Below are 72,089 nucleotides of genomic sequence, written 5' to 3' on the forward strand. Positions count from 1 at the left end.
TTTTAGAACCGCGCGAAGGGCAAATGGTCGATGGAGATGCCCTTAGAGCATCTCCAGAAGAGGCTGTAAACTAGTCCTGCGCCAAAAAAAAACCATCAATATACAGCGCCGAACGCGCTTTTGCACCCTCCAGCAGACGCTGCAAATTAGGTCACGCTGTAAATATTTTTGTGCGCGCGGTAGTTTGCGCTATCCAAAGTGTTGAGATACATATCCTTGTATATCCGGATGTGTATCTTCTGTAGTTATGTATAGCGATACATATCTTTGTATTGATTATTGCGCCTCCTTCCTTGTATAGTCGAGGACGTGGCCTATATATGTAACGCCATATGCACCCAATCAATACATTGTGAGTTGCATCCCTCTCTACATGGTATCAGACACCTACCGTTCCTAACCTAGCCGCCGCGCCCCTCTCTCCCCGCACGCGCCGCCCCACCCTCCAACCCTAGCGCCGCCGCCCTTGTGCCGCCGCCGCGTGTGCCCCTCCTCACGCCGCGCCGCCGCCGCACCTGCAGCCGCCGCCGCGCCTCCCTCCCCAACTCCGCGCCATCGCCATCCCCCGCGCGCGCGTCATCATGTCGTCGGTCTTCAACGACAGCAACCCCTTCGCCTACAACCCATGGACGGGGCTCATCCACGCCTACAACATGCCGGTGCCGCGCCCGCCGACTCACCAGGTGCCCTTCACCGCGACACCGCCCTACGCCCCGGCCTTCACCGCCACGCCGCCGTCCTACGCCCCGGCCTACCACGCCGCGCCCGCACCTGGCTCTTACGCCGGTGACGGCAACTGGTTTATGGACACGGGCACCTCGTCTCACATGGCCGCTCACCCGGGTAACCTTTCCCATTCCTTTCCCACTTCCACCGAGTCTCGCATCATTGTCGGTAACGGCGCCGGTCTTCCTATTTCTCACATTGGTTCTGCTAATTTTCCATCTACTTCTAAACCACTGTCTCTCAATAATGTCCTTGTGTCTCCCCAGCTTATTCAGAATTTAGTCTCTGTTAAAACTCTTTCTCGTGACAACTCTATGACTGTTGAATTTGATGCTTTTGGTTTTTCTGTTAAGGACGCCCGCACCCGGATGGTCCTCCATCGATGTGAGAGCCCCGGCGATTTGTATCCGGTGATGTCGCCTTCCACCCCCGGCGCCGCACCTCGTGCTCTCTCCGCAAGCGTTGATCTTTGGCATGCTCGTCTTGGACATCCCAGTGCCAACACGCTTCACCAAATAATGAGGGGTTTTTCATTTTCATCTACTAAACAGTCTTCACATAATTGTGAAGCGTGTCGTCTTGGTAAACATGTTCGTCTTCCTTTTAGTCAGTCTTCCACTGTTGCGTCTTTTCCTTTTGAGTTAATTCATAGTGATGTATGGACCTCTCCAATCCCGAGTAATTCTGGTCTTCTTTATTACCTAGTTATTCTTGATGATTTTTCTCATTTTGTGTGGACGTTTCCCCTCCGTAAAAAGTCCGATGTCGCCACCACTCTCACAGCCTTCTACGCCTATGTTTCCACCCAGTTCGGTCGCCCCATCCACGCCCTACAAACTGACAACGGAAAAGAGTTTGACAATGTCGCCGTCCGCACCCTACTCTCCTCTCACGGCACTATTTTCCGTCTAACCTGTCCATACACGTCCCAACAAAACGGCCGCGCCGAGCGTATCCTCCGCACCCTCAACGACTGTGTCCGCACACTCCTATTCCACAGCCATGTTCCCCCCACCTTTTGGCCTGACGCCTTAGCCACCGCCACCCTCCTTGTCAACCTTCGTCCGTGTCGTCCCCGTTGGAACTATGCACCTCATCACCTCCTTTACGGTTCCCCTCCATCCTACGACGGTCTTCGGATTTTCGGTTGTCGTTGTTATCCTAGTATTGCCGCCACCACTCCTCATAAACTCGCCCCTCGTTCCGTTCCGTGTGTTTTCCTCGGTTACCCGGCTAACACCAAAGGCTACCGCTGCTATGATCCGGTTTCTCACCGCGTCATCACTTCCCGGCACGTGTACTTTGATGAGCATTGCTTTCCTTTTGCACAGAGACAGGTGGTTGCCACTCCTCCTTCGACTACTGATGGTCCCCGGCGTCGACCCCCTGCAGGTCCGCCGGCTGCAGTGCCCTCGAGCTCGGACTCGGGCACTGCCTCGTCGTTCTCCGCCGCGCCCTTGAGCTCTGTCTCGGGCGCTGCCTCGCCACCCTCTGGGTCACCCTCGAGCCATGTCTCGGGTAACCCCACGCCGACACCCGCGCCGACACCTGCGCCGACGCCCGCCTCGACGCCGCCTGCGTCGCCCTCGAGCCTCAGCTTGGGCGCCGCTCCGTCTTCGCCGGGCGACGCCCCTTCGCCGGGTTCATCCGCCTCGACGCCGCTTGCGTCGCCCTCGAGCCTCAGCTCAGCGCCACAACGTCCTCGCCGGGCGACGCTCGCCTCCGGCTCCGCCGCCGCCTCCTCCGCCGCCACGGGGCCCCTCACGCGCGCCCGTGCAGGGATTCGCGTCCCGAGCACGCGGTACCCCTCGGACGAGTACGTCTGCACCGCGTCGACTTCCGCGCCTTCAGCATCCGCGCCATCGCCCCTGCCCGCCTCTGCCCGGGCTGCTCTCCGCGACCTGCAGTGGCTTGCGGCCATGCAGGACGAGTTCGACGCCCTGCAGCGGAACCAGACATGGACGCTTGTTCCCCGACCCCCTCACGCCAACATCATCACCGGGAAGTGGGTCTTCAAGCACAAGTTCCATTCGGACGGTACTCTCGACCGTCACAAGGCGCGGTGGGTGGTTCGTGGCTTTCGCCAGCGTGCCGGCGTCGACTTCACTGACACCTTCGCCCCGGTTGTCAAGCCCGGGACGATCCGCACCATCCTTCAGCTCGCGGTCTCCCGTGTGTGGCCCGTGCACCAGATGGACGTCTCCAACGCCTTTCTTCACGGCCATCTCGAGGAGCAGGTCTTCTGCCAGTAGCCCACGGGTTTCCTCGACAGCGCCCACCCCGACCATGTGTGCCTGCTCTCGCGCTCGTTATACAGGCTCAAGCAGGCCCCACGCGCCTGGTACCAGCGCATCGCAGCGTTTCTTCACCAACTCGGCTTCCGCTCCACCCGCTCTGATGCCTCGCTGTTCGTGTACAACAATGGTGCCACCACCGCGTACCTGCTGCTCTACGTCGATGACATCATCTTGACGGCCAGCTCCACGGACCTCCTGCGACAAATCACCGAGCGTCTTCGCGCTGAGTTTGCCTTCAAGGACTTGGGGCCCCTGCACTACTTCCTCGGCATCGAGGTCGTACGTCGCACCGACGGCTTCTTACTTCATCAGCGCAAGTACTCCCACGAGCTCCTGGACCGCGCCGGTATGCTTAATTGCAAACCCGCGGCCACGCCTGTCGACACGAAGTCCAAGCTCTCCGCCACGGATGGTTCGTTGGCCACGGATGCGTCATTTTATCGCTCCATCGTCAGTGCCCTGCAGTACCTCACCTTGACCCGCCCCGAGCTGCAGTATGCTGTCCAGCAGGTGTGCCTTCACATGCATTCTCCGCGGGATCCTCATTGGGCTGCGATCAAGCGGATCCTCCGCTACATTCGTGGCACCATGGACTTCGGCCTCTCCCTCCACGCCTCCACCGCCACGGACATCGTCGCCTACTCGGACGCCGATTGGGCAGGCTGCCCCGACACGCGTCGCTCCACGTCTGGCTACTGCGTCTACTTCGGACCTTCGCTCATCTCCTGGTCGTCTAAGCGACAACCCACGGTCTCTCGCTCCAGCGCCGAAGCGGAGTACCGGGCTGTTGCTAACGCGGTTGGCGAGGTCTCTTGGCTGCGGAAACTCCTCGTTGAGCTTTCATGTCCTATTGCCAAAGCCACCGTGGTCTACTGCGACAACGTCTCCGCCGTCTACCTCTCCGCCAACCCGGTCCACCATCGCCGCACCAAGCATATTGAGCTGGACATCCACTTTGTTCGGGAACAGGTGGCCCTCGGACACATTCGAGTACTTCATGTGCCCACCTCCCAACAATTTGCGGATATCATGACCAAGGGTCTCCCTACGGCATCATTTGAGGAGTTCCGGTCCAGTCTATGCGTTCGACCAGGCGACGCTTCGACTGCGGGGGGGTGTTGAGATACATATCCTTGTATATCCATATGTGTATCTTCTGTAGTTATGTATAGCGATACATATCTTTGTATTGATTATTGCGCCTCCTTCCTTGTATAGTCGAGGACGTGGCCTATATATGTAACGCCATATGCACCCAATCAATACATTGTGAGTTGCATCCCTCTCTACACAAAGCTGTATATCTAGTGCGCCGGCTAGCGCGCGCTGTAAACTGGCAACGCGATCCTTGCCACCCCGCGTGAAGAAAAACGACTCTGAAATATCTTAGCCTCGTCTGCGATGAACGAAGAGGTCCGTCAGCCGCGCCTGGCCTTGCCCGGTCCTCCGCGCTGCGACGACGAGGAGATCCAACGGCCGCGCTTGGCCCTCCGCGGACCTCCGCATGAATCTCCGTCTAGCTCCGTCGAGCTCCATCGGCCCAGCCTGGCCCTCGCATCGCGGAGCTCCGCCCGCCGTGGCTCTCCTCGCGCGCCTACCCTGGGCCTCCGCCGCGGCCAGCGCGACTTCGCCTGCCGCTTGCTTGTTGCGGCCCGCTCGCGTTGCTAGCTAGATCAATTGCAGCGGCCGCGATTGCATTGCTAGCTAAATCGATTGGGCAGCGCTGAGCGTCCCCCGGGGGATAAAATCCCCGATACCCCGGGTCGCTAGCCCTACGATGCAAATGATAACAACCGTCAGATCCGGGTCAACGCTCTCGCACGGAAAGAAAAATAGAAACACATCCACGGAAGAAAAGAATCTCCTCCTTCTCCGACCCGCAACACGCAGACCATGTCGAGTCCCGCCGGTAGAATCACTGCGACTCCCGCAGCACCGCCGCCCGCTCCGGCAGAAGCCGCTTCGGCAGCACTGCCGCCAGCTCTTGCAGCAACGCTGTCCTATCCGGCAGCGCCGCCTGCTCCGACACCATTGCCGCCCACTCCGGCAGTAACGCCTACTCCGGCAGCACCGCCATCCTGGGCTTCAAGCTTCGCCGCCGGCCTGGCAGCACTGCGCAGGCCTCGCCGGTCTCCTTGCAGCACGACGGCACCCTGTTTGTAGCAACCGCCACCGGCGTTTGCAGCAACTGTCGGCGCCGCTTGTACAAATTCGCTGCCCCTTTGCCGTCGATTGTAGCATCCGCCACCGCCACAAGTAGCAGCTGTCGCCGCCCTTTGTAGCAGACGGCCGCGCCCTTTGTAGCATCCGCCGCCGCAGAAGTAGCATCCGCCGCCGCCGTCGATTGTAGCATCCGCCGCCGCCACAAGTAGCAGACGCCGACACCCTTTGTAGCAGACGTTCACGGCGATTGTAGCAACCGTCGCTGCCACAAGTAGCAGACGCGAGCGCGACACCCTTTGTAGCAGACGCCGACGTCCTTTGTAGCAGCCTCCGCCGCCACAAGTAGCTGACGCCGACGCCGGTCGCATCATCAAATCGGCAAACGCCGGTCTCGCGCCTCGCAACTCCTTCGCCACCCCAGCCATCAGCAGCGGCGTGGCCCCACTCCTCCGGCATCCATGGCGGCCTCAACCTCGCTCCCCCGTACTCGTAGGCGTCGCCCGCGTCACTGTAGGAGAAGATGACGAGCTCGAGCTCATGGGGGCGGAGATTGGCGAAAGGAGATGCTGGGGTAATGGGGTTTGGGCCAGCGACGTGTGGCTGGGCGGCGGCCGCGGCGCGTGGTGTGAAGTTGGTGCAAACTCTCCGCCGGGATCCAGTCTACAGCTAGGCAGGAGCTGCGCGGGGAGGATGCAAAAGGAAGAAGAAACTAGAAAGGGAAGGCCGGAAGGATAAGGTTCGTGGGTATCCTGGTCCTGGTCTCTCGCCACGAAGAAGGACGCGTGGCACGCTGGGGATCCGGAGGATGAAACGCGAGATCGTCCGGGGGCATATAAGCGTTTTGCAAATCGATTGCGTCGGCCACGCGCGCATGGAGTGGCCACGGGCGCATGAAATAGACTAGCTTGCTCTCTTTTATTTGTGGTATGTTTAGAGTTGTAAATTTTAGTTGATTTTTTCAGATTTAATTGTGGCATGTTTGATCTTGTTTGATGTATGTATGTTGAATTTTTTTGTTTATGGAGCTCTATTTTACAGCCTCTGGGGAAGGGCTGTATTTAGCTTTTTTGGTTGCGCTGTAAAATAGAGCCTCCGGCGAAGCTCGTGCCGACGTCGCGCGCTGAATCCAAATCAAACGCGCTGCAAACGACTTTTACGGCGCCAAATTTTAAAGCCTCCATTGAAGATGCTCTTAGGCGAAACCGCCGCGCACACCATGGGACGCATGCTGGATTAAATTAGCTCGCCTTGATTCCACCGGAATCATTAGGACCGGCGGGCCAGAAGTGAACTTCTGTTGGATCCGCTGCTCGGTCACGCGCCGCCTAAACACGACCCAGATATTTCTTCAACGCTGCAAGTGTTGCTTCAACGCTGCATATGTTTCCATGGGGTGCTCCAAAAGGTGCCCCACATGCTGCATGCATGATTGCATGTGTTGACTTTTTTCATGGAGATTTGCTGCCACAGCTGAGAATTTGCTGCATGCTAATATTTATCTTATTCTTTTTTAATGTTTTTTTTAGACCAATGGCCAAAAGTCCCAACGTTAAATTAATAACACAACGGCGACAAGGTACAAAGAGCTGAACCTAGCTTACAACACACACCCACACACCCACACGAATAGCCAACATGGCTACAACCGGAACCTCAAACAGCGATCACAACCCTTACGAAGCCTACGAAAATTCGGAGAAGACACCGGACAACAATAGTGTCGGGCCGGAGCTCACCCTAGAGCGAGCCATCGAACACGCACGCCGTCAACAGAACTCCCCGCCGCGGGCAGCGCCACCAGTGGCCGACCACCACTGTGCATCAACCACCACCGTTCGAACCCCAACAAGCAGCACCAAGGAAACTCGACGAGGAAGCAGGGCAGGATGCAAGCCTTGCCGAAGGTCGCCAAGCGAAGAGCGAACGATATCCGAAGAGACACGGTAAACTCCAAGACGATGTCTTCAAAAATAACACGACACGAGAGCGTCGTCACCGCCTGATCCGCGGATCTTAGGTTCTCACCCGGAGCACCTTGCTCGTCGAATACCGTGCCTCAGCCACGCCACCAATGGAGAGCCGCATAATGTGAACTCCAAGGCGGTGTCTTCAAGAAGATCACGACACAAGAGTGCCACCACCGCCCGATCCGAGGATCTTGGGCTTTCACCCGGAGCACGTAGAAGGCCAGGGAGAAGCCTCAAGAACGCCTTCAAGAAGAGAACGGCGTCCGCAGACGTCGCCATCGTGGCCCGGGTGGGCAAGGGTTTCCCCTCGGTGAACACTCCCCGCCTTCTACACAGGATACCGACCGACGGAGCGATCGATCCACTGCCACCGCATGCTGCTCGCCGGCCACCACGTCGCCCCCGCGACCATGGTTTCCGGCCAGCCCCTGAGCCGCTGGCACGCCCGCCAACCAAAATGGCTCCCACCGACCAGGGTCGCCGCCCCGGCTCCCAACTCTGCACACTGTCGCACTGAGGAAAAACGGTAACTTTGCAGTGAGGACACCGGGCTCCGACCAAGGAGCCGGCCGGCCACCGCACACTTGCACCGCCGGGGGGGGGGGGGGGGGAGGAGGCCCTACCGGAATGGCAACCAGCAGCCCCCATGGCCCCGGTGCCCATAGATCTGGGGCGAGGATGGGCTCGAGAGGTGCCCGGGCCCCTGCCCCGGCCTGAACTCGAGGTGACCAGATCTGGCCCGCATCTCCACCTCGCCAGGCCCCCACCGAACCGGGCCGGACGGGCGCTGCCGCCGCTGGCCGAGCTACTCGTCGCGTCTGAGGTTAAATGCTACCATGATTTTTATCAATTTGACCCGTGGAATAAAATGTTGCAACAGTGTAACAATAGCGCAAAGTTTTTGCTACAGAGGTCGGGTATATATCAATATAGATCAAGGTCTAGAACTGGAACAGTCTGGAAACTCCGTACCTACGTACTCAGAGCGAAAAGCACGACCGGCCGACAGGTCGAACGGACCATACGTACAGAAGTCTTGCCGCATACGCAGGTGTCTGCCAAGTACTGCAACGAACAACTTGCTTGATTCAAGAGTTGACCGGTACTCATACTAGGTGAAGTATAGACAAGAAATATACACGCGCGCGCGCACCCGGTCGCCAGTTTAATTAGAGTACGTGCGAAGAAATATAGCTAGGCTGACGGCGACGTTTTCTGTCGGTGGAAGCGAAAGTGCACCGTGCGTACGTGATTACGTGCTGTGGTCCGTGGTCGGTGCGTATGTACATCCCATGTCCATTGTCCTCGCCTGGTGATCTCGACGGGGTCGCCCACACAGGCGCGCGCCGTTTAACAGGTCAAGCACAAGGTAGCAGACAGATGTTAGTGCGACATTTCTGAATATAAATGGCCTATCCCGTATAAAGAAAAAAACGCCTGTAAATCATAGTACGAGTCTAGAAGATCTTGCTTTAGTCAAGAGACTAGTTTACCGCAGAAGAAGACAATAGACTGTACATATATGTGATTGGTGGGAGGGGACGTCGTCGGCCGATCCTGCTACGATGCCATATCTGTTTTGATAATTACTCAAAAGTTTTAAACATTACATTCAGCTTCTACATAGGTAGGATGCATCCAGCCATCGAAGAACAATATGAACCACACAATTCCGTTACACAAAGCGAATAGTAAAAGTCTGGGTAGCCAACTAAGTCATAGGATGCGCTGTCATGCGATTATGCAGACATCCATGTTGGTTAATAAACTCCTTAGCCGTATCCTTCAACCGTGTAGACACCTCCGTAAAGAGATCACGGTCCTCCAAGAGTTGAAGCGATGACCTTAAATGGAGCAAAGTCGGACACCCTCTGAATCCCCTGCTCGGTTAAGCGGCCACTCATACAGTCCTTTTTCTTACCGATGATACGAATTTTATGTCCATGAACATATTGATTAGCAATATCTGCACATTATAATTTCTACCTAATTCATTAATAATATGATACTAGTAAAATATTGTTATTAATTAGTTTATAGAAAATTTAAATACTTCCTCCGTCCCAGTTCGCAAGGCAAAGTTCCAAAAAATATTTGTCCCAAAATGCCTCACCTCCTAGGCACATTTGCATTTAATGTGGAAGTAAAACTGATTCATTATTGCATGCAAAAGACTCCTCCTTTCGTATCCCCCGTGTAAAACGAGGCTCATTAGTACTTTGCATGCACCATGTGTGAAACGGTTTCATTTTTTGCATGTTCATTAGTACTTTGCATGCACCATTTGCATTTAATGTGGGAGTAAAAATGAATTAAAGGGTAGAAAATAAAGTTCTTTTTAATTTCCCAATTAATTGCATTAACGTTTTTACGTGAAAATTTAGAGCCAATGAGAATTCACCTTGGGCCAAGATATTTGAAAACTTTGCCTTGCGAACCGAGACGGAGGCAGTAATTAAGCATGTTAATTTGCATTCAATGCTTTATAGTTGCTGCCATTGTAACTTTCGGGACCGGACCCCTGTTCAAAGAAACAAAGTTAGGCCGTGTTGCATGTCCGGCTGCGCGTTCGGTTAATATGGTTAGTTCGGTTCGGTAAATACGATTTTTTGGTTAATACGGTTTCAATACTTCGGTAAATACGGTTTCGTATAAAAATACGATTAGGTTTCGGTAATAACCATATAAATTCGGTTCGGTTTCGGTAATAACCAAATTAACCAAAATTGACGCGAATTTTAAAATAACATCTAATTTTATAGACATATATTTTGTTTCTATATTAATTAAGACCAAACCCATCGTGTTATAGAAGAAAGAAATGATAAATAATAAAATGCGTTCAAAATTAAAAAAAATGATGCAATATTAGAGACTTGAACTCACGACTCTTCACAAATATATGTGTATTTGCACGTACGTACCACCAGGCTGGACTAGCTTTCTTATTCAGTATACATGCTAAACATATATAGAAGGTTAACATGAATTTGGGATGGCCTAAAAAGCAAAATTCTGTGCTGCGTTGGACTGTTCGGTTTTCTTCGGTTAACCAATGGTTTTTCGGTTTTTAACTGAATTAACTGAAGTGTATATGGTTAGCACTTTTGCTAACTGAAACCTAACCATAAAACCATAAAAACTGAAATTTGGTTGCGGTTAGGTTTTTTTCAGTTCGGTTTTCAGTTTCGGTTCGGTTTTGTGCAGTCGGAGTTGCATGCAGGCACTTTATCTCTAAATCAATCTAGCTAGCTAGCTAGCGACCTAAATCTATCTATAGTAAGTGTTAGATTATTAAGCAATTTCCGTGTGAGTTTAATTACCGAAAGCAACATTACAGATGCACAAGCATACTTAATCACACACATCAGACTAAGCACATGCATCAGATCTGTACATGGAACAAGTAGCAGTGCAATGTAGGAGAGGAAAAGCACGTACATCGCGACCGGGAAGGTCGCACCAGCAGCACCACGACCACCATGGGTATTGTTGATGTCGCCCATGGTGTAGTCGGATCTGTCGATGTAGCAGTCGAACCGTCGAAGAAGAACACGAAAAGTAGCGAGCAGTCGCGCCGAGACGCTCCCCAAAAACCTTATCGCCCGTCTCCCGGTGCAGGATCTCAACGGACGGGGTTTCGGAGACCTGCTCTCCTGGACGGCTGTGCACGCAGTCGCCGGGATGGGGAAGACTAGAGAGTAGCGAAGCAAAAGGAACTCCGCGAGAGAGATGGACTAGAGAGTTCTGAGAACTGTATTTTTCTCTAGATCTGATCTGTCTCCTTGTATAGCCTGGGAAGCCGACCCGACCCGACCGCGTAGGAAGCCAGGGACACGCGGCGAACATGCACATGCAGGTCGACACGTACTGATGTCTACGGGTGCTTCTATTCTTGTAGACAGTGTTGGACCTCCAAGAGCAGAGGTTTGTAGAACAGCAGCAAGTTTCCCTTAAGTGGATCACCCAAGGTTTATCGAACTCAGGGAGGAAGAGGTCAAAGATATCCCTCTCATGCAACCCTGCAACCACAAAGCAAGAAGTCTCTTGTGTCCCGAACACACCTAATAGTTGCACTAGTTCGGCGAAGAGATAGTGAAATACAAGTGGTATGAATGAATATGAGCAGTACTACGGCGCCAGAAAAGTGCTTGCTGGCGTGCAGTTGATGGTAGTAATATTGCAGGCAGTATAAATGCAGTAAAACAGTAAACAAGCAGCGATAGCAGTATTTAGAAACAAGGCCTAGGGATCATACTTTTACTAGTGGACACTCTCAACATTGATCACATAACAGAATAAATAGATAGATGCTAGAATCTACACCCTCTTGTTGGATGATGAACACCACTAACTATGTAGAATTACACGAACCCTCAATGCCGGAGTTAACAAGCTCCACAATATTCAATGTTCATATTTAAATAACCTTAGAGTGCATAACAGATCAACATAACCAAACCAAGTACTAACATAGCATGCACACGGTCACCTTCACACTACGAAAGGAGGAATAGATCACATCAATACCATCATAGCAATAGTTAACTTCATAATCTACAAGAGATCACAATCATAGCCTACGCCAAGTACTACACGATGCACACACTGTCACCATTACACCGTGCAGGAGGAATAAACTACTTTAATAACATCACTAGAGTAGCACACAGATAAATTGTGATACAAAACACATTGCAATCATAAAGAGATATAAATAAGCACTTCACTATGCCATTCATAACAGCGAATAAGTATTCTGTGAAATATAGCCTAAGAGACCCACACGGTGCACACACTGTCACCTTTACACACGTGGGACAAGGAGTCTCCGGAGATCACATAAGTAAAATCCACTTGACTAGCATAATGACATCTAGATTACAAGCATCATCATATGAATCTCAATCATGTAAGGCAGCTCATGAGATTATTGTATTGAAGTACATAGGAGAGAGATGAACCACATAGCTACCGATACAGCCCCGAGCCTCGATGGAGAACTACTCCCTCCTCATGGGAGACAGCAGCGTTGATGAAGATGGCGGTGATGTCGATGGAGAAGCCTTCCAGGGGCACTTCCCCGTCCCGGCGGCGTGCCGGAACAGAGACTCCTGTCCCCCAGATCTTGGCTTCGCGATGGCGGCGGCTCTGGAAGGTTTTCTCTGGTTTCGTCGAACTTGGTAGGGTTTTCGCGACGGAGACTTTAAGTAGGCGGAAGGGCAAGGTCGGTGGAGTCCTGGTGGGGCCACACACTAGGCCGGCGCGGCCAGGGCTTGGGCCGCGCCGCCCTACTGTGTCCCCACCTCGTGGCCCCACTTCGTTTCCCCTTTGGACTTCTGGAAGCTTCGTGGAAAAATAGGACCCTGGGCGTTGATTTCGTCCGATTCCGAGAATATTTCCTTACTAGGATTTCTGAAACCAAAAACAGCAGAAAACAAAGAATCGGCCCTTCGGCATCTCGTCAATAGGTTAGTTCCGGAAAATGCATAATAATGACATAAAGTATGCATAAAACATGTAGATATCATCAATAATGTGGCATGGAACATAAGAAATTATCGATACGTCGGAGACGTATCAGCATCCCCAAGCTTAGTTCCTGCTCGTCCCGAGCAGGTAAACGATAACAAAGATAATTTCTGGAGTGACATGCCATCATAACCTTGATCATACTATTGTAAGCATATGTAATGAATGCAGCGATCAAAACAATGGTAATGACATGAGTAAACAACTGAATCATAAAGCAAAGACTTTTCATGAATAGTACTTCAAGACAAGCATCAATAAGTCTTGCATAAGAGTTAACTCATAAAGCAATAAATCAAAGTAAAGGTATTGAAACAACACAAAGGAAGATTAAGTTTCAGCGGTTGCTTTCAACTTATAACATGTATATCTCATGGATAGTGTCAATGTAAAGTAATATAACAAGTGCAATATGCAAGCATGTAGGAATCAATGCACAGTTCACACAAGTGTTTGCTTCTTGAGGTGGAGAGAAATAGGTGAACTGACTCAACATAAAAGTAAAAGAAAGGTCCTTCAAAGAGGAAAGCATCGATTGCTATATTTGTGCTAGAGCTTTTATTTTGAAAACATGAAACAATTTTGTCAACGGTAGTAATAAAGCATATGTATCATGTAAATTATATCTTACAAGTTGCAAGCCTCATGCATAGTATACTAATAGTGCCCGCACCTTGTCCTAATTAGCTTGGATTAACACGGATTATCATTGCATGACATATGTTTCAACCAAGTGTCACAAAGGGGTACCTCTATGCCGCCTGTACAAGGGTCTAAGGAGAAAGTTCGCATTGGATTTCTCGCTTTTGATCATTCTTCAACTTAGACACCCATACCGGGACAACATAGACAACAGATAATGGACTCCTCTTTTAATGCTTAAGCATTCAACAGTTAATATTCTCATAAGAGATTGAGGTTTTATGTCCAAACTGAAACTTCCACCATGATTCATGGCTTTAGTTAGCGGCCCAATGTTCTTCTCTAACAGTATGCATACTCAAACCATTTGATTGTGAAAACCGCCCTTACTTCAGACAAGACGAACATGCATAGCAACTCACATGATATTCAACAAGGAGTTGATGGCGTCCCCAGGAGCATGGTTATCGCACAACAAGCAACTTAATAAGAGATAAAGTGCATAAGTACATATTCAATACCACAATAGTTTTTAAGGCTATTTTGTCCCATGAGCTATATATTGCAAAGGCGAATGATGGAAATTTAAAGGTAGCACTCAAGCAATTTACTTTGGAATGGCGGAGAAATACCATGTAGTAGGTAGGTATGGTGGACACAGATGGCATAGTGGTTGGCTCAAGGATTTTGGATGCACGAGAAGAATTCCCTCTCGATACAAGGCTTAGGCTAGCAAGGTTATTTGAAACAAACACAAGGATGAATCGGTGCAGCAAAACTTACATAAAAGACATATTGTAAACATTATAAGACTCTACACCGTCTTCCTTGTTGTTCAAAACTCAATACTAGAAATTATCTAGACTTTAGAGAGACCAATTATGCAAACCAAATTTTAGCAAGCTCTATGTATTTCTTCATTAATAGGTGCAAAGTATATGATGCAAGAGCTTAAACATGAGCACAACAATTGCCAAGTATCACATTATCCAAGACATTTTACCAATTACTACATGTAGCATTTTCCGTTTCCAACCATATAACAATGAACGAAGCAGTTTCAACCTTCGCCATGAACATTAAAAGCTAAGAACACATGTGTTCATACAAACCAGTGGAGCGTGTCTCTCTCCCACACAAGGATGAACTTATTCAAACAAAAACAAACAGACGCTCCAAGTAAAGTACATAAGATGTGACCGAATAAAAATATAGTTTCAAGAGAAGAAACCTGATAAATTGTCGATGAAGAAGGGGATGCCTTGGGCATCCCCAAGCTTAGACGCTTGAGTCTTCTTGAAATATGCAGGGATGAACCACCGGGGCATCCCCAAGCTTAGACTCTTCACTCTTCTTGATCATAGTATATCATCCTCCTCTCTTGACCCTTGAAAACTTCCTCCACACCAAACTCGAAACAAACTCATTAGAGGGTTAGTGCATAATAAAAATTCACATGTTCAAAGGTGACACAATCATTCTCAACACTTCTGGACATTGCCCAAAGCTACTGAAAGTCAATGGAACAAAGAAATCCATCCAACACAGCAAAAGAGGCAATGCGAAATAAAAGGCAGAATCTGTCAAAACAGAACAGTCCGTAAAGACGAATTTTAAAGTGGCACCAGACTTGCTCAGATGAAAATGCCCAAATTGAATGAAAGTTGCATACATATCTGAGGATCACGCACGTAAACTGACAGATTTTTCTGAGTTGCCTACAGAGAATTCTGCTCAGATTCGTGACAGACAGAAATCTGTTTCTGCGCAGTAATCCAAATCTAGTATCAACCTTGCTATCAAAGACTTTACTTGGCACAACAATGCAATAAAATAAAGATAAGGAGAGGTTGCTACAGTAGTATCAACTTCCAAGACACAAATATAAAAAAGTACTGTAGTAAAATAAACACATGGGTTATCTCCCAAGAAGTTCTTTCTTTATAGCCATTAAGATGGGCTCAACAATTTTAATGATGCACTTCCAAGAAATAAGAGTTGAAGCAAAAGAGAGCATCAAGAAGCAAATTTAAAACAAATTTAAGTCTAACATGCTTCCTATGCATAGGAATCTTGTAAATAAACAAGTTCATGAAGAGCAAAGTAACAAGCATAGGAAGATAAAACAAGTGTAACTTCAAAAATTTCAGCATATAGAGAGGTGTTTTAGTAACATGAAAATTTCTACAACCATATTTTCCTCTCTCATAATAATTTTCAGAGACATCATGAACAAACTCAACAATATAAGTATCACATAAAGCATTCTTATGCATAAAAGTATCATTACTCTCCACATAAGCATAATCAATTTTATTAGTTGTAGTGGGAGAAAATTCAACAAAGTAGCTATCATTATTATTCTCATTATCAAATATAGGAGGCATATTGTAATCATAATCAAATTTATCCTCCATAACAGGCGGTACTAAAAGACTACTATCATTATAATCATCATAAATAGGAGGCAAAGTATCATCAAAGTAAATTTTCTCCTCAATGCTTGGGGGACTAAAAATATCATGCTCATCAAAGCCAGCTTCCCCAAGCTTAGAATTTTCCATATCATTAGCAACAATGGTGTTCAAAGAGTTCATACTAATATGTTTCATAGGTTTTTTAATTTTCGCATCAAACCATCCATGTCTTAAATCAGAAAATAGAATAAGAAGCTCATTGTTGTCCATTATGCCTAACTAGTGTAAACAAGAAACAAAAAGATGCAATTGCAGGATCTAAAGGAAATAGCTTCGAGCACACACACAACGGCAACAGAAAAGTACTTAGTTACCTGGGACCGGAGTATGAGTGCCTTTTACCTTTTCTCCCCGGCAACGGCGCCAGAAAAGTGCTTGATGTCTACGGGTGCTTCTATTCTTGTAGACAATGTTGGGCCTCCAAGAGCAGAGGTTTGTAGAACAGTGACAAGTTTCCTTAAGTGGATCACCCAAGGTTTATCGAACTCAGGGAGGAAGAGGTCAAAGATATCCCTCTCATGCAACCCTGCAACCACAAAGCAAGAAGTCCCTTATGTCCCCAACACACCTAATAGGTGCACTAGTTCGGCGGAGAGATAGTGAAATACAAGTGGTATGAATGAATATGAGCAGTAGTACGGCACCAGAAAAGTGCTTGCTGGCGTGCAGTTGATGGTAGTAATATTGCAGGTAGTATAAATGCAGTAAAACAGTAAACAAGCAGCGATAGCAGTATTTAGGAACAAGGCCTAGGGATCATACTTTCACTAGTGGACACTCTCAACATTGATCACATAACAGAATAAATAGATAGATGCTAGACTCTACACCCTCTTGTTGGATGATGAACACCACTAACTGTGTAGGATTACACGAACCCTCAATGCCGGAGTTAACAAGCTCCACAATATTCAATGTTCATATTTAAATAACCTTAGAGTGCATAACAGATCAACATAACCAAACCAAGTACTAACATAGCATGCACACTGTTACCTTCACACTACGAAAGGAGGAATAGATCACATCAATACCATCATAGCAATAGTTAACTTCATAATCTACAAGAGATCACAATCATAGCCTACGCCAAGTACTACACGATGCACACACTGTCACCATTACACCGTGCAGGAGGAATAAACTACTTTAATAACATCACTAGAGTAGCACACAAATAAATTGTGATACAAAACACATTGCAATCATAAAGAGATATAAATAAGCACTTCACTATGCCATTCATAACAGCGAATAAGTATTCTGTGAAATATAGCCTAAGAGACCCACACGGTGCACACACTGTCACCTTTACACAAGTGGGACAAGGAGTCTCCGGAGATCACATAAGTAAAATCCACTTGACTAGCATAATGACATCTAGATTACAAGCATCATCATATGAATCTCAATCATGTAAGGCAGCTCATGAGATTATTGTATTGAAGTACATAGGAGAGAGATGAACTACATAGCTACCGGTACAGCCCCGAGCCTCGATGGAGAACTACTCCCTCCTCATGGGAGACAGCAGCGTTGATGAAGATGGCGGTGATGTCGATGGAGAAGCCTTCCGGGGGCACTTCCCCGTCCCGGCGGCGTGCCGGAACAGAGACTCCTGTCCCCCAGATCTTGGCTTCGCGATGGCGGCGGCTCTGGAAGGTTTTCTCTGGTTTCGTTGAACGTGGTAGGGTTTTCGCGACGGAGACTTTAAGTAGGCGGAAGGGCAAGGTCGGTGGAGTCCTGGTGGGGCCACACACTAGGCCGGCGCGGCCAGGGCTTGGGCCGCGCCGCCCTACTGTGTCCCCACCTCGTGGCCCCACTTCGTTTCCCCTTCGGACTTCTGGAAGCTTCGTGGAAAAATAGGACCCTGGGCGTTGATTTCGTCCGATTCCGAGAATATTTCCTTACTAGGATTTCTGAAACCAAAAACAGCAGAAACAAAGAATCGGCCCTTCGGCATCTCGTCAATAGGTTAGTTCCGGAAAACGCATAATAATGACATAAAGTATGCATAAAACATGTAGATATCATCAATAATGTGGCATGGAACATAAGAAATTATCGATACGTCGGAGACGTATCACGTACCCAACACAGTTGGTGCACCAAGCAAAAATTTAGGCTTCCTTGAGTGTGTCTCGAACTCGAACTCGAGTCACGAAACGCGACGTGCGTGCGTGACGAGGCGGGCGGAGGAGGAGGAGTGCGCGATGGCTCCTTCTATTCTCACTCACTTGGAATGACTAGAACAGCAGCCCTTATATACCACTCCAACTCTCTCCCAACTAGCAATGTGGGACTAAACTTTGTCCCCCAAGGCTGTCCCAAGCAGCCAACGTGATGGGCCTTGAGATTTCAGGAATTGTAGACTACATGGGCTGCCTTACTAGGCTGCAGCCCATCTACATTCAACAATCCCCCACCAGATCTCATATGCACATCAGATGACACATTAGTTCCATTCACTGTTTAATATACCTGCACTTTGGTGGAGACTGTTAAGTTAAACTTCCACCTAGGCAAGGTGCTACGCTTGACTACAACTGAACAATGGACTATGCCTTGAATTGTCAGTCTTTGTGCAGCAAGTTTCGCTCAATGCCGGCACGGTACTAGGCTACCATAGCCTTCCCCTCGGGTGGAGCTTATAAGTCATACTCCTCGGCCTTTCATGAGTTTACTAGAGATTCACCCAAATCTCCCACACTATGACCAGTAGTGTCACTCATATAGGTGTGTTCTTCAAAGATCGGCCTGTAGGACAGCGTCTTCGCTCATCAAGAGCCACTCAGAACACATTAAGACATTGTCAACCTGCCTTACAGTAGCTATGAGAGAATTGCATCTGCAGCGGAGTGGGAGTATTAAATTTTCTCTCAACTCAGTTACTCCGGTTTGTTTTCCCAGGTCCTAGTTCACGAAATTTCCGATCACATAGGTTGGGTTACTCCCTCGGCAACTCAAGTGGGTCTCAAACCCATCTCCCTCGATGCAAGGTCTATCATATTTCTTGATAGTCCTTTTGTGAAAGGATCTGCCAGATTTTTAGCACTTTGGACATAATCCAATGCTATCACTCCGGAGTTCTTCAGTTTTCTGACAGACTTCAATCTCCTCTTGATATGTTTAGAACTTTTCATGTTATCCTTAGAACTTTTCACTTTGATAATCACAGTTTGATTATCAAAGTTCATGAGGATAGCCGGTATTGGTTTTTCAACCATAGGCAAGTCCATCAAGAGCTCACGAAGCCATTCCGCTTCGACAGTAGTTGTATCTAATGCTGTGAGTTCTGCTTCCATACTTGACCTCGTTAAGATGGTCTGCTTGCAAGACTTCCAGGAAACAGCGCCACCACCAAGGGTGAAAACATATCCACTTGTGGCCTTCATCTTAGCATCAGAAATCCAATTGGAATCACTATACCCTTCAAGTCCTCTTGGATACCCGGTATAATGAATTCCATAACTCATGGTTCCCTTTAGATAGCGCATCACTCTCTCAAGAGCATGCCAATGATCATCTCCCGGGTTGGCCACAAACCGGCTAAGTTTGCACACAGCAAACGAGATATCAGGCCTCGTAGCGCAAGCTAAATACATGAGTGAACCAATGATTTGAGAGTATCTTAATTGATCTTTAGTTGCCTTTTCATTCTTTCAAAGCAAGACACTAGGATCATAAGGTGTGAGAGAAGATTTGCAATCAGCATAGCCAAATCTGCTCAACACCTTCTCAACATAATGAGATTGCACAAGTGTAATCCCATTATTCCCATCTCTCAATAACTTGATGTTCAATATAACATCAGCTTCTCCAAGATCTTTCATCTCGAAACACTGAGATAAGAAGGTTTTTACCTCCTCAATCACTTTGAGACTTGTCCCAAAAATTAGTATGTCATCCACATACAAGCATAGCACAACTCCCTCACCCCCACCATGGCGGTAATACACACATTTATCAGCTTCGTTGACAACAAAGCCCACAGATGTCAAAGTTCTTTCAAACTTCTCATGTCATTGTTTGGGTGCTTGTTTGAGACCATACAAAGATTTCTTTAATTTACACACCTTTCTTTCTTGACCTTCTAGTACGAAACCATCAGGCTGTTCCATGTAAATTTCCTCGTCCAACTCTCCATTTAGGAAAGCCGTCTTAACGTCCATTTGATGAACGAGAAGACCGTGTGAGGCAGCTAATGATAGTAGTACTCGAATGGTGGTCAATCTCGCCACAGGTGAGTAGGTATCGAAGAAATCTTCGCCTTCTTTTTGGGTATAGCCTTTGGCCACAAGCCGAGCTTTGTACTTCTCAATAGTACCATCAGCTCGAAGCTTCTTCTTAAATACCCATTTACATCCTACAGGTTTACACCCATAAGGACGCTCAGTTAACTCCCACGTTCCATTAGCTAAGATGGAATCCATCTCGCTTTGAACCGCTTCCTTCCAGTAGTCTGCATCAGGAGATGCGAGAGCTTCTGAAATGGTAGTGGGAGTATCATCCACAAGATACACAATGAAATCATTACCAAAAGACTTTGCAGTCCTTTGTCTCTTACTCCTTGTGGGAGCTTCATTGTCATCTTCATCAGAATCTGAACTCTCATCATCAGATTCCTCATCAGACTCCATATGAGTTTCATGTATTAGATCAGATTCCCAACTAGACATGCCATGCATATCTCTCATAGGAAATATATCCTCAAAGAATGTAGCATCTCTTGATTCAAAGATGGTGCCAACATTCATGTCGTCTACTCCAGATTTCACCACAAGAAATCTATAAGCAATGCTATGGGCAGCATAGCCAAGAAAGGCACAGTCCACGGTTTTTGGTCCAAGCTTTCTCTTTTTGGCGATTGGCAAATTCACTTTAGCCAAACAGCCCCAAGTTCGTAGGTAGGAGAGTGTTGGTCTTTTCTTTTCCCATTCCTCATAAGGGGTGATCTCTTTATTCTTGGTTGGAACACGGTTTAGGACATGACACGAAGTCAATATAGCCTCCCCCCACCATTCCTTGGATAAACCCGAAACATCTAACATGGCGTTAACCAAATCTGTTAGAGTACGGTTTTTCCTTTCCGCAATCCCATTGGATTGTGGGGAATTGGGAGGCGTCCTCTCATAGATTATACCATGTTCCGCACAGAATAAATTGAACTCATTAGAAAAGTACTCTCCACCACGATCGGACCGAACCCTTTTTATCTTTCTTTCAAGTTGATTCTCAACTTCAGCCTTATAGATTTTAAAGAAATCAAGAGCCTCATCTTTAGTTTTCAGGAGATACACATAACAGTACCTAGTGGAATCATCAATCAAAGTCATGAAATATTTCTTTCCACCTCTTGTCAACTCACCATTCATCTCACATAGATCTGAATGTATGAGCTCTAGTGGTGCCAAGTTTCTTTCCTTCGCAGGCTTGTGAGGCTTGCGAGGTTGCTTTGCTTGCACACAAGCATGGCACTTAGAGCCTTTGACAAAGGTGAATTTCGGAATTAAACTCATATCAGCAAGCCGCGTCATACAACCGAAATTAACATGACAAAGTCGTGAATGCAAACATTAGTTTCATTAACACTAGTGCTTACATGGTTCAGAACATTATCACGGAAGACTTCTAGAGAGAAGCGCAACATTCCCTCACATTCATAACCCTTTCCAACAAAAGTTTCATACTTAGACAGTACAACTTTATTGGACTCAAACACCAACTTAAACCCATCTTTCATAAGACGGGAGCCACTAACGAGATTCTTCTTGATAGAAGGGACATGCAGCATGTTCTTTAGTTGCACGATCTTTCCCGAAGTAAACTTCAGATCTACCGTGCCAACACCACGAACAGTAGCATGTAACCCATTCTCCATCATTACAGAGGAACCTCGGGCCTGATAAGAGGTAAACATGGAGATGTCAGCACACACATGAACATTGGCACATGTATCAACCCACCATTCTGTGGGCTGAAACACCGAAAGAACAGTAGGTAATATATTACCATACCCTGTAGTTCCTTCCTCTGTGTTGCCAATGACCATGCTGACAGAATTTGAGTTCTGTCCAGCTTGACATTTCTTTCCTTTGCGTTGTGGACAACGATTAGCCCAATGGCCTGTCTCGCCACACACCCAGCAAGGATCTTTCTTCTCTGTTTTCCCCTTCTTCTTGAAGTTGGTATTCTGGGAGACTCCATTGTTCTTTCCCTTGGACTTGTGGGCATTTTTCTGCACCATATTAGCAGCAGAACGTCCCTCGGTTCCTCTAGTGTGTTTGTCTTTTGATAATTACTCAAAAGTTTTAAACATTACATTCAGCTTCTACATAGGTAGGATGCATCCAGCCGTCGAAGAACAATATGAACCACACAATTCCGTTACACAAAGCGAATAGTAAAAGTCTGGGTAGCCAACTAAGTCATAGGATGCGCTATCATGCGATTATGCAGACATTCATGTTGGTTAATAAACTCCTTGGCTGTATCCTTCAACCGTGTAGACACCTTCGTAAAGAGGTCACGGTCCTCCAAGAGTTGAAGCGATGACCTTAAATGGAGCAAAGTCGTACACCCTCTGAATCCCCTGCTCGGTCAAGCGGCCACTCATACAGTCCTTTTTCTTACCGATGATACGAATTTTATGTCCATGAACATATTGATTAGCAATATCTGCACATTATAATTTCTACCTAATTCATTAATAATATGATACTAGTAAAATATTGTTATTAATTAGTTTATAGAAAATTTAAATAATTAAGCATGTTAATTTGCATTCAATGCTTTATAGTTGCTGCCATTGTAACTTTCGGGACCGGACCCCTGTTCAAAGAAACAAAGTTAGGCCGTGTTGCATGCAGACACTTTTACTACTATCGCCTACGAGCTTTATCTCTAAATCAATCTAGCTAGCTAGCTAGCGACCTAAATCTATCTATAGTAAGTGTTAGATTATTAGGCAATTTCCGTGTGAGTTTAATTACCGAAAGCAACATTACAGATGCACAAGCATACTTAACCACACACATCAGACTAAACACATGCATCAGATCTGAACATGAAACAAGTAGCAGTGCAAGGTAGGAGAGGAAAAGCACGTACATCGCGACCGGGAAGGTCGCACCAGCAGCAGCACCACAACCATGGGTATTGTTGATGTCGCCCATGGTGTAGTCGGATCTGTCGATGTAGCAGTCGAACCGTCGAAGGAGAACACGAACAGTAGCGAGCAGTCGCGCCGAGACGCTCCCCAAAAACCTTATCGCCCGTCTCCCGGTGCAGGATCTCAACGGACGGAGTTTCGGAGGCCTGCTCTCCCGGACGGTTGTGCATGCAGTCGCCGGGATGGGGAAGACTAGAGAGTAGCGCAGCAAAAAGAACTCCACGAGAGAGATGGACTAGAGAGTTCCGAGAACTGTATTTTTCTCTAGATCTGATCTGTCTCCTTGTATAGCCTGGGAAGCCGACCCGACCCGACCGCGTAGGAAGCCAGGGACACGCGGCGAACATGCACATGCAGGTCGACACGTACCCAACACAGTTGGTTCACCAAGCAAAAAATTTAGGCTTATTTTAGTGTGTCTCGAAATCGAGTCACGAAACGCGACGTGCATGACGAGGCGAGGCGGGCGGAGGAGGAGGAGTGCGCGAGGGCTCCTTCTATTCTCACTCGGAATGACTAGAACAGCAGCCCTTATATACCACTCCAACTCTCTCTCAACTAGCAATGTGGGACTAAACTTTGTCCCCCAAGGCTGTCTCAAGCAGCCAACGTGATGGACCTTGAGATTTCAGGAATTGTAGACTACATGGGCTGCCTTACTGGACTGCAGCCCATCTACATTCAACAATAAGTTTTTGGTCCCGTGATTGGACAAGTTAACGATCTAGCTAGCTTCATCTCGTACGAGCTTTTTCTCTAAAATCAAGCTAGGCGAATGACTTATCTATCGTGCTCTCGAGAAATCATAAGTGTAGTCAGCTTGGTGGTGGTTGATCTCGTGTCGATCGGCAGATGGCCACAACCCACACTGACATGTCAACTGAAATACATAACCCAATATCTATTTCGTGCCAGGGCTCTCTCCTGTCTTAGGGAGTGCTCACGTCTAGCACACGTTGGATCCCGATCGAACGGTTTAGAGTACTCGCGTGTGTACACGTGAGATGAGATCCTCCCCCGCAGGGACCACACGCACATGCGAGAGATGCTATCCCTTCGGTCAAACACGGATTTATGTGGTCCTGGCTGCATCGCTATCCTCTCCTCTCACATCTTTTGCCTCGTTCCCCATCTCCCATCCATCTCTGAGCCATGAAATTCGAGCACGAGCACCACCCATCGTGAAATCGGAGGCCTGCATAGGAGGAACCGGAGGCGGGGTGGTTAGGATCCTACGGCGACCGGCCGGCCCCGGCGCGCCGGACCACCACCGGCAACTCAACCGTCACCGGCGAGCACGGCCTCCGTCGGGCATGCGCGATTGAGGCGGCGTTCGACGCCTACTTCCGCCGGTGAATCTAGACCGCGACGGACGGATGAGCGACCAGGTTTGGCTCTGCTCTTTGCCAAGATCGACGGCGTCGTGGTCGGCGTCGACAATGTTCGCCCAAGCCCCGCCATGGCCGTGTGGCCGAGCACGGACTCAAGCCACGCGCACAGCTTCGAGCGTCCCCCAGCCCCAAAATCCCTTTCTATGGCTGCAGTACAATGTCGCCGTCGTTCGCCATCTCCGGCCTGAGCTCCGGTGACCCAAGCTGCTGGCCTGATAATTATTGTTCTGTGATTCTCTATTTCTACACCCAGTAGTACCAAAGGATGTATTTATTCTGGTAAATTTTGGAGTTGGGATGTATTTTATTTTTGTACATCTTGTATCTCTTTTTCCCCTTTTCTACATCTAGAATAATGGCAGTAGTGGATGTACTTTTTTTCTTTTTGTACATCTAGGATCTCTTTTTCTCCCTTTTTCTACATCTAGGATTTTCAAAATAGTATGTTTCTCTGCGTCTGGATGTAATAACAGTAGGTTATCCCAAGATCTAGATGTAATTTTTTTATTTTTTTACATTCATCGCTTCTATATTTTACAGAAAAAGTGGTGGCATACGTATTTCACTTTTCAGTTTTTTTTGCCTGAATTTGTGTTTCACGGAAGGTGGATGTATTTTTTGCCTTAATTTGTGTTTCACGGAAGGTTGATGTATTTTTTGCCTGAATTTGTGTTTCACGGAAGGTCAATCTGTACTCGCAAATGAAGCATGGCAAAGAGAAGCCAAGGCGTGGGAGGAGAAAAGGCGGAGAGTGGTGATTTTTCTATTTTTGGAATATGGAAGATGTCGGATTATTTTCTTTTTATATTTGGGTGGGGCACTCCCTAAGACTAACCAATGCTAGGGCACTCTGTAGCAATGTCCAATACATAAACCAACAACCGGATGAATCACGGCCGGAATGAACTTCCAGATATATCGTAGAATGTTAATCATCTCAAACAGAGGCACAATGCCAGATTAATACTCCTTTCGATCTATAATAAATATTGTGGTTTTAGTTTAAATTATTATAGTTTGGAGGGAGTAGATTTTCCTAATATGGTTCCCTCCCACATCTCGTGTCCCTTGGAAAGAACCTTTGTTTACTGAAAATAAAAATACTTTGATGTGATGGTGTATGTACCTTGACTTAAGGGTTGTCAGGGAACCTTGGTAGTATGTACATACTATTTTAAGGAAACCTTGAGTTTCTTTGTTTCCTAGGGAATCTCATGCAAGTTTTAAGCAATGTAGTAATAAGTACTAGTAGTATCTTATTAAAAAAGTTTTCCGTGGCATAACTTTGTGAGTGTGTAGAATTTCGAGATGTATCCATATATTTTGTGTCAGAATTTTTCAACATTTTGAAATTGTATTTAAAACGAAATTTAAAAATCGGAAGCACATGCTCCTGGGTGCCAAAACACCGCTCCCTGTGGAAGGTGCTTTCGTAGGCCGAACAGAGATGGGCCAATATCCTAACACTGTCTTCCTTTTTTTTTTTGACCCATAACACTGTCTTCCTTGGTCTGTACAAGCTAGCTACCATGGAAGGTGCTATTTGGCACGATAAGCGGGACTGGTCGTCTGTCTAGCTAAAGCAACGCCGGCAGGTTCAGAGTTCATGGGCCGGTCCAACGTAACCCACGAAAAAGGTACAGGCTCTTCTCATAGTTTTTTCTTTATGTTAAATTTAAAAATCATTTAAACTTGAAAATTATTCAAATTTTAAAAAGTTTGAACTTGCCAAAAATCACATTAAATTATTATTTTTATGTAAAATGTTGAAACTTGAAAATATTTAAAATTTTGAAAGTTCAAAAAACCGACCAACATAAAGCCAGGAAACAAACAAAAAACAAAGAAAACAGATACCATTGAAAAAGGCAGAAACCAAACAAAACTAACGAAATACAGAACCTGAAAACAACCACCACTCACTAAGGCCTTGTTACTTCTCTCGTATTTTCCTTCCCAATTGGTATGAGGATGGAAAGGGATTCGGTGTTCATCCAATTCCCTCAAATATCCTTCCCCAAAAAATACACTAGTATGATGAATAGTTTCTATTTAGAAAAAAAATGTGGGGATGAGAGAGGATGGGAGGTGATATCTCGAAATTATTTCCTTCAAAACCGGAGAAGTAAATAGATCAGTGGGGATTTTTCGGGATACAAAATAATCCCCTCTCATTCCCATAAATATACACGAGAAGTAAAGAAGGCATAACGGGCCAGGCCGAGCGCGTTCTTGCTTTAGGCAGCCCTAATGATCGGGCCCGCATTGAGCGGCGAATAGGGTTCTGCAGCCACCATCCTGCGTTGCAGATATTTAGCCCGCCAATTATTTTCTTTGGGCTTCAAACTATCTCACGGCTTCAGCCCTTGACAGTTACGGCCTTAATACATGAGCGATCTAATAAATATTCTGACAGTTACACGAGGACCCCACTCTCACACTCACTCGCCCACTCCCGCAAGATGCCCAATTCCCTCCTGCTCCTCCTCCTCGTCGTCCTCCGCGCCGTTGCCGGCGACTCCGGGGACGCCGCCGGAGACGCGCCAGACCCATGCTCTGGACGCCGGATCCACATCCGTACCCTCCCCCCGCGCTTCAACGCGCAGCTCCTCCGCCACTGCGACGCCGCCTTCCCGCTCGCCGACCCATCCGCGGCGGCCACCTCCGCCCCGTCCTGCGAGTCGCTCGCTAACCACGGCCTCGGCCCGCGCACCCACGCCCGCAGCCACTCCTGGTACCGCACCGACGCGCGCCTCCTCGAGCCCTTCTTCCACCGCCGCCTCCTCGAGCGCGGCTGCCTCGTCGCCGACCCCGCAGCCGCGGACGCCGTCTTCGTCCCGTACTACGCGGCGCTCGACTCCCTCCCCTACGTCCTCGACCCCGCCCTCCTCAACTCCTCCGCGCTCCACGGCGCGTCCCTCGCCCAGTTCCTGGCGCGCGACCGGCCCCAGATCCTGTCGCGGCGGCATGGGCACGACCATTTCATGGTGCTCGCCGGGTCCGCGTGGGACCACTCGCAGCCGCCGCGCTCGGAGCCCCGGCTCTGGGGAACCACGTCGCTGGTCCGGCTGCCGGAGTTCGAGAACTTCACATTCCTGGCGTTCGAGTCGCGCTCGTGGCCGTGGCAGGAGCACGCCATCCCGCACCCGACCTCCTTCCACCCGGCCTCGCTCCCGCGGCTCGACGCCTGGCTCGCGCGGGCGCGGCGCTCCCGCCGCACCACGCTGATGCTCTACGCCGGCGGCGTCTCGCGCCCGTCCAGGCCCAACATCCGGGGCTCCATCCTCGCGGAGTGCGCGAACCGCACCGACGCGTGCGTCGTCGTGGACTGCTCCGCCGGCAAGTGCTCGCACGACCCCGTCCGGTACATGCGTCCGATGCTTGGCGCCAAGTTCTGCCTGGAGCCGCCAGGGGACACGCCGACGCGGCGGTCGACGTTCGACGCCATCCTCGCCGGGTGCGTGCCGGTGTTCTTCGAGGACGCGGCGGCGAGGCGGCAGTACGGCTGGCACCTCCCCCCCGCGCGGTACGACGAGTTCTCGGTGCACATACAGAAGGAGACGGTGGTGCTCGGGGGCGTCAACATCGCCGAGACGCTCGCGGCCGTGCCCGACGCAGAGGTGCGCAGGATGCGGGAGCGCGCTCTGGAGATGGCGCCCAGGGTGCTGTACCGGAGGCACGGGAGCACAACGGAGCTGAGAGAGGCCGGCAAGGACGCGATCGACCTCGCCGTGGACGGCGTGCTCCGGAGGATACGCAGGCGGGTGCTCGCGCTGGACCAAGGCCAGCCGGAGAGGATATACGCGCAGGAGGATGACATTGTCGAGACGTAGGACTAAGAAATGAAATGCTCTTGACGACATTCTCTTAGCCTGGATTTAGGCAAAGATTTGTAATGTGCAGTTCACGGTTAACCGTCTTTTTGTCCGGTGGACATTTTCTTTTTGTCATCTCAGCCGCTACTTTTGGTTTTCCTTGTAAATTTCTCAGTAATTTGTATCCTAATTGTTCCCGTAATACTAGTCTACTAGACAGTAGTGTATTTCCATTTACATACACTCCGAGTGAGAATGAATACAGTTATAGTTGAATACTACCTCCGTCCCAAGGAATAAGGCGCACACGTATTTCAAGGTGAACTTTGACCATAAAAATTGAGCAACACAATTTTGATTATATTATATGTAATTAGTATCGTTGGATTCGTATTGAAAAATACTTTCTAATGATGTTAATTTCATACAAACAATCTTTATAGATTTGAAGCAATTCTTGGTCAAACAAAAAACACGTAAAACGAGGACGCCTTATTCCTTGAATCGGAGGTAGTATGGTGTACTTCAGTTCAGTTATCATCAGGTACTATAGTATAGTAACTGCAGTCATATAACTGTATTCTTTAATGAACAGGTTTGCTTCAGTTACCATGACGGGAATGATCTAAGAATTTAATTGTTACCTACAATCAGCAAGCACCAGTGGTCTAGTGGTAGAATAGTACCCTGCCACGGTACAGACCCGGGTTCGATTCCCGGCTGGTGCATTTTGGTTTTTCCTTCAGATGCCATTCGGGAATCCCCAAATTAAACTGATTCACATGTCAAAGCAATGGGGATCCAGGATTCACATTCCAGTTTTCCTTTTTTTTTTTTTTACTTAGATACCATTCAGGAATCCCCAAATTAAATCGATTCACCAGTCAAAGCAATGGGAATCAGGATTAAAATTCCAGTTTTCCCATTTGCTTGTGCCTGCAGATGATCATCGTCCCACCTCTGGAGACGAGCTGCCTTGTTCCTAGCATGCATCATCTTCCTCCCCTTCAATAGGTGGATGGTTGCACCTGCATTGCTCCGCGAGCCAATCATCATGGTCAAACTGCAAACATATCATGCTTAGCAGGAACAATGATTGTACCTACTGTGGAATGTTGATATGCCGTTCGTGAATCCTCCAATTACGAACTGATTCACAAATTAAAGCAATGATTCACATTCTAGTTTTGAGTGCACGTATGGACTGAACATTATTTGACCTGTAAGCTATACGATTTTCAAATCGGAATGAGAATCAGGATTCACAACAAAGATTATAGGTATTTCTTGAAATCCTCATTTGCTTGTGCCAACAGATGATCATCATCCCACTCGTCGCGGTAGCTCTCCGGACGAGCTGCCTTGTTCTTCGAATTAGCAGCATACATCTGTTTCCTCCATTCTTCAATTGGTGGATGACCGCATTGCTCCGCGAGCCAATCATCATACTCAAACTGCAAACATATCATGATTAGCAGGGACAAAGGCCGTATCTACTGTGAAATGTTGATCAGCAAGACATGAAGACATTCACAATTCATAAAATTATGTCAACTATCCACATGCATCTCTGCACTAGGCTACCTGATAGCCACCACTAAAGTTGTGGGTGTATCTCTTAGGCCATCCACGAGTTTCTCTTCTCAAGTAGATGGCTTTGACATCTTCCATCATTTCATCTTTGGATGGAAGCTTGATCCGTCCAGACAGAACACCAGCAACCCATTTGCTTTGGAGTTCAAACAGTGGAAAAGGGATAACCTGAATGAAACAGATGCCATTGAGTTTTAGATACTAGAGCATTGGAAGGCCGTCATAAGTGAATCTACGGTATCTACAGCTAAGAGCAAAAGGTTGCAAACAAATTGACCTTCCACGGCAATCCGATGAAAGATAGGTCAGGAGCCACATGTATAGGGAAAATATGCTTGTATAATGGATCAACGCAGTTGTCGTCCACAGAAATGGTGCTATCATCGCCAAGGAATGGGAAGTCATACAGGTAGCTAGACAGCATACAGAAGCAGTGAACACATGATTAGTTTGAACCAACAAAGCGATATGGAAAGGTTTGTGTAACAGATGGGTTTCAGGTATGCTACATGACTATACCCAGTGCAGTGCATGATGACATCCGCTTTGATTGAGTGGCCATCCTGGAACACCACACTGCCATCTTCTTGTGCACTGTCAATCTGCAAGTGGAACATAATTATGTTATAAAAATATGTTATGTAGTCTTTAGTAAGACTGGCAGCCCCTTTAATGGATGAAGCCACCATATTCAACTCACAAAGAAAAACTGGTGCTTACCATGGAATGGAGCCACATATTATCATATCCAGGTTGCTGTTCGCAGGTGGAAGCCGGTGCTGATCTGTCAGCAATATGAACCTCCTTTGCAACGCTTGCAATGTCTCTCGAAATGTCAACTGCACTTGCCGAGGCTCCGATTACGATCACTACCTACCAAGGCAATGTGTACTTGAAGTTCAAGATAGTTAAGCACCGCAACACACAAGGGAAGGAGAAATCACGGTCAGAATCATACTCACTTGATCAAGGAATGGCTCGGGAACACGGTAATTGTGGCTATGCATCTGCTTTCCGGGCCACACATCTGCCCCTGTCAAGGTTTGAAAAATACAGATTTCATGACCAAACTCAAACCTGCCATGTGATTTCAAGTGCCTGACAATTGTGTTTGTGGATCTGATTATCATGGCATCGCAAGTTTGTAACTAAACGTTGGACAAGGCACTAAATTGCATCACTTCCTTGAAGAATTCAGCAATGCTGAAGAGTTCAGATCAAATTTGCACAATTACCAAGTTCGTCCTGTAGAGAATGATTACCAGGTATGGATGCGATGCGAGGCTCGGAGTAGTGCCCGTTGCAAACCACGACGGCATCATACACCTCCTCGTCCTGCTCCCCTTTCTCCCCAAGCTTCCTGGACGTCACCGTCCACCTCCCGCCGGCCTCCCTGCGGACTCCAACCACCTCCGTCTCGAACCTGACGAGCCCGTACAGATCGAACCGCCGCGCAAAGTCCTCGAGGTACCGGAGCACCTCCTGGTGGCCGGGAAACCTGCGCGCGTCGACGACGGAGCTGGCCGCGGCGAAGGGGAAGTCGAGGAAGCCCATGACCTCGCGGGGGAGGTTGGTGCGGAGCGAGGCGTAGAGGCTGGAGTGGGTTGCGGCGGCGCCGAGCGGGTCGGTGGCGGCTGCGGGCGCCGGGGCGGCGTAGAGCCAGGTGCCCCCCACGGCGGCGGCGCGCTCGAAGACGACGGGGACGTGGCCCTCGCGGCGGAGCTCACGCGCCGCCGCCAGCCCGGCCGCGCCCGCGCCGACGACGGCGAGCCGGAGCGAGGGCGACGGCATGGGAGGCGCAGACCGCAGAGGATGGGAAAGAGGCGTGTGCTGAGCTAGAAGCTGGAATGGCTTGCCTTCGCCGAGCTATCCCCGATTTTTTCAGCCGAGGAGTCGTGTTCGATTCGAGTTCTTGTTTGTTTTGTTCATGTGGGCGAATGTGCGTCGGAGATTTGGAGGGAAGACGGCGCCTTCTAGGCCTCACCAACCGTTTTAGCTGCTTGCTGGATCATGGTTCACTTGCACAATACTTAAGAGCATCGCGTCACCCAAAGTAATTTGGGACGCGTCGGACCATAAAACAGTTCCAGCCGGTTCCCCTAATCCGAATTTTGTGCGGCACGCCCCGATACGGTGTCCGGCGCCTCGAACCCGTCCCGTCCCTCTGGGGACGCCGGACACACCGAAAAGCGAGGCGGGGAGTGGCGGGGCCGACCCGTCAGCGGCACAATAAATTTTAACCTAACCGTCGTCTACCTCGCGACGGAAGTTATTGGCTTTGCAGTGACGGTGCAGTTCCCGCAGCGACGGTGCAGTTCCCGTAGAGGCGCAGCGACGCGTCCCGTCGCGCCTAGCTCTGCGTGCCGGCGTTAATGAGCGCCACCGCCCCTCCGCCTCCCTCCGGCCTATAAAAGGACCGCCTCTCATCGTCCCTCTCACACACAAACCCTAGTGCCTCTCTCTCAAACCCTAGCCGCCACCATCTCAACAAGACTCGCTATGTCTGGTAGAGGCGGAGGCCGACCTCGCGGCCGTGGTCGTGGTCGTGGTCGTGGTCGTGGCCGCGGTAGAGCTGAACGCTCGCCGTCGCCTCCCACACCATCGGCTTCATCGTCGGAGATGGACGTGGAGCCGGACGTGCTGTTCGAGTTCGTCCTCGTCCTCAAGGGCGACCCGCGCGGCATCCAGAGGCTGCCGGACTCCTTCGCCGACTACGTCGCCGGCGACGACCGCCCGCGCACGATGCATCTGCGGGAGGCTGCGTGCGGCTACTACCGGTGGATCGTCGACGTGATCTACGACGCGCGCGGCAAGATGTACCTCAACACCGGCTGGGAGAAGTTCGCGCGGCACCACAGCCTCGAAGCCGGCTTCATCCTCCTGTTCTCCTACTTCGGCAACAGGGACATGAGCGTCAAGGTCTTCGACGAGACGCGCTGCCGCCGGGACTACCACGACGACAGCACCGACGAGGAGGACGACTGATAATGAAGAGTGTTGTTTCTTCGCAGCGAATACGTGCACGGAAGTTTCTGGATGTTCGCCTCATCGGTAGAACCAACAAGACCACCATCCTCCCGCTGGATTTTCCAGTTTGGGTGACTGGGTGTGCCCTCGAGTGTTATTTCTTAGCAGCGAACACACGAAACCTTCGATGCACGGCCTAGTTAGGTTTAGTTTTTTTGCAAAATTTTATATTTGTGTCCACCATGGTTCAAACTATGTATTAGTTTGTGGAAAACCATGTTCCAAACTGTGTCTTCGTGTAAACCACGTTCACAATTATGTATTAGTTTGTGGAAATTGAAATAAAAATTCCAAAAAAAAGTATTTTAAATGTTTGGGGGAGGCGTTTGGGTGATGCGGCTGGGGAGCAATGTCCCCCAAACACGGCACGAACAAAACACGTCCCCCAAACGCTCAATCCGGCGCGGTTTGGGGGACGCGGCTGGAGATGCTCTAAGTACTATCTCCATTCGAAGGTTCAAGGTATATTTTTTTCATAAAGTCAAACTATGTTAAGTTTGATTAAATTTTTATAAAAAAGTATTAACAAGTTAAGTACAAAATTAATATTATTAGATAGATAATGAAATATATTTTCATGTATTGTCTACAAAATATCATATTTACTGATAGATTATTCTAAAATTTTGATCAAACTTTACTTGCTTTTGACTTTTTCAAAAAATATAAGCCTTAAATCTTGGGATGGAGGTAGTACTTTTTAATTCCACAAGGGTAGATTGAAAACTCACTTTGTAGCTTGGCCTACATATAGGATGTTTTACAAACAAAATCGAAATCAGTATTTCTAAGTTTTAAAAAATTGTGGAAAAAAATCTGGCTGTAGGTAATTATGTATTCCACAATTGTGCAAAGTTTCAATTCAAAACTCATTGTAATCTAGGCTACACAAAAATAATAAATTCTAACAGTTTTGGGGATTTTAAAAATGTGTATTGTTCACTATTCCCAGCTCTATATTTTTGTTATTTTTGTGTAGACCAAATCACAAAGTAGTTCGTACTGAAATTTTAAACACTTGTGATATATATCACCAACTACATGCAGATTTATTTTCAAAATATTCAAAACTTTAAAATATGATTTTCAAATTTTCCAAAAAAACAAGCTACATGTAGCTCGTCCTATAAAATGCTACACTCTAGGGTAGACCAATTATTTAGCCATGTTGTTGTTAGATGCAAAAGATAATTAAGACAATCGGATAATCCTCCTTTTCTCCCTCCTATGCTCTCCTCTTTTTCTATTGAGAGAATTAAGCAGCTCATCTGCCTTTTATCATAAGGGTATTCAGCGGGCCGACCTATTTTGGACACATAAAAATAATTGTTTTGCTTCATTTAGATTGCGGTCTTGGGGATATTAATTTACTCTCATTTACATTAATGACATTTGGGTATATCCAAAGTTTTTATTTTGAACCAAATTCATCAACATGCCATAATAAATAAAAATATTGGTTCCAAATTCAGCTAGTCTAGTCAATCACCAAGTGCATATGAGTACAAGCTAGGCAAGTTGCAAAAGGGGCACAAACAAAATAGGATAGATGTGGGCGATCAAGGGTCATGTTCGAGGATGATGGCTCGTTTCTTCTCGAACCATGCCCTTTACTCCGGATCCATGATGTTTAAGTCGGTGAGCAACTTGGTTACGGCCTCCATCTTCTGGCCTATCTGGTCTGCTTGGTGTGGTCGCTGAAGGTGGCGGCGGTGGCCTCCTTCTCCCAGCGCCGCTTCTCTTCCATCTTGGACAGGGCCTCTTATGTCTCTGCCATCATCTTCCGTAGTGTCTCCCTCAACGCGAGGGTCGGGCCTCACGCTTTTAGATCTACCTTGGTGGCCTTGGGTCCCCTTGACCGATATGCAAGGGCATTTTGGACTAGGGCTTCTTCTTCGCCATCGACTGCAACCACCACACCAGCTCTGCCATTCTTGTTGTTGACCATCTAGGCCGCGTAGCCTAGCTTTCATTTTGGAGGTTTCTTGACCACATGCCAACACTGGACCATGTGGTAGCCATTGCCCTACGCTGCCTTGACCAATCCAAGGTCTGGGGCACCTGCACATACACAATTTGTTAGGGTTTTGCCAAGTCATCTACATTGCTCAAATGAAGCGGGCATTGGCCTTACCACGTCTACAACGTTGAGGCCGCTCACTTTGCGCGATATGACTTGGTAGGTCGACGCGCAAAACTTGTTTTTCTCTTATTGGATGTACGCCCACCTCTTTTGGGCAGAATTCTGGTTGCGGGTACTATGAATACGGTAGGCAGCTAGTTTGCAGCATTCATGGAATTCTTGGGTGACATTCCTCCAATATTCTTGGCTTTTTCTCGTCACCGCATATAGGATTTAGGCTAATAAAGAGCCAAGAATGGCAGAGCATGATGTCCTCTTTGTTGTTGTAGTCGGTAGTCCTTTGGTTCGTAACCTTCTTCTTTCCATCGCAGGTGATCTCGACCCTTATTCCTATATCCGAACTCTCTACTTATGCACTTTACTTTGTGATAGCCTTTGTGCTTGATGTTATATATCTTGTTATCACATAGTAGCTTGTCTTTCTTAGCATAAGTTATTGGTACACATAGGTGAACCCTACTTTATATAGGTTTTGTGCTTAACAAATTAAACAATAGTTATATTCCACATTTGTTAAGCTCATAACGTAAAAAAATTAATCGTCCATTCATCATCCCTAGGCAACATCCGTGTCCTTTCAGAAGTTAAGAACATTCTTGTTGGCTCAGTAAAGCGAGTTATCACTGTATAATTAAAAATTGATGGTGAGAATCAATTTATTCATTTTGCTAAAACTATGAGCGTAGGATATGCTTTGAAAAAACTGAATAGGGCGAATGATATGCATGAAGAACTCAATAACTTCACCCACAAACATGTGTGGTCTCTAGTTGAGAGACCTAGTGGAAGTGCAATAATATCATGGAAACAAAAAGGATCTTTACAAAACAAGCAAGATAAAGATGAAGATGTTGTGAGAAACAACGCAAGATCGATGACTGATACGTCTCAAACGTATCTATAATTTCTTATGTTCCATGCTAGTTTTATGACAATACTCACATGTTTTATATACACTTTATATCATTTATTATGCATTTTCCGGCACTAACCTATTAACAAGATGCCGAAGTGCCAGTTCCTGTTTTCTGCTATTTTTTGTTTCAGAAATCTTACACAGGAAATATTCTTGGAATTGGACGAAACAAAAGCTCAGGGTCTTATTTTCCACGGAGCCTTCCAGAAGTCCGAGGAGGAAACGAAGAAGAGTCGAGGTGGCCCCACACCACCTGGCGGCGCGGCCAAGGAGGGGGGGCGCGCTGCCCTAGGGTGTGGGCCCCTCGAGCGTCTCCCGACTATGCCTCTTCGCCTATTTATTCTCTCCGTCGCGAAAACCCTATTACCGAGAGCCACGATACGAGAAAAGTTCCAGAGACGCCACCGCCGCCAATCCCATCTCGAAGGATTCAGGAGATCGCCTCCGGCACCCTGCCGGAGAGGGGAATCATCACCCGGAGGACTCTACATCACCATGATCGCCTCCGGACTGATGTGTGAGGAGTTCATCCTTGGACTATGGGTCCATAGCAGTAGCTAGATGGTTGTCTTCTCCTCTTGTGCTATCATGTTTAGATCTTGTGATCTGCCTATCATGATCAAGATCGTCTATTTGTAATGCTACATGTTGTGTTTGTTGGGATCCGATGAATATGGAATACTATGTCAAGTTGATTATCAATCTATCATATATGTGTTGTTTATGATCTTGCATGCTCTCCGTTGCTAGTAGAGGCTCTGGCCAAGTTGATACTTGTGCTCCAAGAGGGAGTATTTATGCTCGATAGTGGGTTCAAGCCTCCATTGAATCTGGGACAGTGACAGAAAGTTCTAAGGTTGTGGATGTGCTGTTGCCACTAGGGATAAAACAACAATGCTTTGTCTAAGGATATTTGTATTGTTTACATTATGCACCGTACTTAATGCAATTGTCTGTTGTTTGCAACTTAATACTGGAAGGGGTGCAGATGCTAACCCGAAGGTGGACTTTTTAGGCATAGATGCATGCTGGATAGCGGTCTATGTTCTTTGTCGTAATGCCCTAAGTAAATCTCATATTAGTCATCATGATATGTATGTGCATTGTTATGCCCTCCCTATTTGTCAATTGCACAACTGTAATTTGTTCACCCAACATGCTATTTCTTATTGGAGAGACACCACTAGTGAACTGTGGACCCCGGTCCATTCTTTTACATCTGAATACAATCTACTGCAATCATTGTTCTCTGTTGTTCTTTGCAAACAAACATCATTCTCCACACCATACGTTTAATCTTTTGTTTACAGCAAGCCGGTGAGATTAACAACCTCACTGTTAAGTTGGGGCAAAGTATTTTGATTGTGTTGTAAAGGTTCCACGTTGGCGCCGGAATCCCTGGTGTTGCGCCGCACTACACTCCTTCACCAACAACCTTCACGTGGCCTTCATCTCCTACTGGTTCGATAACCTTGGTTTCTTACTGAGGAAAAACTTGCTGTTGTACGCATCACACCTTCCTCTTGGGGTTCCCAACGGACGTGTGCTTCACGCGTTATCAAGCTCTTTTTCTGGCGCCGTTGCCGGGGAGATCAAGACACGCTGGAAGGGGAGTCTCCCACATCCAATCTCTTTACTTTGTTATTGTCTTGCTTTACTTTATTTTATTTACTGTTTTGTTTGCTTTCTTTATATAAAAAACACAAAAAATTAGTTACTTGCTTTACTTTATTTTATTTTCTGTTTTGTTTTCTTTCTTTATATCAAAAACACAAAAAAATTAGTTACTTGCATTTAATTTATTTCGTTACCATGACTAGTCCTGTAGTTGTTACTCTGTCACCTCGGGAATTGATCTTTACTTTTAAACAAGGGGGTGAGGAGAGTTTTAAAGAAGCTTGGTCTAGAATTTTTGATTCTTATGGTAAAACTGAACCTAAAATGACTCTAAGTTTGCTTCTTAGTAACTTTTATTTTGGGCATATTCTTCGCTATAGATATACCTTGGATGCTGTAGTGGGAGGAGATTTCCTTCACTGTGATGGGGATCAAGCTTTTAATGCCATAAAAAAATTGGTTACATCATCTAGCTCCGCTAATAATTTTGATTCATCTCTTGCTAGCATTCATAATAGATTAAACACTCTCGAAACAAATATATCTTGTTTAAAAGAAGGGTACAACCAGATTCGTGAATATTATGATTATGTTCTAGTAAGCTTTGAACCTTCAATGTGGGTGCCTACTATTAAGGTTGCTATTTGTGGTGAAACTTTTTATGCCCGTTGTGATATTTTGTCTGAGTTTTGACTTATGCCTAAAAGTATCTATGAATATTTGACACTTTGGGGACTTACTGAAGGAGGAGAAGGAATAACTCTTACTGATAACTCTGTTAGAATTCCTAAGGGAATAGTTGAAGGTGTGTTCACAACCTTTCTTGGAAGAACGGTATCCACTGATTACCTCGTTATTGAATGTGTAGGGATAGGACAAATCACACTTGGAAGATCCCTGCTGAAACTCGTGGGAGCAATCATAGATGTGGGGAAAGGCACTCTAAATTTTACCTCTACACCCGGATGCGGTCATATATTCCCTAAACCAAAGAGTAAGAATAAGAATAAGAAGGGTAGGCGCAAAGCCCCTGGTATTGATGTTAATGCTTCATCTCTTGATAATACTTGATTTACACTTTCTGCGCCTAGGTGAAAGGCGTTAAAGAAAAGCGCTTGTGGGAGACAACCCATTATTTTATTTCTGCAATTTTTGTTTTATATTTATGTCTTGGAAGTTGTTACTACTGTAGAAACCTCTTATTATCTTTATTGCATTGTTGTGTCAAGTAAAGTCTTTGATAGTAAGGTTGATACTAGATTTGGATTTCTGCGCAGAAATAGATTTCTTGCTGTCACGAATTTGAATAGATCTCTCTGTAGGAAACTCAGAAAAATCTGCGAAAAATCATGAGTAATCCTCAGATATGTACGCAACTTTCATTCAATTTGAGATTCTTCATCTGAGCATGTTAAGTGACTCTAAAAAATTCATCTTTACGAACTGTTCTTTTTTGACAGATTCTGCCTTTTATTTCACATTGCCTCTTTTACTGTGTTGAGTGGATTTCTTTGCTCCATTAACTTTCAGTAGTTTTGGGCAATGTCCAGAAATGTTAAGAATGATTGTGTCCTCTCTGAACATGTGAATTTTTGATTATGCACTAACCCTCTAATGAGTTTGTTTTAAGTTTGGTGTGGAGGAAGTTTTCAAGGGTCAAGAGAGGAGGATGATACAATATGGTCAAGAAGAGTGAAAAGCCTAAGCTTGGGGATGCACCCGTGGTTCATCCCTGCATATTTCAAGAAGACTCAAGCATCTAAGCTTGGGGATGCCCAAGGCATCCCCTTCTTCATTGACAACTTATCATGTCACCTCTAGTGAAACTATATTTTTATTCCGTCACATCTTATGTGCTTTACTTGGAGCATCTGTATGTTTTTATTTTTATTTTTGTTTGAATAAAATCGGATCCTAGCATTCCTTGTGTGGGAGAAAGACACGCTCTGCTTGTTCATATGAACACTGGTGTTCTTAGCTTTACTTTTAATGTTCATGGCGAAGGTTGAAAACCGCTTCGTTCATTGCTATTTGGTTGGAAACAGAAAATGCTTCATGTGGTAATTGGTATATTATCTTGAATAATTTGATACTTGGCAATTGTTTTGAGCTCTCAAATGGATCATATTTAAGCTCTTGCATCATGTAGATTGCACCTATTAGTGGAGAATTAATGTAGAGCTTGTTGAAATTTGGTTTGCATGATTGGTCTCTCTAAAAGTCTAGATGTTTTCTGGTAAAGTGTTTGAACAACAAGGAAGACAGTGTAGAGTCTTATAATGCTTGCAATATGTTCTTATGTAAGTTTTGATGTACCGGTTCATACTTGTGTTTGCTTCAAACAACCTTGCTAGCCAAAGCCTTGTACTGAGAGGGAATTCTTCTCGTGCATCCAAAACCTTGAGCCAAAACCTATGCCATTTGTGTCCACCAGAACTACCTACTATGTGGTATTTCTCTGCCATTCCAAAGTAAATTGCTTGCGTGCTACCTTTAAAATTTCAGTCCTTGTCTTTGCAATATATAGCTCATGGGAAATAGCTTAAAAACTATTGTGGTAAAGAATATGTAGCTTATCTATCTCATTTCTTATAAGTTGCTTGTTGAGCGGTAACCATGTTTCTGGGGACGCCATCAACTATTACACTTTTGTTGAATATCATGTGAGTTGCTATGCATGTTCGTCTTGTCTGAAGTAAGGGTGATTTGTCATGATTAAATGGTTTGAGTATGCATATTGTTAGAGAAGAACATTGGGCCGCCAACCAAAGCCATGTATCATGGTGGAAGTTTCAGTTTGGACATTAATCCTCAATCTCTTATGAGAATATTATCTGTTGTTGAATGCTTTAAGCATTAAAGAGGAGTCCATTATCTGGTTTCTATGTTGTCCTGGTATGGATGTCCTCGAGTTGAGATCTATCAAAAACGAGAAATCAAATGCGATCTATCTCCTTGGACCTTTGTACAGGCGGCATAGAGGTACCCCTTTGTGACACTTGGTTGAAACATATGTAATGCAATGATAATCCATGAAAATCCAAGCCAATTAGGACAAGGTGCGAGCATTATTGGTATTCGATGCATGAGGCTTGCAACTTATAGGATGTTTTATGCATAACACATATGAATTATTACTACCGTTGACAAAATTGTTTCTATGTTTTCAAAATAAAAAGCTCTAGCACAAAGAGTAATCCCTGCTTCCCTCTGCGAAGGGCCTTTCTTTTACTTTATGTTGAGTTAGTTTACCTACTTCTTTCTATCTTAAAAGCAAACACTTGTGTCAACTGTGTGCATTGATTCCTACATACTTGCTTATTTGCATTCATCATATTACTTTGTGTTGACAATTATCCATGAGATATACATGTTGAAGTTGAAAGCAACTGCTGAAACTTATATCTTCCTTTGTGTTGCTTCAAAACCTTCTATTAAGAATTTATTGCTTTATGAGTTAACTCCTATGCAAGTCTTATTGATGCTTGTCTTGAAAGTACTATTCATGAAAAGTCTTTGCTATATGATTCAGTTGTTTAGTTATTGTCTTTACCATTGCTTCGAATCACTTCATTCATCTCATATGCTTTACAATAGTATTGATCAAGATTATGATAGTAGCATGTCACTTCAGAAATTATCCTTGTTATCGTTTACCTACTCGAGGGCGAGTAGGAACTAAGCTTGGGGATGATTGATACGTCTCAAACGTATCTATAATTTCTTATGTTCCATGCTAGTTTTATGACAATACTCACATGTTTTATATACACTTTATATCATTTATTATGAATTTTCCGGCACTAACCTATTAACAAGATGCCGAAGCGCCAGTTCCTGTTTTTTGCTGTTTTTGGTTTCAGAAATCTTACACAGGAAATATTCTCGGAATTGGATGAAACAAAAGCCCAGGGTCTTATTTTCCACGGAGCCTTCCAGAAGTCCGAATAGGAAACGAAGAAGAGCCGGGGTGGCCCCACACCACCTGGCGACGCGGCCAAGGAGGGGGGCGCGCCGCCCTAGGGTGTGGGCCCCTCGAGCGTCTCCCGACTCTACCTGTTCGCCTATTTATTCTCTCCGTCGCGAAAACCCTATTACCGAGAGCCACGATACGAGAAAAGTTCCAGAGACGCCGCCGCCACCAATCCCATCTCGGGGGATTCAGGAGATCGCCTCCCGCACCCTGCCGGAGAGGGGAATCATCACCCGGAGGACTCTACATCACCATGATCGCCTCCGGACTGATGTGTGAGTAGTTCATCCTTGGACTATGGGTCCATAGCAGTAGCTAGATGGTTGTCTTCTCCTCTTGTGCTATCATGTTTAGATCTTGTGAGCTGCCTACCATGATCAAGATCGTCTATTTGTAATGCTACATGTTGTGTTTGTTGGGATCTGATGAATATGGAATACTATGTCAAGTTGATTATCAATCTATCATATATGTGTTGTTTATGATCTTGCATGCTCTCCGTTTCTAGTAGAGGCTCTGGCCAAGTTGATACTTGTGACTCCAAGAGGGAGTATTTATGCTCGATAGTGGGTTCATGCCTCCATTGAATCTGGGACAATGACAGAAAGTTCTAAGGTTGTGGATGTGCTGTTGCCACTAGGGATAAAACAACAATGTTTTGTTTAAGGATATTTGTATTGTTTACATTATACACCATACTTAATGCAATTGTCTGTTGTTTGCAACTTAATACTGGAAGGGGTGCGGATGCTAAACCGAAGGTGGACTTTTTAGGCATAGATTGAAAAAAGAAACCATATTTGATACCGGAATATTCGGTTTGATAACCTGCAACTAATTCCCCCTCTGGGTAATCTTTCACATTCGGCCAAAGAAGAAATTCGAAAAACTAGAAAGCCTATAGGCTGACGCCAAAGATTCCATCCAAAAAAACCATATTTTGGCTGTGCTTCAACTATATCAACTGTACTTGAACTGTTAGATAATCATAGTCGATAATAACATCACAGCTCCCACCGCTATTGCAAAACCGTACATGAAACCTTAGCTTCATACGGCTCCTCTATAATAAGAAAAAACAAAAAAAGGACTGTTTCGGTATTATCCCCCTGGGCGTAGATAGAATTAGGTAAGATAAAAATAGATTCGACACATAAAAGTACATTAATTAATTAATTAATTAATCCAAATTATTCATATTAAATAATTGGAATTATTTTTTGATAGGTCAATTCATATTATTCCAAAACCTTATTATTTGTTTGTTTGTTGCCTAGAAAAACCTTTTGGTTTTGGATGCTCATTGCCACTCGAAAATGATTTTGATTTTGCTAAAGAATAAGCCTGTACTATGGAAAAATAAGTCTTTTTCTTCCAAATATTTTTACGAATACGCTTTTTTGACATTGAAGTACGTTTTTTTAGCGGTCTATGTTCTTTGTCGTAATGCCCTAAGTAAATCTCATATTAGTCATCATGATATGTATGTGAATTGTTATGCCCTCTCTATTTGTCAATTGCCCAACTGTAATTTGTTCACCCAACATGCTATTTCTTATTGGAGAGACACCACTAGTGAACTGTGGACCCCGGTCCATTCTTTTACATCTGAATATAATCTACTGCAATCATTGTTCTCTGCTGTTCTTTGCAAACAAACATCATTCTCCACACCATACGTTTAACCCCTTTGTTTACAGCAAGCCGGTGAGATTGACAACCTCACTGTTAAGTTGGGGCAAAGTATTTTGATTGTGTTGTGCAGGTTCCACGATGGCGCCGGAATCCCTGGTGTTGCGCCGCACTACACTCCTTCACCAACAACCTTCACGTGGCCTTCATCTCCTACTGGTTCGATAACCTTGGTTTCTTACTGAGGGAAAACTTGCTGTTGTACGCATCACACCTTCCTCTTGGGGTTCCCAACGGACGTGTGCTTCACGCGTTATCAATGACACAAACATTCACACAAGTCAGGTGTCTAGACAATAGTGAGACTTAAGTTCACGCTAATGCCCATCTTGAGGCCATTCACATCTTACTTCCTTATGTTTGACATCGTGATTTCAAACTCTATCAAATGGGTTTGACAGGTCTCCCCTCGTCCCGAAAGAATACCCCTGTGGAGACTGCTCTTCTTGAGCCACCCTCACCCGGATCCTCTCTCTGTCCTCTCTCCCCCTCGCCGCCGGCGGCCATGGTGACTGGCGACGGGTGGGAGAGGGGTCTGACCCCTTCTAGTCTTAGGTTTTCTAGCTTCTGGGTCTTCCCCGGCGAATAAGGAGGTGGCTAGATCTAGATCCGGCGGGGCTTCTTCTCATGTTCGTCTTCCTCTTGTGAAGTTTGGACGGGAGAAGGGCGACGGTGGTTCTTATGCTAACACCTCGATGTCGTTTCCATGGCAAGATCTTGCTTTGGCTGGTGCTGGTCCTTCTTCCCCCATCTCTTCTTGCTGCAATAAGTTGCCTTTGTGGTGCTATTTGGAAGCTCCTGCTAATCTTGGCAAGCCATCGCGCTGCCTCACTGCCTGGAGAGATCTTCAACAGGGGACTCATGCCGGCCGCGCTGCCTCGCCCCTGTATCCTATGGCCGAATGGCGGCCCTCGACCAGGAGTACAACCTCCTTTGGAGGCCCTCTTCTACCAAGCGCTGGAGCTCGCCGTCGGTGCGCCCCCAAGTGGCTCGTCCTCGGAGGTGTTGAGATGGCCGGTGTTGGTAGTTCTTCGTCGGATTTGAGAGCGCCCCGAGCTACTTCCTCTCTGATCTCGGCGTGCTGCGCCTTGAGGTCGCCGGTGACCGGTGGAGAAGGAGCCCAATCACTTGATTGTTTTTTCCAGTTTCTTGCTAGGGTCCTTTCTGTAAAATTCAATGTCTTTTCTTCAAATTCTAGGTTTTCTAGGGCAAGAGATGCAAAAGGGCATTGTTGTAATTTCTGTACCCACCGCTATTAATGAAGCTTCCTGGCCTTTCGAGGTTGCACTGGTTCAAAAAACTAAAAATCAAATGGGTTTGAGGGAGGTAGAGATTCAGAACATGCCCATATGTCTTAGGGCGCGTTTGGTAGCCTGCATGGAAGTTGGTAGACTGCATGGGCTGAGAAAGATTTCTTTTTTCGTGGGCAGCCAAACAATAGGGCCCAAAACTGCCTGCACAGCACGGACCTTAAAGCAGTCAAAAAGGCCTCGGGCCAGGCTCCACAGCTACGCCCGAATCGGCAGTTTCTCCGGGGCCAGGCCCGTTGCAAATGAAAACGCGTGAAGATTCCCTTGGTTTTCAGTGCTAGGTTGTTGGGCCCTCACATGGCAGCCTCACATGCATGCACGACGTAGCCACAACCAAACAGCCAGCCCAAAATTTCTTCCCAGCCCAGAAATTTCAGCCCAGGATACCAAACGAAGTGGGAACTACGTTTTTGCACCGTTTCCAACCGGCCACGCTCCACTGGTCCAAGAACGTGCGTTGTTTCGGAACCTGGCTGCACGGAAACGTGAACCAAACGCGCCCTTACTGCTAGATGATAAAATCGGAAAAAGAGACCAAAATATCTTAACGCTTATTCTTAATAATGAAGGCATGGAAAATTCTTCGATTGATGGACTTAGTTGATTGATGTCATAAGAAACTTCCTCGTATAGTGATAACAAGAGTTTACCCTAAAATAGTGAAGGATAGAACAACCCATGTTGTATGTGTTTGACTTCAACACAAAACCCTTCCATGTATGCAAAGTACCCTACACACATATTTCGATTCAACATGCTTTTCTCAATGATACGTCAATGGATAGATATATCAGTTTCATAGAAGAAAGGCCAAGAGGCCACCTTACAACGCGCTATGGCACAAACACCATGAACGCAACTCCAAGCCTCCACAAGGGCAACACACACAATAGCCAACTACTCCCGAATACCCCACCTGTCCACTAGGGCAAGGCAACCTTGAAACAACCCTATCGTACGCTAGAGATCTATGAGGCGAAAATCCGCCTAACCACCATAGTTGCTGATGGTGTGGCCCCCACAAATCCTTCCATAGCTTGGAGTCATCAACTAGTTTAAGTCATAGTTACCTAGCCCGCAATGCCATGTTCATAAGACGCAAGTTAGGTATGCCAAGCCCATCCTACTCATTAGGCATGCACACCTTACCCCATGCCACTACACAATAGCCTCCCTTCACATCCTTAATTCAAAAATGATCTTCTCAATCTCAACTAAGGTATTGATCGGGACATCATGGCAAATATGGAGATTGCGGAGAGTCTCGTGCAGACGAGCTGGAGGCGGTCTCGTTGGTAGATCAGCAATGCTTTCCAGCATGGTAACTTGTTTGCCACACTGACCACCTAGTTCCGCAACTAGGCAACAGCCAACTTCCTCGGATCGAGGGGCCGCCCATGGTACCTCAAAGGGAAGGCCACCATAGGATACCACACCACCACAAGTACTTCATTTGTCTTTGTGCAGCGAATCAGATTTGTCAGGCATTCGTCAAGGTGCGGAGGCCTAACGATACACCAAAGTCATCGAGATTATCGCGGATAAGATCCTGAAATCCATCACTGTGGGACGTGATACGTCTCCGACGTATCGATAATTTCTTATGTTCCATGCCACATTATTGATGATATCTACATGTTTTATGCATACTTTATGTCATATTTATGCATTTTCCGGCACTAACCTATTAACGAGATGTCGAAGAGCCAGTTGTTGTTTTCTGCTGTTTTTGGTTTCAGAAATCCTAGTAAGAAAATATTCTCGGAATTGGACGAAATCAACGCCCAGGGGCCTATTTTCACACGAAGCTTCCAGAAGACCGAAGGAGTCACAAAGTGGGGCCACGAGGTGGCCAGACGCTAGGGCGGCGCGGCCCAAGCCCTCGCCGCGCCGGCCTAGTGTGTGGGCCCCCTGTCAGGCCCCCTGACCTATCTCCTCCGCCTACTTAAAGCCTTCGTCGCGAAACCTCCAGTACTGAGAGCCACGATACGGAAAACCTTCCAGAGACGCCGCCGCCGCCAATCCCATCTCGGGGGATTCAGGAGATCGCCTCCGGCACCCTGCCGGAGAGGGGAATCATCTCCCGGAGGACTCTTCACCGCCATGGTCGCCTCCGGAGTGATGAGTGAGTAGTTCACCCCTGGACTATGGGTCCATAGCAGTAGCTAGATGGTCGTCTTCTCCTAATTATGCTTCATTGTCGGATCTTGTGAGCTGCCTAACATGATCAAGATCATCTATCCGTAATGCTATATGTTGTGTTTGTTGGGATCCGATGGATAGAGAATACTATGCTATGTTGATTATCAATCTATTACCTATGTGTTGTTTATGATCTTGCATGCTCTCCGTTATTAGTAGAGGCTCTGGCCAAGTATTTACTCTTAACTCCAAGAGGGAGTATTTATGCTCGATAGTGGGCTCATGCCTCCATTAAATCTGGGACAGTCACAGAAAGTTCTAAGGTTGTGGATGTGCTGTTGCCACTAGGGATAAAACATCGATGCTATGTCCGAGGATGTAGTTATTGATTACATTACGCACCATACTTAATGCAATTGTCTGTTGCTTGCAACTTAATACTGGAAGGGGTTCGGATGATAACCTGAAGGTGGATGATACGTCTCCGACGTATCGATAATTTCATATGTTCCATGCCACATTATTGATGATATCTACATGTTTTATGCATACTTTATGTCATATTTATGCATTTTCCAGAACTAACCTATTGACGAGATGCCGAAGTGCCAGTTCCTATTTTCTGCTGTTTTTGGTTTCAGAAATCCTAGTAAGGAAATATTCTCGGAATTGGACGAAATCAACGCCCAGAGTCTTAAAATCCCACGAAGCTTCCAGAACACCCGAGAGCCGCCAGAGAGGGGTCACAGGGGGCCCACACATGGTGGCGGCGCGGCCCAAGGGGGGCGCGCCGCCCTAGTGTCTGGTGGCCCCAGACCCCTTTGATACGTCTCCGACGTATCGATAATTTCTTATGTTCCATGCCACATTATTGATGTTATCTACATGTTTTATGCACACTTTATGTCATATTCGTGCATTTTCTGGAACTAACCTATTAACAAGATGCCGAAGTGCCGATTCTTGTTTTCTCGCTGTTTTTGGTTTCAGAAATCCTAGTAAGGAAATATTCTCGGAATTGGACGAAATCAAAGCCCAGGGGCCTATTTTTCCACGAAGCTTCCAGAAGTCCGAAGACGAAACGAAGAGGGGCCACGGGGTGGCCAAACCCTAGGGCGGTGCGGCCCCACCCCTGGCCGCGCCGGCCTATAGTTTGGGTCCCCCGTGCCGCCTCTTGACCTGCCCTTCCGCCTACAAATAGCCTCCGTGACGAAACCCCCAGTACCGAGAGCCACGATACGGAAAACCTTCCAGAGACGCCGCCAACGCCGATCCCATCTCGGGGGATCCAGGAGATCGCCTCCGGCACCTGCCGGAGAGGGGAATCAACTCCCGGAGGACTCTACGCCGCCATGGTCGCCTCCAGTGTGATGTGTGAGTAGTCTACCCCTGGACTATGGGTCCATAGCAGTAGCTAGATGGTTGTCTTCTCCCCATTGTGCTATCATTGTCGGATCTTGTGAGCTGCCTAACATGATCAAGATCATCTATCTGTAATTCTATATGTTGCGTTTGTTGGGATCCGATGAATAGAGAATACTTGTTATGTTGATTATCAAAGTTATATCGACGTGTTGTTTATGATCTTGCATGCTTTCCGTTACTAGTAGATGCTCTGGCCAAGTAGATGCTTGTAACTCCAAGAGGGAGTACTTATGCTCGATAGTGGGTTCATGCTCGCATTGACACAGGACGATGTGATGAAAGTTCTAAGGTTGTGTTGTGCTGTTGCCACTAGGGATAAAACATTGATGCTATGTCTAAGGATGTAGTTGTTGATTACATTACGCACCATACTTAATGCAATTGTCTGTTGCTTTGCAACTTAATACCGGAGGGTTCGGATGATAACTTTGAAGGTGGACTTTTTAGGCATAGATGCAGTTGGATGGCGGTCTATGTACTTTGTCGTAATGCCCAATTAAATCTCACTATACTCATCATGATATGTATGTGCATGGTCATGCTCTCTTTATTTGTCAATTGCCCAACTGTAATTTGTTCACCCAACATGCTGTTTCTCTTATGGGAGAGACACCTCTAGTGAACTGTGGACCCCGGTCCAATTCTCTTTACTGAAATACAATCTACTGCAATACTTGTTCTACTGTTTTCTGCAAACAATCATCTTCCACACAATACGGTTAATCCTTTGTTACAGCAAGCCGGTGAGATTGACAACCTCACTGTTTCGTTGGGGCAAAGTACTTTGGTTGTGTTGTGCAGGTTCCACGTTGGCGCCGGAATCCCTGGTGTTGCGCCGCACTACATCCCGCCGCCATCAACCTTCAACGTGCTTCTTGGCTCCTCCTGGTTCGATAAACCTTGGTTTCTTTCTGAGGGAAAACTTGCTGCTGTGCGCATCATACCTTCCTCTTGGGGTTCCCAACGAACGTGTGAGTTACACGCCATCAAGCATATTTTCTCGGCGCCGTTGTCGGGAGATCAAGACACTTATTTGCAAGGGGAGTCTCCACTTCTCAATCTCTTTACTTTGTTTTCGTCTTGCTTAGTTTTATTTACTACTTTGTTTGCTGCACTAAATCAAAATACAAAAAAATTAGTTGCTAGTTTTACTTTATTTGCTATCTTGTTTGCTATATCAAAAACACAAAAAAATTAGTTACTCGCATTTACTTTATCTAGTTTGCTTTATTTATTGTCTTGCACTCTATATTAAAAATACAAAAAAATTAGTTACTTTTGTTACCATGTCTAGCTCTGAACCTGTTACTTCTTCGCCTGAAGAATTAGTCTTCACTTTTAAACAAGGGGATGAGGAGAGTTTTAAAGATGCTTGGTCTAGAATTTTTACTTCTTATCGTAAAACTGAACCTCAAATGACTCTAAGTTTGCTCCTTAGTAATTTTTATTTTGGTCTTATGGTTCGCTATAGATATTCTTTGGATACTTTAGTGGGAGGAGATTTCCTTCATTGCAATGGAGATCAAGCTTTTAATGCCATAAAGAAGTTGGTTGCATCACATGATTCAGCTAATAACTTTGATTCAGCCCTCACTAGCATATATAATAGATTAAACAATCTCGAGATAAGTACATCTCGCTTGGATGATAACTATTGCCATGTTCGTAATCGTCTTGAACAAGTTTTAGTGAACTCTAAACTTTCATTGTGGGATCCTACTGTTAAAATTGTTATCGGTGATCGAACTCTTCATGCCTACTGTGATATTATGTCTGAATTTTGCCTTATGCCTGAGAGCATTTATAAATCTTTGAAACTTTGGGGAGTCGAGGAAGGAGGAGAAGAAATAACTTTCATTGATAACTCTGTTATAATTCCTAAGGGAATAGCTGCAGGTGTGCATACAACCATTCTTGGAAGAACAATATCCATTGATTATCTTGTTATTGAATGTGTAGGGACAGGAAAAATCACACTCGGAAGATCCTATGAAACTATTGGGAGCAGTCATTGATGTGGGAGAAGGCACTCTGAAATTCACCTCTATACCGGGGGGAAATCATATATTTCCTAAATCAAAGGGAAAGAAAAACAATAAGAAAGGTAAGGGTAAAGCCCAAGGTAAGGTTGACACTTCGTCTCTTGATAATACTTGATACACACTTTCTGCGCCTAGCTGAAAGGCGTTAAAGAAAAGCGCTTATGGGAGACAACCCATGTTTTTACCTACAGTATTTTGTTTTTATTTTGTGTCTTGGAAGTTGTTTACTACTGTAGCAACCTCTCCTTATCTTAGTTTTGTGTTTTGTTGTGCCAAGTTAAGCCGTTGATAGAAAAGTAAGTACTAGATTTGTATTACTGCACAGTTCCAGATTTCTTTGCTGTCACGAATTTGGGTCTACCTCCCTGTAGGTAGCTCAGAAAATTAAGCCAATTTACGTGCATGATCCTCAGATATGTACGCAACTTTCATTCAATTTGGGAATTTTCATTTGAGTAAGTCTGGTGCCATTTTAAAATTCGTCAATACGAACTGTTCTGTTTTGACAGATTCTGCCTTTTATTTCGCATTGCCTCTTTTGCTATGATGGATGAATTTCTTTGATCCACTAATGTCCAGTAGCATTATGCAATGTCCAGAAGTGTTAAGAATGATTGTGTCACCTCTGAATATGTCAATTTATATTGTGCACTAACCCTCTAATGAGTTGTTTCGAGTTTGGTGTGGAGGAAGTTTTCAAGGATCAAGAGAGGAGTATGATGCAACATGATCAAGGAGAGTGAAAGCTCTAAGCTTGGGGATGCCCCGGTGGTTCACCCCTGCATATATCAAGAAGACTCAAGCGTCTAAGCTTGGGGATGCCCAAGGCATCCCCTTCTTCATCGACAACATTATCAGGTTCCTCCCCTGAAACTATATTTTTATTCCATCACATCTTATGTGCTTTTTCTTGGAGCGTCGGTTTGTTTTTGTTTTTTGTTTTGTTTGAATAAAATGGATCCTAGCATTCACTTTATGGGAGAGAGACACGCTCCGCTGTAGCATATGGACAAGTATGTCCTTGGTTTCTACTCATAGTATTCATGGCGAAGTTTCTCCTTCGTTAAATTGTTATATGGTTGGAATTGGAAAATGATACATGTAGTAATTGCTATTAATGTCTTGGGTAATGTGATACTTGGCAATTGTTGTGCTCATGTTTAAGCTCTTGCATCATATGCTTTGCACCCATTAATGAAGAAATACATAGAGCATGCTAAAATTTGGTTTGCATATTTGGTTTCTCTAAGGTCTAGATAATTTCTAGTATTGAGTTTGAACAACAAGGAAGACGGTGTAGAGTCTTATAATGTTTTCAATATGTCTTTTATGTGAGTTTTGCTGCACCGGTTCATCCTTGTGTTTGTTTCAAATAAGTCTTGCTAGCCTAAACCTTGTATCGAGAGGGAATACTTCTCATGCATCCAAAATACTTGAGCCAACCACTATGCCATTTGTGTCCACCATACCTACCTACTACATGGTATTTTCCGCCATTCCAAAGTAAATTGCTTGAGTGCTACCTTTAAAATTCCATCATTCACCTTTGCAATATATAGCTCATGGGACAAATAGCTTAAAAACTATTGTGGTATTGAATATGTAATTATGCACTTTATCTCTTATTAAGTTGCTTGTTGTGCGATAACCATGTTCACTGGGGACGCCATCAACTATTCACTGTTGAATTTCATGTGAGTTGCTATGCATGTCCGTCTTGTCTGAAGTAAGAGAGATCTACCACCTTATGGTTAAGCATGCATATGTTAGAGAAGAACATTGGGCCGCTAACTAAAGCCATGATCCATGGTGGAAGTTTCAGTTTTGGACAACAATCCTCAATCTCAAATGAGAAAATTATTAATTGTTGTTACATGCTTATGCATAAAAGAGGAGTCCATTATCTGTTGTCTATGTTGTCCCAGTATGGATGTCTAAGTTGAAGAATAATCAATAGCGAGAAATCCAATGCGAGCTTTCTCCTTAGACCTTTGTACAGGCGGCATAGAGGTACCCCTTTGTGACACTTGGTAAAAACAATGCATTGTGATGATCCGGTAGTCCAAGCTAATTAGGACAAGGTGCGGGCACTATTAGTACACTATGCATGAGGCTTGCAACTTATAAGATATAATTTACATGATGCATATGCTTTATTACTACCGTTGACAAAATTGTTTCATGCTTTCAAAATCAAAGCTCTAGCACAAATATAGCAATCGATGCTTTTCCTCTATGGAGGACCATTCTTTTACTTTCATGTTGAGTCAGTTCACCTATTTCTCTCCACCTCAAGAAGCAAACACTTGTGTGAACTGTGCATTGATTCCTACATATTTGCATATTGCACTTATTATATTACTCTATGTTGACAATATCCATGAGATATACATGTTATGAGTTGAAAGCAACCGCTGAAACTTAATCTTCTTTTGTGTTGCTTCAATGCCTTTACTATGAATTATTGCTTTATGAGTTAACTCTTATGCAAGACTTATTGATGCTTGTCTTGAAGTGCTATTCATGAAAAGTCTTTGCTTTATGATTCACTTGTTTACTCATGTCATATACATTGTTTTGATCGCTGCATTCACTACATATGCTTTACAAATAGTATGATCAAGATTATGATGGCATGTCACTCCAGAAATTATCTGTGTTATCGTTTTACCTGCTCGGGACGAGCAGAACTAAGCTTGGGGATGCTGATACGTCTCCGACGTATCGATAATTTCTTATGTTCCATGCCACATTATTGATGTTATCTACATGTTTTATGCACACTTTATGTCATATTCGTGCATTTTCTGGAACTAACCTATTAACAAGATGCCGAAGTGCCGATTCTTTTCATTGCTGTTTTGGTTTCAGAAATCCTAGTAAGGAAATATTCTCGGAATTGGACGAAATCAAAGCCCAGGGGCCTATTTTTCCACGAAGCTTCCAGAAGTCCGAAGACGAAACGAAGAGGGGCCACGGGGTGGCCAAACCCTAGGGCGGCGCGGCCCCACCCCTGGCCGCGCCGGCCTATAGTTTGGGTCCCCCGTGCCGCCTCTTGACCTGCCCTTCCGCCTACAAATAGCCTCCGTGACGAAACCCCCAGTACCGAGAGCCACGATACGGAAAACCTTCCAGAGACGCCGCCAACGCCGATCCCATCTCGGGGGATCCAGGAGATCGCCTCCGGCACCCTGCCGGAGAGGGGAATCATCTCCCGGAGGACTCTACGCCGCCATGGTCGCCTCCAGTGTGATGTGTGAGTAGTCTACCCCTGGACTATGGGTCCATAGCAGTAGCTAGATGGTTGTCTTCTCCCCATTGTGCTATCATTGTCGGATCTTGTGAGCTGCCTAACATGATCAAGATCATCTATCTGTAATTCTATATGTTGCGTTTGTTGGGATCCGATGAATAGAGAATACTTGTTATGTTGATTATCAAAGTTATATCGACGTGTTGTTTATGATCTTGCATGCTTTCCGTTACTAGTAGATGCTCTGGCCAAGTAGATGCTTGTAACTCCAAGAGGGAGTACTTATGCTCGATAGTGGGTTCATGCCTGCATTGACACCTGGGACAGGTGATGACAAAAGTTCTAAGGTTGTGTTGTGCTGTTGCCACTAGGGATAAAACATTGATGCTATGTCTAAGGATGTAGTTGTTGATTACATTACGCACCATACTTAATGCAATTGTCTGTTGCTTTGCAACTTAATACTGGAGGGGGTTCGGATGATAACCTGAAGGTGGACTTTTTAGGCATAGATGCAGTTGGATGGCGGTCTATGTACTTTGTCGTAATGCCCAATTAAATCTCACTATACTCATCATGATATGTATGTGCATGGTCATGCTCTCTTTATTTGTCAATTGCCCAACTGTAATTTGTTCACCCAACATGCTGTTTCTCTTATGGGAGAGACACCTCTAGTGAACTGTGGACCCCGGTCCAATTCTCTTTACTGAAATACAATCTACTGCAATACTTGTTCTATCGTTTTACGCAAACAATCATCTTCCACACAATACGGTTAATCCTTTGTTACAGCAAGCCGGTGAGATTGACAACCTCACTGTTTCGTTGGGGCAAAGTACTTTGGTTGTGTTGTGCAGGTTCCACGTTGGCGCCGGAATCCCTGGTGTTGCGCCGCACTACATCCCGCCGCCATCAACCTTCAACGTGCTTCTTGGCTCCTCCTGGTTCGATAAACCTTGGTTTCTTTCTGAGGGAAAACTTGCTGCTGTGCGCATCATACCTTCCTCTTGGGGTTCCCAACGAACGTGTGAGTTACACGCCATCACCCTTCTGACTCCGCCTCTTCGCCTATTTAAAGGTCCCTGACCTAAATCTTCGGTACGGAAAAGCCACGGTACGAGAAACCATCCAGAGCCGCCGCCATCGCGAAGCCAAGATCTGGGGGACAGGAGTCTCTGTTCCGGCACGCCGCCGGGACGGGGAAGTGCCCCCGGAAGGCTTCTCCATCGACACCGCTGCCATCTCCACCGCCATCTTCATCACCGCTGCTGTCTCCCATGAGGAGGGAGTAGTTCTCCATCGAGGCTAAGGGCTGTACCGGTAGCTATGTGGTTAATCTCTCTCCTATGTACTTCAATACAATGATCTCATGAGCTGCCTTACATGATTGAGATTCATATGAGTTTTGTATCACTATTCATCTATGTGCTACTCTAGTGATGTTATTAAAGTAGTCTATTCCTCCTGCACGGTGTAAAGGTGACAGTGTGTGCATCGTGTAGTACTTGGCGTAGGTTATGATTGTAATCTCTTGTAGATTATGAAGTTAATTATTGCTATGATAGTATTGATGTGATCTATGCCTCCTTCATAGTGTGATGGTGACAGTGTGCATGCTATGTTAGTACTTGGTGTAGTTGTGTTGATCTATCATGCACTCTAAGGTTATTTTAATATGAATATCGAATATTGTGGAGCTTGTTAACTCCGGCATTGAGGGTTCGTGTAATCCTACACAATTAGTGGTGTTCATCATCCAACAAGAGAGTGTAGAGTAGAGCATTTATCTATTTATTCTGTTATGTGATCAATGTTGAGAGTGTCCACTAGTGAAAGTATAATCCCTAGGCCTTGTTCCTAAATACTGCAATCATCACTTGTTTACTGTTCTACTGTATTTGTACTGCCTGCAATATTACCACCATCAACCACACGCCAGTCCTGGACAGCAAAGCACTTTTCTGGTGCCGTTACTACTGCTCATACTTATTCATACCACCTGTATTTCACTATCTCTTCGCCGAACTAGTGCACCTATTAGGTGTGTTGGGGACACAAGAGACTTCTTGCTTTGTGGTTGCAGGGTTGCATGAGAGGGATATCTTTGACTTCTTCCTCCCTGAGTTCAAAAAACCTTGGGTGATCCACTTAAGGGAAACTTGCTGCTGTTCTACAAACCTCTGCTCTTGGAGGCCCAACACTGTCTACAAGAATAGAAGCACCCGTAGACATCAAGCACTTTTCTGGCGCCGTTGCCGGGGAGGAAAGGTAAACGGTACTCACACTCCGGATCTCGGCTACTAAGCTATTTTCCGGCATCGTTGTAAGTACTCGAAGCTATTTCCTTTAGATCCTGCAATTGCATCTTTTTGTTTCTTGTTTAACACTAGTTTGGCATAATGGAAAACAACAAAAATATGAGAGATCTTTATGAACTTTATCTTGAATTAGGACATGATGTGTTTGAAGAGAGAATTAAAAAACCCATGGAACTTTATATGCATGCTAATGGGAATGTTATTAATATGAATGCTTTGAACACTATTGTTGCTAATGCTATGGAAAATTCTAAGCTTGGGGAAGCTGGTTTTGATGAGCATGATCTTTTTAGTCCACCAAGCATTGAGGAGAAAATTTACTTTGATGATACTTTGCCTCCTATTTATGATGATTATAATGATAGTGGTCTTTTGGTGCCGCCTGTTATGGAGGATAAATTTGATTATGATTACAATATGCCTCCTATATTTGATGATGAGAATAATAATGATAGCTACTTTGTTGAATTTGCTCCCACTACAATTAATAAGAATGACTATGCTTATGTTGAGAGTAGTAATAATTTTATGCATGAGACTCATGATAAGAATGCTTTATGTGATAGTTATATTGTTGAGTTTGCTCATGATGCTACTGGATATTATTATGAGAGAGGAAAATATGGTTGTAAAAATTTTCATGTTACTAAAATACCTCTCTATGTGCTGAAATTTTTGAAGTTGAGCTTGTCTAGTTTTCCTATGCTTATTGCATTATGCCTACATGACTTGTTTATTTACAAGATTCCTTTTCATAGGAAGCATGTTAGACTTAAATTTGTTTTGAATTTGCCTCTTGATGCTCTCTTTTGCTTCAAATACTATTTCTTGCGAGTGCATCATTAAAACTGCTGAGCCCATCTTAATGGCTATAAAGAAAGCACTTCTTGGGAGATAACCTATGTGTTTATTTTGATACAGTAACTTTGTTTTATATTTGTGTTTTGGAAGTTGTTACTACTGTAGCAACCTCTCCTTATCTTATTTTATTGCATTTGTTGTGCCAAGTGAAGTCTTTGATAGCAAGGTTCATACTAGATTTGGATTACTGCGCAGAAACAGATTTCTTGCTGTCACGAATCTGGGCGTAATTCTCTGTATGTAACTCAGAAAATTATGCCAATTTACGTGAGTGATCCTCAGATATGTACGCAACTTTCATTCAATTTGAGCATTTTTATTTGAGCAAGTCTGGTGCCTCTTAGAAATTCGTCTTTACGGACTGTTCTATTTTGACAGATTCTGCCTTTTATTTCGCATTGCCTCTTTTGCTATGCTTGATGGATTTTTCTATTCCATTAACTTCCAGTAGCTTTAAGCAATGTCCAGAAGTGTTAAGAATGATTGTGTCACCTCTGAACATGTGAATTTTTGATTATGCACTAACCCTCTAATGAGTTTGTTTTGAGTTTGGTGTGGAGGAAGTTTTCAAGGGTCAAGAGAGGAGGATGATACAATATGATCAAGAAGAGTGAAAGCTCTAAGCTTGGGGATGCCCCGGTGGTTCACCCCTGCATATTTCAAGAAGACTCAAGCATCTAAGCTTGGGGATTCCCAAGGCATCCCCTTCTTCATCGACAAATTATCAGGTTCCTTCTCTTGAAACTATATTTTTATTCGGTCACATCTTATGTACTTTACTTGGAGCGTATATTTGTTTTTGTGTTTTTTTTGTTTGAATAAATGCTTGTGTGGGAGAGAGACACGCTCCGCTGGTTCATATGAACACATGTGTTCTTAGCTTTTAATTTTTATGCCGAAGGTTGAAACTGCTTCGTTAATTGTTATATGGTTGGAAACAGGAAATGCTACATGTAGTAATTCTAAAATGTCTTGGATAATGTGATACTTGGCGATTGTTGTGCTCATGTTTAAGCTCTTGCATCATATACTTTGCACCTATTAATGAAGAAATACATAGAGCTTGCTAAAATTTGGTTTGCATAATTGGTCTCTCTAAGGTCTAGATAATTTCTAGTAAAGAGTTTGAACAACAAGGAAGACGGTGTAGAGTCTTATAATGTTTACAATATGTCTTTTATGTGAGTTTTGCTGCACCGGTTCATCCTTGTGTTTGTTTCAAATAAACCTTGCTAGCCTAAGCCTTGTATCGAGAGGGAATACTTCTCATGCATCCAAAATCCTTGAGCCAACCACTATGCCATTTGTGTCCACCATACCTACCTACTACATGGTATTTCTCCGCCATTCCAAAGTAAATTGCTTGAGTGCTACCTTTAAACAATTCAAAATTTATCACCTCTGATTTGTGTCAATGTTTTATAGCTCATGAGGAAGTATGTGGTGTTTATCTTTCAATCTTGTTGGGCAACTTTCACCAATGGACTAGTGGCTTCATCCGCTTATCCAATAATTTTGCAAAAAGAGCTGGCAATGGGATTCCCAGTCCCAAGTTAATTAACCTTCATAATGTTACAAAAATAGACACTCCTCCATGGTATGTGATTGTTGGACGGCACCCGAGGATTCGGTTAGCCATGGCTTGAGAAAGCAAAGGTGGGGAGGAGTGTCATCATAATAAAACTAAAATAAAAAGGCACTCCTTCATGGTATGAGATTGTTGGCAGGCACCCGAGGATTCGGTTAGCCATGGTTTGTGAAAGTAAAGGTTGGAAGGAGTGCCACACAAAAATAAAAATAAAATGGGAGCCGCTCTTTGAAGGTTTGTCTGGCAAGGGGGTTAGAGTGCCCACTACCATTCGTTGACAACAACAAACACCTCTCAAAACTTTACTTTTATACTCTCTTTATGTTTTCAAAATCAAAGCTCTAGCACAAATATAGCAATCAATGCTTCCCTCTGCGAAGGGTCTTTCTTTTACTTTTATGTTGAGTCAGTTCACCTATTTCTCTCCATCTCAAGAAGCAAACACTTGTGTGAACTGTGCATTGATTCCTACATACTTGCATATTGCACTTGTTATATTACCTTACATTGACAATATCCATGAGATATACATGTTACAAGTTGAAAGCAACCGCTGAAACTTAATCTTCCTTTGTGTTGCTTCAATGCCTTTACTTTGAATTATTGCTTTATGAGTTAACTCTTATGCAAGACTTATTGATGCTTCTCTTGAAGTACTATTCATGAAAAGTCTTTGCTATATGATTCATTTGTTTACTCATGTCATTTACCATTGTTTGGATCTTGCATTCATTACATGTGCTTACAATAGTATGATCAAGATTATGATGGCATGTCACTCCACAAATTATCTTTGTTATCGTTTACCTGCTCGGGACGAGCATAAACTAAGCTTGGTGATGCTGATACGTCTCCGACGTATCGATAATTTCTTATGTTCCATGCCACATTATTGATGATATCTACATGTTTTATGCATACTTTATGTCATATTTATGCATTTTCCGGAACTAACCTATTGACGAGATGCCGAAGTACCAGTTCCTGTTTTCTGCTGTTTTTGGTTTCAGAAATCCTAGTAAGGAAATATTCTCGGAATTGGACGAAATCAACGCCCAGAGTCTTAAAATCCCACGAAGCTTCCAGAACACCCGAGAGCCGCCAGAGAGGGGCCACAGGGGGCCCACACATGGTGGCGGCGCGGCCCAGGGGGGCGCGCCGCCCTAGTGTCTGGTGGCCCCAGACCCCTTCTGACTCCGCCTCTTCGCCTATTTAAAGGTCCCTGACCTAAATCTTCGATACGGAAAAGCCACGGTACGAGAAACCATCCAGAGCCGCCGCCATCGCGAAGCCAAGATCTGGGGGACATGAGTCTCTGTTCCGGCACGCCGCCGGGACGGGGAAGTGCCCCCGGAAGGCTTCTCCATCGACACCGCTGCCATCTCCACCGCCATCTTCATCACCGCTGCTGTCTCCCATGAGGAGGGAGTAGTTCTCCATCGAGGCTAAGGGCTGTACCGGTAGCTATGTGGTTAATCTCTCTCCTATGTACTTCAATACAATGATCTCATGAGCTGCCTTACATGATTGAGATTCATATGAGTTGTGTATCACTATTCATCTATGTGCTACTCTAGTGATGTTATTAAAGTAGTCTATTCCTCCTGCACGGTGTAAAGGTGGCAGTGTGTGCATCGTGTAGTACTTGGCGTAGGTTATGATTGTAATCTCTTGTAGATTATGAAGTTAATTATTGCTATGATAGTATTGATGTGATCTATGCCTCCTTCATAGTGTGATGGTGACAGTGTGCATGCTATGTTAGTACTTGGTGTAGTTGTGTTGATCTATCATGCACTCTAAGGTTATTTAAATATGAATATCGAATATTGTGGAGCTTGTTAACTCCGGCATTGAGGGTTCGTGTAATCCTACACAATTAGTGGTGTTCATCATCCAACAAGAGAGTGTAGAGTAGAGCATTTATCTATTTATTCTGTTATGTGATCAATGTTGAGAGTGTCCACTAGTGAAAGTATAATCCCTAGGCCTTGTTCCTAAATACTGCAATCATCGCTTGTTTACTGTTCTACTGTATTCGTACTGCCTGCAATATTACCACCATCAACCACACGCCAGTCCTGGACAGCAAAGCACTTTTCTGGCGCCGTTACTACTGCTCATACTTATTCATACCACCTGTATTTCACTATCTCTTCGCCGAACTAGTGCACCTATTAGGTGTGTTGGGGACACAAGAGACTTCTTGCTTTGTGGTTGCAGGGTTGCATGAGAGGGATATCTTTGACCTCTTCCTCCCTGAGTTCGATAAACCTTGGGTGATCCACTTAAGGGAAACTTGCTGCTGTTCTACAAACCTCTGCTCTTGGAGGCCCAACACTGTCTACAAGAATAGAAGCACCCGTAGACATCAGTGGACTTTTTAGGCATAGATGCATGCTGGATAGCGGTCTATGTACTTTGTCGTAATGCCCAATTAAATCTCACAATATTCATCATATCATGTATGTGCATGGTCATGCCCTCTCTATTTTTCAATTGCCCAACTGTAATTTGTTCACCCAACATGCTATTTATCTTATGGGAGAGACACCACTAGTGAACTGTGGACCCCGGTCCATTCTTAACATCGAATACAATCTACTGCAATACTTGTTCTACTGTTTTCTGCAAACAATCATCATCCACACTATACATCTAATCCTTTGTTACAGCAAGCCGGTGAGATTGACAACCTCACTGTTTCGTTGGGGCAAAGTACTTTGGTTGTGTTGTGCAGGTTCCACGTTGGCGCCGGAATCTCTGGTGTTGCGCCGCACTACATCTCGCCGCCATCAACCTTCAATGTGCTTCTTGGCTCCTACTGGTTCGATAAACCTTGGTTTCTTACTGAGGGAAAACTTGCCGCTGTACGCATCACACCTTCCTCTTGGGGTTCCCAACGGACGCGTGCTGTACGCGTATCAAGCAGATTTTCTGGCGCCGTTGCCGGGGAGATCAAGACACGCTGCAAGGGGAGTCTCCACATTCCAATCTCTTTACTTTGTTTTTGTCTTGCTTTATTTTATTTACTACTTTGTTTGCTGCATTATATCAAAACACAAAAAAATTAGTTGCTAGTTTTACTTTATTTGCTATCTTGTTTGCTATATCAAAAACACAAAAAATTAGTTACTTGCATTTAATTTATCTAGTTTGCTTTATTTACTGTTGCTAAAATGGGTACTCCTGAAAATACTAAGTTGTGTGACTTCACAACCACAAATAATAATGATTTCTTATGCACACCTATTGCTCCACCTGCTACCACAACAGAATTCTTTGAAATTAAACCTGCTTTACTGAATCTTGTTATGCGAGAGCAATTTTCTGGTGTTAGTTTTGATGATGCTGCTTCCCATCTCAATAACTTTGTTGAACTATGTGAAATTCAAAAGTATAAGGATGTAGATGGTGACATTATAAAATTAAAATTGTTTCCTTTCTCATTAAGAGGAAGAGCTAAACACTGGTTGCTATCTCTGTCTAAGAATAGTATTGATTCATGGACTAAATGCAAGGATGCTTTCATTGGTAGATATTATCCTCCTGCTAAAATTATATCTTTAAGAAGTAGCATAATGAATTTTAAACAATTGGATAATGAGCATGTTGCCCAAGCATGGGAAAGAATGAAATCTTTGGTTAAAAATTGCCCAACCCATGGACTGATTACTTGGATGATCATCCAAACCTTTTATGCAGGACTGAATTTTTCTTCGCGGAACCTATTGGATTCAGCTGCTGGAGGTACCTTTATGTCCATCACTCTTGGCGAAGCAACAAAGATTCTTGATAATATGATGATTAATTACTCTGAATGGCACACGAAAAGAGCTCCACAAGGTAAGAAGGTAAATTCTGTCGAAGAAACCTCTTCCTTGAGTGATAAGATTGATGCTATTATGTCTATGCTTGTGAATGATAGGACTAATGTTGATTCTAATAATATTCCGTTAGCTTCATTGGTTGCTCAAGAAGAACATGTTGATGTAAACTACATTAAAAATAATAATTTCAACAACAATGCTTACCGGAACAATTCTAGTAACAACTATAGGCCATATCCTTATAATAATGGCAATGTCTATGGTAATTCTTATGGGAATTCTTACAATAATAATAGGAACACACCCCCTGGAATTGAAGCTATGCTTAAAGAATTTATTAGTACACAAACTGCTTTTAACAAATCTGTTGAAGAAAAACTTGGGAAAATTGATATACTTGCTTCTAAAGTCGATAGTCTTGCTGCTGATGTTGATCTCTTGAAATCGAAAGTTATTCCTAATGAAAATCATAATAATAAAATTGTTACTACATCAAATGCCATCCAAGTTAGAATTAATGAGAATATAAGATTGATGGCCGAATTGCGTGCTAGGTGGGAAAAAGAAGAAAATGCTAAAGAAGATAAAATAGCTAAAGTTTGGACTATTACCACCACTAGTAATGCTAATGCTCCACATGTTGCTGCACCTCCTACTAATAATGGTAAAATAATTGGTGTTGGCAATGTTTCCACTTCTAATGCAAAGCGCGAAAAACTGCCTGAAACTGCTGAAATTTCCTGTGATAAAACTGCTGAAATTTTTTCCAACATTGGGGACAATGATCCCATTGCTTTAGATTATAATGGGTTAGATTTTGATGATTGTCACATCTCTGAAGTTATAAAGTTCTTACAAAAACTTGCTAAGAGTCCTAATGCTAGTGCTATAAATTTGGCTTTCACGAAACATATTACAAATGCTCTCATAAAAGCTAGAGAAGAGAAATTAAATCGCGAAACTTCTATTCCTAGGAAGTTAGAGGATGGTTGGGAGCCCATCATTAAGATGAAGGTCAATGACTTTGATTGTAATGCTTTATGTGATCTTGGTGCAAGTATTTCCGTTATGCCTAAGAAAATCTATAATATGCTTGACTTGCCACCATTGAAAAATTGTTATTTGGATGTTAATCTTGCTGATAATTCTACAAAGAAACCTTTGGGGAGAGTTGATAATGTTCGCATTACCGTTAACAATAACCTTGTCCCCGTTGATTTTGTTGTCTTGGATATTGAATGCAATGCATCTTGTCCCATTATATTGGGAAGACCTTTTCTTCGAACTGTTGGTGCTATCATTGATATGAAGGAAGGTAATATTAAATATCAATTTCCTCTCAAGAAAGGTATGGAACACTTCCCTAGAAAGATAATGAAGTTACCTTTTGATTCTATCATTAGAACAAATTATGATGTTGATGCTTCGTCTCTTGATAATACTTGATACACACTTTCTGCGCCTAGCTGAAAGGCGTTAAAGAAAAGCGCTTATGGGAGACAACCCATGTTTTTACTTCTGCACTTTTATTTTATATTTGAGTCTTGGAAATTGTTACTACTGTAGCAACCTTTCCTTATCTTAGTTTTGTGCATTGTTGTGCCAAGTAAAGTCGTTGATAGAAAGGTTCATACTAGATTTGGATTACTGCGCAGAAACAGATTTCTTTGCTGTCACGAATCTGGGCCTAATTCTCGGTAGGTAACTCAGAAAATTATGCCAATCTACGTGAGTGATCCTCAGATACGTACGCAACTTTCATTCAATTTGAGCATTTTCATTTGAGCAATTCTGGTGCCTCAATAAAATTCGTCTTTACGAACTGTTCTGTTTTGACAGATTCTGCCTTTTATTTCGCATTGCCTATTTTGCTATGCTTGATGGATTTTTCGATTCCATTAACTTTCAGTAGCCTTGTGCAATGTCCAGAAGTGTTAAGAATGATTGTGTCACCTCTGAAAATGTAAATTTTAATTGTGCACTAACCCTCTAATGAGTTGTTTTGAGTTTGGTGTGGAGGAAGTTTTCAAGGATCAAGAGAGGGAAATGATACAACATGATCAAGGACAAGGAGAGTGAAAGCTCTAAGCTTGGGGATGCCCCGGTGGTTCACCCCTGCATATTTCAAGAAGACTCAAGCGTCTAAGCTTGGGGATGCCCAAGGCATCCCCTTCTTCATCGACAACATTATCAGGTTCCTCTAGTGAAACTATATTTTTAGCTTGGAGCGTCTGTTCGTTTTTGTTTTTGTTTTGTTTGAATAAAATGGATCCTAGCATTCATTGTGTGGGAGAGAGACACGCTCCGCTGTTGCATATGGACAAATATGTCCTTAGGCTTTACTCATAATATTCATGGTGAAGGTTGAGTCTTCTTCGTTAAATTGTTGTATGGTTGGAAACGGGAAATGCTACATGTAGTAATTGCTAAAATGTCTTGGATAATGTGATACTTGGCAATTGTTGTGCTCATGTTTAAGCTCTTGTATCATATACTTTGCACCTATTAATGAATAAATACATAGAGCTTGCTAAAATTTGGTTTGCATAATTGGTCTCTCTAAGGTCTAGATAATTTCTAGTAAAGAGTTTGAACAACAAGGAAGACGGTGTAGAGTCTTATAATGTTTACAATATGTCTTTTATGTGAGTGTTGCTGCGCCGGTTCATCCTTGTGTTTGTTTCAAATTGCCTTGCTAGCCTAAGCCTTGTATCGAGAGGGAATACTTCTCATGCATCCAAAATACTTGAGCCAACCACTATGCCATTTGTGTCCACCATACCTACCTACTACATGGTATTTTCCGCCATTCCAAAGTAAATTGCTTGAGTGCTACCTTTAAAATTCCATCATTCACCTTTGCAATATATAGCTCATGGGACAAATAGCTTAAAAATTTATCACCTCTGATTTGTGTCAATGTTTTATAGCTCATGAGGAAGTATGTGGTGTTTATCTTTCAATCTTGTTGGGCAACTTTCACCAATGGACTAGTGGCTTCATCCGCTTATCCAATAATTTTGCAAAAAGAGCTGGCAATGGGATTCCCAGTCCCAAATTAATTAACAAAAAATAGACACTCCTCCATGGTATGTGATTGATTGGACGGCACCCGAAGGATTCGGTTAGCCATGGCTTGAGAAAGCAAAGGTGGGGAGGAGTGTCATCATAATAAAACTAAAATAAAAAGGCACTCCTTCATGGTATGAGATTCTTGGCAGGCACCCGAGGATTCGGTTAGCCATGGTTTGTGAAAGAAAGGTTGGAAGGAGTGCCACACAAAAATAAAAATAAAATGGGAGCCGCTCTTTGAAGGTTTGTCTGGCAAGGGGGTTAGAGTGCCCACTACCATTCGATGACAACAACAAACACCTCTCAAAATTTTACTTTTATGCTCTCTATATGTTTTCAAAATCAAAGCTCTAGCACAAATATAGCAATCAATGCTTCCCTCTGCGAAGGGCCATTCTTTTACTTTTATGTTGAGTCAGTTCACCTATCTCTCTCCATCTCAAGAAGCAAATACTTGTGTGAACTGTGCATTGATTCCTACATACTTGCATATTGCACTTGTTATATTACTCTATGTTGACAATATCCATGAGATATACATGTTACAAGTTGAAAGCAACCGCTGAAACTTAATCTTCCTTTGTGTTGCTTCGATACCTTTACTTTGAATTATTGCTTTATGAGTTAACTCTTATGCAAGACTTATTGATGCTTGTCTTGAAGTACTATTCATAAAAAGTCTTTGCTATATGATTAATTTGTTTACTCATGTCATTTACCATTGTTTTGATCGCTGCATTCATTACATATGCTTACAATAGTATGATCAAGGTTATGATGGCATGGCACTCCAGAAATTATCTTTGTTATCGTTTACCTGCTCGGGACGAGCAGGAACTAAGCTTGGAGATGCTGATACGTCTCCGACGTATCGATAATTTCTTATGTTCCATGCCACATTATTTATGATATCTACATGTTTTATGCATAATTTATGTCATATTTATGCATTTTCCGGCACTAACCTATTAACGAGATGCCGAAGAGCCAGTTGCTGTTTTCTGCTGTTTTTGGTTTCAGAAATCCTAGTAAGGAAATATTCTCGGAATTGGACGAAATCAACGCCCAGGGGCCTATTTTCACACGAAGCTTCCAGAAGACCGAAGGAGTCACGAAGTGGGGCCACGAGGTGGCAGACGCTAGGGCGGCGCGGCCCAAGCCCTGGCCACGCCGGCCTAGCGTGTGGGCCCCCTGTCAGGCCCCCTGACCTATCTCCTCCGCCTACTTAAAGCCTTCGTCGCGAAACCCCCAGTACTGAGAGCCACGATACGGAAAACCTTCCAGAGACGCCGCCGCCAATCCCATCTCGGGGGATTCAGGAGATCGCCTCCGGCACCCTGCCGGAGAGGGGAATCATCTCCCGGAGGACTCTTCACCGCCATGGTCGCCTCCGGAGTGATGAGTGAGTAGTTCACCCCTGGACTATGGGTCCATAGCAGTAGCTAGATGGTCGTCTTCTCCTAATTATGCTTCATTGTCGAATCTTGTGAGCTGCCTAACATGATCAAGATCATCTATCTGTAATGCTATATGTTGTGTTTGTTGGGATCCAATGGATAGAGAATACTATGCTATGTCGATTATCAATCTATTACCTATGTGTTGTTTATGATCTTGCATGCTCTCCGTTATTAGTAGAGGCTCTGGCCAAGTTTTTACTCTTAACTCCAAGAGGGAGTATTTATGCTCGATAGTGGGTTCATGCCTCCATTAAATCTGGGACAGTGACAGAAAGTTCTAAGGTTGTGGATGTGCGATGCTATGTCCGAGGATGTAGTTATTGATTACATTACGCACCATACTTAATGCAATTGTCTGTTGCTTGCAACTTAATACTGGAAGGGGTTCGGATGATAACCTGAAGGTGGACTTTTTAGGCATAGATGCATGCTGGATAGCGGTCTATGTACTTTGTCGTAATGCCCAATTAAATCTCACAATATTCATCATATCATGTATGTGCATGGTCATGCCCTCTCTATTTGTCAATTGCCCAACTGTAATTTGTTCACCCAACATGCTATTTATCTTATGGGAGAGACACCACTAGTGAACTGTGGACCCCGGTCCATTCTTAACATCGAATACAATCTACTGCAATACTTGTTCTACTGTTTTCTGCAAACAATCATCATCCACACTATACATCTAATCCTTTGTTACAACAAGCCGGTGAGATTGACAACCTCACTGTTTCGTTGGGGCAAAGTACTTTGGTTGTGTTGTGCAGGTTCCACGTTGGCGCCGGAATCCCCGGTGTTGCGCCACACTACATCTCGCCGCCATCAACCTTCAACGTGCTTCTTGGCTCCTACTGGTTCGATAAACCTTGGTTTCTTACTAAGGGAAAACTTGTCGTTGTACGCATCACACCTTCCTCTTGGGGTTCCCAACGGACGCGTGCTGTACGCGTATCAGGACGCATGAAAGTCAGCACATCGTCCGCGTAGATGGAGGTGCAGTGGTGCAACCGCGATACTACTAGGCGAGTAAGCAGCCCCTCGCTCGTGGTCTTCTATTTTTCGTGCGCGTAAATGGGGGCAAATAGTTCTTGAGCTTGTCAAGGGTGATCGTGCGTGCGAGAAGGTTCTTAAACTATCGAGGGTTATTGGGCTTGATGTATCTATTCAGCTTTAGGTTCGGCGTTTTTCGTCGAGTTGCTCACCGGATTGGCGTTCCCCATCTTCAGATTCTTCTCAATAATCAAATGCAGGACCTTCATGATTAAAATGAACAATTGCGGGGAGAAGGGATCCCCTTGTCAAAGTCCAAGCCTATTGACCACCCGAAAACACCTGCAGTTTGTGAATTGTTGACCTCCTGTTTGCCAGGTGCTGGCAGTCTGATGAGGTAAGCCTGGGCCCCATTGTTCAATAATTTGCAGCATGCTTTGGCTGAAATTGTTTTCTTGCTCAAAGGAGCAGCTCTATCCTTGAGGTTGCACCATTTGCCTTCTACTGTGATAGCTATTCTTCTTTTTTCCCAATCAAAGTAATTTGGATTATGACTTGCTAACCAGTTTGCTCCCAATACCATATCATAACCTTTGAGAGGCAAGATTTTGAAATCATAGGTAAATGGCACTTTGTTGATCATGAAGTTACAGCCAGGAATGTGTCCATCTGAAATCAATTCACCTCCTCATGCTACTATCACTGTATGGGCAGTTGTGTGTTGGATCTTCAGGTTAGCCTTCTTTACAAAATCAGTATCCAAGAATGTGTTGGTACTGCCAGTATCAATGAGAGCTACTGCTTGCTGTCCTCCAATGGTTACAGTCACTGACAAGGTGTTAGCACCAGGAATGCCATGTATTGCTTCAGCAGACACTTGCATAAGTTTGTCTACTGGTTGTGGTGGGGTGTGATCTGCCCCACTATCTTCTGTAGGCACTTGTATCGGCTCCAAGGGTGTACACTCAACATCATGATATGTATCAGTAGGTGACAGCACTTCATCCTCTTCACTGTGTCCTTGGTGTTGTATTGCATGGACAATACTCTTCATGTTGTTGCACTTATGTCCATAATTCCACTGCTCAGGACAGTACCAGCATTTCCCTCTATCCTTAGTCTTATCCAGAATTGGTTTTGGTTTGTTGTCTCTCTGGATAGCTGCAGGTCTGGGAACTGCAGGTGTTTGAATTCTTAGATTTTGCTGAGGAGCAGATATTTTCTTGGTAGTGGCCAAGTATGCCATTTCTTGTTGCCTTGCATGCCAGTAGGCTGACTTCAATGTGGAGGGATTGTGGCTCTTGACCACATGCTTGATAGTTTCCTTCAGTCCACTGATGAATCTTAGCAAGAAGAAATTGTCAGTTAGATAGGAGTGATCTCTCTGCATATTGATCATGTATTCCTCAAAGCTGTCAATATAAAGGTTGCCAGAAGTGGTTTGTTTCAAGTGCTGAAACTGCTCCATGGATTCATGTTCACCTGCTGCAGGAAATCTTTCACACAAGAGATCACAGAATTGGTTCCAATTGAGCAGATATATATTGATATTGCTGCCAGTCAGCCAGGTCTTTGCTTTGCCTCTGATGTGTGCATGAGCCCACTTGACTTTGCTTTCATTACTGATACCAGCTAAGGTGAAGATGCCCTCGCACTCATCAATCCAAGTCTTAGCATTATCTCCAAAGAATAAGGGAACTTCCACACTAGGAGTCCGAATATAAGGTTCCTGGTTGGTGTTTTGATGCAGGTGATGCTGTGGGTTGGTGTGTGGTGTATGTGGCTGGTAGGTAGGTGTATTGGTTGTAGGAGGTGGTGGGTAGTGGTAGGGAGTATGATGTGTAGTATAGTGGTTATAAGGTGGTGTGTATGGTGTTGTTTGTGGGGGATAGTGATAGTATCCTTGATGAGGAGGTTGATATGGGTGTTGCTGTTGTGGAGGAGGATAGTAACTATTGGGTGGATACTGTGGTGGGCTGGAAACATTGTATGGTGGGCAATTGTATCCTGTGGGATTCTGTTGGTTGTATAGGTGTGGGTGTGATTGTGGGGAAGTGGTTTGTTTGGTCTGGTTTGGTGTGGAAGATGAGGTTCCTGCCTTGTGCAGATCGGGTTGGGGAAAAGGTGTAGGATTTGGTGGGTGTGGTTGGTCGTTTGGCGCAGGTGGTGGTTGCACAGAGGAATTTGGTGTAGATCCCTCCATGATAGGACTCAGATTCGGTGGAGGTGGTGGAGGTGTAGAAAACTTGGGTTGTTGTGGATCTATGGGGGTGGAGGTGAGTGGGGAAGGATGAGCATTCACCGCAATAGCAATCTGAGCTACCATATCCGAGAGCTTGGAAAGGTTACCTTGCAGCGTGTCGATGGACAGCTGTTGTTGGTCGAAGCGTCGGGACAAGGTGAGGACTTCTCGAGGTAGGCGACCCTGAATCTCAGCTTCTTCCTCGGCTTGGCGTTGAGCTGCGGCCAGCAACTCTGCTTCTTCGACCGCCACCGCCATCCTCTCTTGAGATCTGGTTCTCCGATGCGTCATGAGTAAGAGGATCTCTTCCGCGGAGCGAAATTTTCCCACGATCTGGCAGATCTATGTGGTGTCACTCCAGATCTGCGTTGCCAAGGAGATAGAAGGATCAAGCGCTCGGGGGAAAAAAGGCTCTGATACCAATTGTCAGGATCCCGATGGGGTTTGGGATCGAGATCCAGGCAGGAATGCGGAAATTACGGGAAGAACTGATAAATTGCAGTAAAACTAGCTAATAATAAGGGAGGAACAGAAATAACAAGGAAGACATAATTAGGGTTTTCATTATCGCGCCGCCCATCCACCCTCTCTCCCAAGTTATATAGAGTCCCCGGGGAGCCGCGATTGTTCCAGGATTCAAATTCAAACACGCACAGGTTTCAAAAAGGAAAATTTAAATTACAACCGTCGGATTACATCGAAGGGGTACGCCTCATCCCGGCCGTCCATTAACTGACCAAACTGTAACTGTGGACAGCAAGGTTCTTGACAGCAGCGCATATATGCATGCAAGTAGCCTTTCTCCAAAACCAATCTTCCTCAAGACCACGATGAGAAAAGCCCAATCCACCGTGTTGAACTCGATTGAACATGCTGAAAAGCACGCGGAGATCTGCCATCTATTCCTTGGTTCATGAAACTCGCAGGCGCGCCGTTCGCAGGCATTTCATCGCTGTGCGCTCAACGAGGGATATCATGACGCACTAGTGTTGCGGCGAGACACAGGATCTCACCATGATGACCTGAGCTCGCAGCAGCAGCAGCAGCAGCAGCTGATCAGTATTCAGTAGTGGCACATCTACTCGTAATGAAGGGCTGATCTGGTCGGTGGGAGGCGGCAAAGGCACAGCAAGTTCTCGCACTCGCACATCCCGCGCTGCGCGCATCATTGCTCCAGATTTACTCCGCCCGTCAGAGAAACATGCATCGACGATTTCTGTCTACCTCTCCAGGATTCAGGGTAGCAGTGAAGGAGACTTGACAAGGCCAAGCCAGGTAGCAGTCAAAGTGGTATGAACTCTTTGACGTACCTACATGTCTACTGGTACGTGCGTACAATGCCATGGACTGGGGTCTGCAAGGAGCACAGGCAAATTATATATGCCTAATTTATACCCGTCCAGAGATATACGGCCATCTGATACAGGTCGTGCAGGCACAGTAGAACTTCAGTGCGATGCAGCATAACGAGAGCAGGCGAGGATGAATAACTGGCATGGGCTCCAGGGATCGATGGATGGATCATACTGGATCTAACAAGCGCTGGTGTAGTGTATTATACTCTTCAGATGAAGTTCAGACTGCTTGACCTGACCACATGGCCGTGATCTGCAGTAATTAGCCAGTCAGATATGCAGCACTGCATCTCATCCCAATCCTCTAAATATTTAAGCGAAAGACTAATTCATGTTGCTCCAGGTCTCTTCCTGCACTCCCGATAGATTGGCACGTCCCTTCTCAGACTGTCAGACAACAGCAACAAGAAGAAAAATAAGAAGGCAGTTGCTGTTAGTGCCACTAGTGACTGTTAAGTGTTAACACGTAGGCGTTTACCATAAGAGCAAAGTCCTATTATCCTATCCATTTATCCAGGGTTCCTATATCCTTGTCTGCCCAATGATTCAGACAGAGGGTGGTCCGACGAGCGGCGAGACATGCTGCCGAGTGTTAGCTGCAGTGAGCTGGATTCAGTTGCCTCAACAAGAGACACCATAACATGCCATGCTACACACCATGATCCCTCGGCAAGATCCAAGAGCTAGGGGGTGAAATCTTGCGGTGATATACTTTTGTTGGCCCTACGTGTTACCCTATAGTAGCATGAACATGGATGAGACGACATAAGGTTGAAACAAACATGAAAAACAAGTACTCCTACCAACATAGGAGGTGGTACAGACAAGACAGCAAATTATACAACAACCTAGAAACCGTATTATATCATGCTACTTGGAATCAGTGTGATGTGTGGTTGACAGGATCAGGGTATCGACGAAAACGACACTGCAACATATGCAGCAAAAGTGCAAAACAGCGGGGGCAAGATCACCTGAAGAGAACTATACCAAGAATGCCTACTAGTTCTACATACTCCTGACAGGAGAGCCTAGAACACTAGCTAGAGAAAT

General features: G+C 45.0%; 2 protein-coding genes and 1 non-coding gene across 3 annotated transcripts; 2 read left to right on the forward strand and 1 right to left on the reverse strand.

The window, feature by feature from the left end:
• Positions 1-26,780: 26,780 nt before the first annotated feature.
• Positions 26,781-28,316, forward strand: LOC127308833 (probable xyloglucan galactosyltransferase GT19). Its single transcript, XM_051339738.2, has one exon. The coding sequence runs from the start codon at positions 26,829-26,831 to the stop codon at positions 28,197-28,199; it is 1,371 nt and encodes a 456-aa protein (XP_051195698.1). The 5' UTR covers positions 26,781-26,828; the 3' UTR covers positions 28,200-28,316.
• A 522-nt stretch (positions 28,317-28,838) lies between these two features.
• Positions 28,839-28,909, forward strand: TRNAG-GCC (transfer RNA glycine (anticodon GCC)). Its single transcript has one exon. It is a non-coding gene; the product is annotated as a tRNA-Gly (tRNA).
• A 393-nt stretch (positions 28,910-29,302) lies between these two features.
• Positions 29,303-31,712, reverse strand: LOC127308844 (flavin-containing monooxygenase FMO GS-OX-like 4). Its single transcript, XM_051339749.2, has 7 exons — positions 31,037-31,712; positions 30,737-30,807; positions 30,495-30,647; positions 30,294-30,376; positions 30,052-30,187; positions 29,766-29,942; positions 29,303-29,635 (listed from the first exon to the last, which is right to left on the reverse strand). The coding sequence occupies exons 1-7, from the start codon at positions 31,563-31,565 to the stop codon at positions 29,456-29,458; spliced, it is 1,329 nt and encodes a 442-aa protein (XP_051195709.1). The 5' UTR covers positions 31,566-31,712; the 3' UTR covers positions 29,303-29,455.
• Positions 31,713-72,089: the final 40,377 nt, after the last annotated feature.

The sequence above is a fragment of the Lolium perenne genome, chromosome 1 (assembly GCF_019359855.2).
Source record: "Lolium perenne isolate Kyuss_39 chromosome 1, Kyuss_2.0, whole genome shotgun sequence".
Taxonomy (NCBI): domain Eukaryota; kingdom Viridiplantae; phylum Streptophyta; class Magnoliopsida; order Poales; family Poaceae; genus Lolium; species Lolium perenne.

Bases quoted from the DNA above. Each gene is read 5' to 3' on its own strand.
- LOC127308833 (XM_051339738.2), top strand. From the start codon at position 26,829: ATGCCCAATTCCCTCCTGCTCCTCCTCCTCGTCGTCCTCCGCGCCGTT.
- LOC127308844 (XM_051339749.2), bottom strand. From the start codon at position 31,565: ATGCCGTCGCCCTCGCTCCGGCTCGCCGTCGTCGGCGCGGGCGCGGCC. The intron at 29,943-30,051 runs GTCAATTTGTTT...TGTTTCATTCAG, and splicing joins TCATCGGATTGCCGTGGAAG to GTTATCCCTTTTCCACTGTT. The intron at 29,636-29,765 runs GTAGCCTAGTGC...ATATGTTTGCAG, and splicing joins ACTTTAGTGGTGGCTATCAG to TTTGAGTATGATGATTGGCT.